The 72089-nt window shown below is 35.6% G+C and overlaps 3 protein-coding genes across 4 annotated transcripts; 1 reads left to right on the top strand and 2 right to left on the bottom strand.

Moving 5' to 3' along the window:
- Nucleotides 1–20946: 20946 nt before the first annotated feature.
- LOC113357803 lies at nucleotides 20947–26293 on the top strand. 2 transcript variants are annotated; one of them, XM_026601263.1, is made up of 4 exons: nucleotides 20947–21387; nucleotides 24070–24398; nucleotides 24718–24773; nucleotides 24995–26293. In XM_026601263.1, exons 2-4 carry the CDS (start codon nucleotides 24119–24121, stop codon nucleotides 25997–25999), a joined length of 1341 nt encoding a protein of 446 aa, XP_026457048.1. In that variant the 5' UTR covers nucleotides 20947–21387; nucleotides 24070–24118; the 3' UTR covers nucleotides 26000–26293. The 2 variants fall into 2 exon arrangements, with proteins under 2 accessions (XP_026457048.1, XP_026457046.1); XM_026601261.1 differs by lacking the exon at nucleotides 20947–21387 and adding an exon at nucleotides 23434–23634.
- Nucleotides 26294–26955: 662 nt separating this feature from the next.
- Nucleotides 26956–29356, bottom strand: LOC113357802. Its single transcript, XM_026601260.1, has 3 exons — nucleotides 28121–29356; nucleotides 27965–28017; nucleotides 26956–27620 (listed from the first exon to the last, which is right to left on the bottom strand). Exons 1-3 carry the CDS (start codon nucleotides 28173–28175, stop codon nucleotides 27120–27122), a joined length of 609 nt encoding a protein of 202 aa, XP_026457045.1. The 5' UTR covers nucleotides 28176–29356; the 3' UTR covers nucleotides 26956–27119.
- Nucleotides 29357–47702: 18346 nt separating this feature from the next.
- LOC113361769 lies at nucleotides 47703–48929 on the bottom strand. The gene is made up of 4 exons (XM_026604905.1): nucleotides 48900–48929; nucleotides 48658–48782; nucleotides 48428–48483; nucleotides 47703–48220 (listed from the first exon to the last, which is right to left on the bottom strand). The coding sequence occupies exons 2-4, from the start codon at nucleotides 48710–48712 to the stop codon at nucleotides 47738–47740; spliced, it is 594 nt and encodes a 197-aa protein (XP_026460690.1). The 5' UTR covers nucleotides 48713–48782; nucleotides 48900–48929; the 3' UTR covers nucleotides 47703–47737.
- Nucleotides 48930–72089: the final 23160 nt, after the last annotated feature.

Here is a 72089-nt window from a genome sequence, read left to right as displayed (position 1 = left end):
TATCTATGGGAGAGAAAAGTACGTTTAGGGTTGAAAATAAGTCCTATGAGGTCATTGTTTACAGAGATGATGGAGAGGTAACAGTTAGGATTACCGAGAGATCCAGGGGCTTTACAAACGAGTGTTGGCTACCTTTTCGTGTTGCTGAATGGTTGCTCAACATTATCACTGAAGCAAGTAAAGCGGATAGGGTTTCAGGTAAACCAATACACTGGAGAAATTCATGGGGTAGTGCTTCTTCAGTCGTAATCATCGAGAGCAGTAATGATCGAGGCAGATTCCTTACGATCGATTGGTTTACGGGTAATCCAGGTGAGAAACCTCATCACCTAATCATTCCTAAAGGTTACAGGGGTGGAAGTTGGAAGATTTTTATTGAGGGTTTTCATTCATCACTCTATACTATAAAGAAAAAATACCAAACCCCATTCAAGAATACTTTTCATTCAGATCTAAACAAGTGGCCAACCATTAGAAGAGAAGAATTCAATAGAACTCCAGTAGAGATCATCGGGCATGAATCGAAAAATAACTTCAAAGTGACGGGTACTACAACATGGGCAAGCATAACTTTTGGAGGGGGTGCCAGATCTTTTGATAGATGGAATGAGGCACTGATTTGCACTGTAGACCCTCCACATGCTGACTGGTCGATGGTGGAGGATCGAATACAAGCGGTTTTCCATTCTCAGGTGAAGCCCATTATTCAAGTGTTTTCTCTCAATCAAGGAGCTTTCATGGCTTCCTCGTTAGACGAAGACAAAATCATATTCAAACAGCAGAGTATTAATTTTCTCATGGGAGCAATTCATTTCTCTAGGTGGTGGCCTTCTATAAATTCGGTTAAAGAGGTTTACAATCAGAAGATTGTGAACATTATACTCACAGGCATTCCTTTTCATTTGTGGACAATGAAAACAGTGGCTAACCTTCTTCATGAAATGGGGACTACTACAGAAGTTGATTTCAAAGATCTTTCTGGGGTGAGAGTTCAACTCAAATGCTACAAGCTAGCAAAAGATCTACCTCGCGGATTAACGTTAACAGAAGACGGTTTATTTTATTTGGTCGGAATTATCATTACCGATCTGGATGTCGTCAATTCAGCCGGCAAAAAAAAGCTCAACGGCTATCATAGAGATAAGATATCTACTGTCAAGGATAACGTTAGTCATATTTTGGGAAACAACTTGTCATCTATCACCAAGCAACAGTCTGGAGAGGAGCATGGGGAATCGAAGAAAGGACATGGTGATGTGACCCTACAAGGGCATGATGCTAAGGGTGGGGATTTTAATCCACACAGTCAGAGGAAGAGAGATAATGTTCGTTCTCGGTCAGATGAGTACTGTGAGAGGAAAAAGGCAAGGAAAAGAAGAAATAAAGCCAGGAAGAGACGCAATACCAAGGAGAGCTTCAATTCTACAGCTGATGGAGACCTGGGTATCAAAGTTATTACACAAAGTTTGAAGGCTAGTGAAGCTAGCGTGGGGGATAATATTCATAAGGCAAAAGACAAAATTGGTGGTGGACCAAATAGTCAGTGGATCATAAGGGTTGACCGGAGAGCAACAAATAACCATGAGCTGGCGCAACCGTCGGTGGTGAAGGAAAAATTACAATACCAGTTATTTCAAAAGAAAGATAAAGGCTCGCTACTAGAAGATGCTCAAGTTTGTGGTGGCCTGGTGAATTATGTTACAGAGCCCAGTCCTAGTTTCTCAAAGGACAACACAGTCACAAATTCTTGGGTAGACCACAATCAAGCAGGAGGGATTCAGAGTATTTTGGGTCCAATTCCTAAATTGATGAACTTCCCGATGGCCAGTAACAACGAAATATCAACCCTGCGTTCTGGGTTTTCAGCTCCTACTTCTCTCTCTCTTCTAAATATGGCCAATCAAGCAGTGGGTGATGGAAATTTTTAAGGACTGTTCAGATGAGGAGTTACCACTAACTCTCATTGAGGAACTTAGTTCCCCCATAGATGCTCAACCAATTCAACAATTTCCTCTAGATTACTTCACTGATGCAGATGAGGCTTTGAGCATTGGAGAAGAAGAAGCTGAAGAATATTTGGATACAGTTAGTGAGGGGGTGGAGGATTATTCAGAGGTGAGTAAGTTAACAAGAGAAAGGAGATTGGTTCAACAACAAAACTTTTTTAATCATCAAAAGGAAGCTATGTTTAGAGCAGTAGCTACTGTTGCGTCTTTAATGGGTCGACCAAGTAAGGATCACCGATCTTTCTTTAAAGATAGAATTATGAAGGCTTTTAGTGAGGCGGCTAGACCTCTACAAGCAAGAAATCCGTCAAATGTCAATATAGGAGGAATTTCGATTGACTCCTTGGAAGGAGTAAAGCTGCTTCTTCAAGGAGGCGATGAAGACGAAGAGGATGATTGGGATACTACCTCACCAATTCCAAAGGGAAGCGACGGTAAGAATAGTAGAGAACTTTATAGGATTGCATCTTCCCTGTAGCAGATTGAACCATCAAGCACCAAAGAAGAGAGACGTAAGAAGGCCAGGGAAAACAAGTTTAAATGATAAACAAAATTATCAATTGGAACATACGGGGTTTGGGGGATGTAAACAAGAGAATAGTGGTTAATTCGGTTCTTCTCAAGTGGCGTCCAGATGTGGTGCTATTGCAAGAGACAAAACTTGAAGTCATCACAGATCAACTTAGAGGGGAAATTTGGAGTTCGCAAGATATAGGCTGTCATTATTTACCGTCTCAAGGAGCATCAGGGGGAATGTGTATATTATGGGATAACAACAAGCTAGAAGTTTTCGACACTCTAGAGGCAAGACACACTATTGCTTGTGCTTTTCGCTCTAGAATCAATCAATCTGAGTGTTTTGTTGCTTCGGTGTATGGACATCGAGAGCGAAAAGAAAGACGAAGGTTGTGGAGAAAACTTGGGGATGTCATGTCTCTTTGGGATGTACCAGGGGTTCTTGGAGGCGACTACAATGTTACTAGGTTTTTAGAGGATAAAAATAGAGGTAATCAAATTACTAGAGGAATGAATGACTTCAACAAATTCATCAACAATTGGGATATAATGGACTTGCCACTTACCGGTGCAAAGTATACATGGTCTAATTTTCAGGAATTTCCTACTTGTAGTCGTATAGATAGATTGATCATTAACAAAAGTGGGATGAGTATTACCCTGGCACATATAAATTGGCGAAACCTCGTCCAACTTCTGATCACACTCCAATACAGCTTTCAACCTCAGCAGTAAACAATGGGCCAAGACCTCAGAGATTTGAGCTAATGTGGCTGTAAGATGAGAGTATTAAAGAAAGAATGCAACAATGGAGGCAGGACCATCACTTCACGGGGAATCCGGGATATGTTTTTTGCAAAAAGTTACAAGCGGTGAAAGGTGATTTGCGAGATTGGAACTTACAAACCTTTGGCAGAGTAAACAAGATTAGGGATGAGCTATTAGTACAAATTAAAGCGTTAGATGAGAGGGAGGCACAAGGGGTTTCTACAGTGGAAGATAGTTTTGAAAGGGTGAACAAGAAGGCTGAGTACTTGAAATGGGCTAAGCTTGAGAGCATAAGAATGAAGCAAAAGACTAAAAACCAGTGGATCATTGAGGGAGACCATAATACTTCTTTCTTCCATAGGTATGTTAACAATAGAAGAAGAGCTAATACAATTAGTAGTATCAGAGTGGATGGGGATGTTACTGAAGAACAATCTGTAATAGAAGTCACATTCAAGATTTCTATATAAATCTTTATAAAGAAGATCATAGCAATAGACCTTTTGTAGAAGATTTGGAGTTCTCAGCTATCTCAGTGGACGAAAGTACAAATTTGGAAAAAAGGATTACGGAAGAGGAAGTTAAACAAGCAATGCACGAAATGGAGTCTAACAAGATGCCAGGACCGGATGGCTTTCCGATTGAGTTTTATGTGTTCTTTTGGGAGGTTATTAGAGTGGATTTTATGAGAATGGTTAATCACTTTGTCGATACAGGGTTCTTAGATTGGAGGGCGAACAACACATTTATATATCTTATTCCAAATAGAGAAAATGTTGAAGACGTGAAGGACTTCCGACCAATTAGTCTCATTAACACATCTTATAAGATTATCACCAAGGTATTATCATCTAGATTGAAGAAAGTTCTCCCCCAGATTATTTCTGATGCTCAAAGTGCATTTGTGGCGAATAGAAAAATTGTGGATAGTATTCTGCTGGAAAATGAGAGTATGGATTCGAAAATAAGAGAAAATACTGATGGTTGGGTTTTCAAGATGGATGTTGAAAAGGCCTACGATAAGGTCAGCTGGCACTATCTAGATCAAGTAATGTCAAAGATGGGGTTTGGTACAAAGTGTAGGAGATGGATTTTCTCTTGTATCTCAACAGCCCATTTCTTTATATTGATTAATGAGACTCCTGGGGAACTTTTCACAAGTACAAGGGGCTTGCGACAAGGTGATGCACTTTCTCCTTTCTTATTTACAATAGTTATGGAGGGGTTTTGTAAAATGATTATGAAGCTTGAGTCTCAAAGATTGATTGAAGGGTTTAAAAAGCTGCTCATATTCTCAATATTAAAGCTGTGTTCATGTGTTTCGAGCTAGTTTCTGGATTGAGTGTTAATCCATTAAAAAGCCAGGCGTTTGGTCTAGGAAATCCGACTTCCCAAGACATAATATCCACAACTATGGGGTGTATGCGGGAACCACTTCCTTTCTCTTATTTAGGCATGCTAGCTGGGTATCCCTACAGAAGTAAGATCCATTGGGATCCCATTATAGAGAGAACTGAGAAGATGTTACAAGGTTGGGTAAGGGTTTATCTCACGTACGGAGGAAGATTAGTGCTAATACAGAATGTTCTAAGTATATTGGCTATTTACATGATGTCGGTGTTCTCAATGCCAGCTTCGGTGGCAAAGAAATTGAATAGTCTTATGCGCAATTTTCTGTGGGGAAACGGTGCTGTCAACAAGAAGATTGCTTTGGTTTCTTGGGATTCAATTTGTACGGGTAAGGAGCATGGGGGATTGGGGATTAGGAATCTCAAATTGTTAAATGATGCATTGTTGTGCAAATGGTTATGGAGATTCTCAACAGAAACAAGAGCTTCTTGGAGGATAATATGGTGGCTCAAAAAAATGGTGTGGACAAGAATGGATGGGATGCCGTAGGGACTAAGATGACATATGGGAGGGGTGTCTGGAGAGGGATTGCAAATAGGATTGAGATTCTTAGAAGTGGGATTCAGTACAAAGTGGGGAAAGGGGATAAGGTTAGATTTTGGTTGGATAATTGGGTGGGGGAAGATACCTTAAAAACTCTTTTTCCTAATCTTTTCGAAGTGTCCCGGAAGAAAAATAACTTTGTGATTGAATATTATCATATAGACCCAGAAGGGAGGGTAGTGTGGAACCTCGATCTGAGAAGACGACTAATTGATTTCGAAATTGAAGAAGCTACTGCAATTTCTGTGTTGCTAGAAGCTGCCACAATTAGCAATGAAGACGACTCAAGAAGTTGGAAATGGGAGAAGGATGGACGGTTCACAGTAAAATCTTGCTATGAGCAGCTGTTGGCTAGGGAACAAGAAGCTATCATTTTCCCTAAAGAGGCAGTTTGAAATTCTAATGTACCAACAAAAATTTCCTTTTTTATATGGATGGTACACCATAATTCCATACTTACTCAAGATGTTCTTCAGCAAAGAGGAAGGAAATTAGCCAACAGGTGTTACTTGTGCAAATCCGATACAGAAACTATCAATCATTTATTCTTACATTGCAGAATTACTCGGCCAATTTGGAACCATTTCTTTTCATAATTTGGGGTGCTGGGAGTACAAAGGTATGATATCATACATGCCTTCGACGAGATAAAAACCCGGAATTTCTCGATGGCTGGAAATCACATGTGGGAGCTGCTTCCATATGCAATCTGTTGGATACTTTGGAAGGAGCGAAACAATGGATGTTTCAATGGTATAGCAAAATACAAAGAGAGGATTATTTTGGATATCAAAGCGGTTTTGTTGTATTGGTCAATTCCAATAAAACCTCTTAGAGGTTTTAGATTTCAGGATTTGGTATTCAAATGGGCTGATCTGATGCGAAAGTAGAGCTTCCCTCTTGTTTGCGGTTGTTAGGACCTTGTTTTGATTTTTTGTTGTCTCTAACATCTTGCTTTTCCCTTCTTTTCTTTTGGTTGCATGGCTGGTATGTCCAGCAACTTGTAATCACTCTTATTCTTTTATTCTAATATACTACTATAGTTTTGCCGATTAAAAAACAAAATAATCGAAGCATGTATTGTATTGTATTGTATTGTATTGTATTGTAGTGCTAATTGAACATGATCTATGTTTGATTTTATAGTTTTACAATAGGATGCGTCTTTTGGTGTGTGTCGGTTGCCACAATGTATTAGGGATGCGTCATTTAGTTTGTGTCCGTTGCTTTGTTATATGGTGGTTTTTCTTGCATTAGTGAATCTTTCTTTGCAACATGAATGTATTGTTTTTGAAATAAAGTTATCTTTTCAAAGTGGCCCTTTAATTTTCCAAATGGATTGCGACTGAATAAGTAGTTCATGTTAGAATGGTAGCAAATAAGATGCGATTTACAGGGAAAGCTAATGCTGATGTGGCTTTTACAAAATTCAAGATTAAATATGGGGAAGGCATTTGGTTTCTTGGGGTCCCTTGGAAATCATCAGAATTCTAGTTGATTTCATGGATGTCTACCTTAAAACTAGGGATTGAAAAGTTGATTACCTCAAGAAGGCTTTGAACAAAGGAGACTCCTTTAGGACCACCTTATGAAATACAATATTTTAATCCATGTTTAAAAGAAGTTTAGCTCGGTAAGGAAATTCGAATTTCGAATGTTGGAGTTTTCCCTTTGCTGAGATTCACGAGGCACGTTTACTATCACTATGGCGATTACCAAAAAAATAGGGTAAGTTGTTATTTGTTCTCCCTTGACTTATATCGTTTATTTGTTTGTTCATTGAATTTTGATATTAAAGCACCCAAAAGAATGATTTATAGACTACTTTTACACTACACCAAATTTAACGTTTAGCAACAGTAAATGGCAATTGCAAAATGGGGTCGCAACAGTTCTGTCCTATTACGAAAGTCGATGTTGTAGTTTTTCGCAACGGCTACGTTGCCGTTGTAAATTTTCGGTTGCAACAGTTTACATCTGTTGCGACGCCAAAATTTCGTAACAGATTGAAACTGTTGCGACCAGCTGATGTCGCAACAATTTGGGACTGTTGCAACTCTTAAACTGTATGATACGTAGCAACAGTTTGAAATAGTTACGAAATTTTTACCAAGTTTTTTTAAAGAACGGACAATGTTATCCGATCCGACTATAATAGTTCTGGTATAAAATTAGCAACAGAATGCACAGTTGTGAAATTTTTGTAACATCAAACAAATAGTTCCATGTCAATTTTGGCCTGGTCAAAATGAGGGTACCTGCAACAGTACCTACTTTGTTAAACAGAGTTTAGCTGCAAGCTTTTTAGAAAAACATTCACAACATACAAGAATTCTCTACAATACACTATTGTTACCCATTTCCACACCACAAAATTTGTGTATCAAAACATACAAGTATAAATTTCTACACTCGCAATTCTTCGACAAGCAAGCATATCATCGTCTGCAGTTTATAAAGAATGCGAAAGGATATGTAAGTAACTAAACATAGTCATTTCCTAAGTTGTTTTATTCCCATTTCCTAAGAAATACTTGAAGGTTTTGTCTAACACATACGAAACTGAAAAAATGCAACAGTGATTAAAGAGTACTTACTACAGAGAAGCATTAACAGTGCTCTTCTCATATTCTACATCCTCAACTCTATCTAGAAGACCTAACTCAGAATTTGTGATACCCAAGAGAACCTGCACAAAATTTATCCATTCATGAGATACAATCCATGACACATCCAGCATTACGAGTAAAAACAAATTCAAACTCCACTGAAGTAGAAAAAAATGACAATTCAACTAACTGCCAAAGAAAATAACCAAGAGCTGAGAACATTTTGAACATGTGCGAAACATTAACTGCAGGTTACATCTCTATTTACATAAAGACTATTCAAGGAAAATAGGAAACTCGGATAGAATATGGAAAGAAACTCAGTTTCTTCAGTTTAAACATAAAGTTGTATTTAATAACTATAAAAAAGGAATTCAGAAGCGTATAAAGGAATTATACCTGCACAGGTTTATGCCGATCCTACTGCAGTTCACTTCTCACTAAGCAAAAATAAACATTAAGCATAATACCTCGCAAGTAGACAAAAAACTGAAGATCAGACTCCATAAACAAGGTATACTTGAAGGTTTTTTTTTTAAGACATAAGAAACTTAAAAAAAATAAAACAATGATTAGATAAAACTTACAATCAGAGAAACATTAAGAGTGAGCTTCTCATATTCTACATCCTCAATTTTATTCAGAAATCTTGTCTCAGAATCTGTGAAACCCAAAATCTAGTGACCCTACTATGGAAAGTAACAAATAAACTTAAAATCAGATAACAAGAGGAGGTTCAATTTTTTTTGCCAATTCACCTATCCGCAGGTATGGGGCATAGATGACTTAAAAAGTTAAAATACATAGCTTTTTGATTAACCTGCAAAAAGTCATGACATATAAAGAGGAAAGTTAATATAAATACTATAGCACATAAAAAAAATCAATTTTTTTCAGTTGATGAATTTTATCAAAATGGTATGCGAGCACACATGAAAATTTTCAGGTTTTAACTTGTGCAAAATCTTCGCTGCCAAAGCTTATCCATCATATAGGTGTGAGTGAAGATTTCATCCTAGGAAACAATGATTTTACATTCGTTTAAAGAAAGTAAGTTCACAAACTCGTTTGTGGATTGATTTTGATTTTTGATGATGTTGTAGTAATGAAGGTTCAAACTCTCGGATTTGTGAAGGATAATTTTTTAGACTTAATAAAAAAGATAAATATATACAATAAAATATTAACAATGGTGAGAGGTAGTGGGACTAATGATTCGGCCAATCTTCATAAAATAGGGCTCAATGAATTATTCTCGACAATAATCGCTCAAAACATAAGTTATATTTAGCATGGAACATCAAATCACCTAAGCTAAGCATGACCCATCTAATCAAATAACAACCAATTTTATCAAATCATATTTCAATTAATTTTTAATGCAAAAGTCTTAAAAAGAATTAATAAAATTACCCATGTATGAAGCTCGGCCTCCTCCGTCGTCCCAGTGTTGGGTTTTAGCTCATCATCGCAAACATACTCTCAAAATATTTAATTATGGCTCAAAAATGGTTTACAAAATGGAGAAAATCGGGAAACTGCAACGTTTATAAGCGTTACAGACTCCACTATTACGGAACGATAAAAAGGAAGTGTTGCGAATAACTGCTGCAAATGAAGGCAAACTACGACAGTTATTAAACGACTGTCTTGGCAAGTCCGTTCTTCATGTTCTTCATCTTCATCACGAACAGCAGCAACAGTAGAGAGAATTCGTGATTCTTCCTCTGCAGCTTCCTCTCTTCTCCTCCCAACTCTCGACACCCATTCTCTGTGATACCAGAAATCTATTTATACTTCTCAGCCTCATTTAATCACGCCATAACTCAAGATAATTCTCTCTTTACTCGGCTTAAAGAGAAAATATTTTTTGGATATTTTCTCCCTTTAATTAGCTCTCCACGCGCTGAAATGATGTATAAACACTCCAAACATGATCTCACACGCTGTAGAATTGATTTAACACTCTCCAAACACATGAGTACACGTCTAAATTTGATGTGACCGTGTGATATTCATTTCTTGAACGTGCTTCCTGATTTCCTGATTGCGATGATTCCAGCCAATTATGATCGACCCTAACACCTAAAATGTCTTCCTCTATCTATATCACAAATACCCATTGAAAATCAGAGGTTTAATCGAACTCTAACCCCTCCAAAAATCGATCGACCCAACTGCCAGTGAGAAGAAATATTTTCCCGCCTTTTTCCAAAATTTGAAAAGTGTCCTACCCCTAATCCTGTACGGGTGTCCCTTTAGCAATTGGGGTGGAAATAGTAATTTTGGGGTGGAAATAGTAATTTTTCTGGGTTCCTCCGGTACATTTCTGGGACTCTTCCGGTGCATTTCTGAGGTGCCTCCGGTACATTATCCTGGGGTGTAAAACACTACTTTTCGATCTCATTTCGCCGCAAAGGCTTATTTCTCTAAAAACATCTACAAAAAACACAAAATAACACAATAAGTACTTAATCGAGTCTAACAATACAAAATATTGAGAACAAAATAAACTAAATGCGTCTATCATGGATCGAAAGGGAAATCGCTAGGCTTATTGGTATTGTTATTCATTGCAAATATATTTTGAACTACTAATATGTGTGATGTGTAGATACGATCATAAACTTGTTTATGTACTTGGTAAAACTATTCACGGATGCCTGACTTAAGTTATTGGTATAACTTTTATTAGTAAAACCGATCTTAAGTAATCACTCAAGATGGTATGATGGATGCCTTGTAAATAATAACTTTTATTAGTGAAAGGGGAACCGATCCTAGTGAGAGGTGCAGGTAAATTTTCAAGAGGGGAATTGATCCTTGTAAGAGGTGCAACACATTGGGAACGGATCCCATGCACATGTGCACCAAATTACGAGTAGTTACCATAAATAAGGGGGAACCGATCCTATGCACATGTGCAACAAGGGGGGACCGATGCTTTGAACATGTACAATCGTCCTCAAGAAATCTCAACTCAATTTCAGCATGTTTTGTGTTTTTAACACAAAAATTTATCCAAAAATAGAATTTCGAATTTTCTATTATTCTAGAAATATTGGAGATACCGAAAAATATATTTGGTTAATGTGGATACGTGAATAATGTCAACATTAAGATTTGAGCATCTTATTTACAGGAATTATGAAAACCGAATTTTGCTATTTATTGCATATCTTTAGAATATTTTTCGGTTTTAGAAATTCAGAATATTGTGCTAAACGTTCTTGATCAAATGAATGTAGCTCCATGTTATCATCGTTATATGAGATAATCAGGTCTCATATCGGTTACCTTTTTATGATTTTGTGATTTTTGATTTAGTGAATTTCATATCTAACCTTTTGAGTTGCTTAATCAAATAGTCATAAAAAGATGATGACATTTAATCCCATATGTGAGTCACGATTACTATTATTAATTTATTTCTAATAAGTTGTGTATATGGTATACATATGAGTCTTTGGTATTAGGTTATTACTATTGGCACCTAATAGTTAAAAACCATTTCAACCTTTCTCTGGTAAAGGTTGCTTTTGTTGTTCTTATGTCCTTGCAAAAGGATGAGAAAACAATGAGGAAAAGAGGATGCGAAATTTAAGGTAAAAAATTTGTTAGTTAATCGTTTTCCTGACTATGAAAAGCGTGATTTTATTGCATATTTTTTTGCTTTTGCTTAACAAATTTTCGGTACAATTGATGTTTATTCCATTATTTTTGCATGGATATTTGTGTGTGATTCAATTGTTTCCGATTAAGAAAAACTATTGTTATATTTCTTTATGGTTTGGTATCAATGGTTTAGGTTTACGAAACTTCGGTGCAATTGCGGTACTTTAATGTCTAGGTTGATTCAATTGCTTCCGGTTAAGATAAATAATTATGCAAATTGATTTATTTGGTTTGTATAGATTATTTATGGCTTAGCAAAAATGTTTTCGGGATCATTTGTTTAGTCCAACAAATTCCGGACAAGAGAAAATAGAGTTAATTCTGATCTTTATTTTGGTCTTGTCAAAACAAGCGATTGTACTTGTACAATAGGTTTAGCAAAGGAACTAAGGTCAATTTTGAATTTGCTAAACTATTAAGGAAAATTGCTTTGTCCAATTGTTTACTTGATAAACATATTAAAACCAAATTACTTGTAGTTTCGGTTTTGATAAAGGTTATCTAAAATGGTGTGTCAAACCCTCGTGCTTAACTCTTATAGCTTTGCAAGTTTTTTTTTTATTGTAAGATCCGTTCGGTTTGTCCTTATTTGCTCGTACCTTTGTCATTTTGTGACAAAAAGGGGGAGAAATATATGGAGTAAACAAGTGATATTGAAAGTGATATTGTATTTGATTTGGTATCATTAAGGGAAATGACATTTGTGCTAAAACATTTTATCTAACGAAAAGAGTGAAAGCACAGACTAAGGGGGAGTAACATATCATGTGATTGTGGTGATAAAGGACTACATGAAATAACAAAGACGTGCGGATTTAAAATCTACCTATCTTATGTTTAGGGGGAGTAGTATATCTTTGTTATCATAATGTCAACAACGACATTTTCTTTTTTAATACATGCAGATTAGTATGAGTTATTTTTGTAATTCGTTCATCTCCATATGTAATAGAGTTTTATCACAAAATTTACAAAGGGGGATATTGTTAGAGCACTGGTCGGTTGAACCCACCAAGCGTTGGTATGTCAAGATTGGTTGTCATATTTAGTTCCAGAACTCGAGTCTCTAATATGTAAACTACATTCAACTTCGATAGGTTAGACTAGAAATGATAGAAGTACTGTGCTCCAGTTACTCAAAAAGATCTGAAGATGGATTGATGACAACAAAGACATCTCCTTCAGCTTGAGGTTAGTGACTATGACTTGACTTGTTCCTTATCTATCTTGTGTCTTTCAAATCTTTTAGATTGAAAACATAACATGCAAAGTTATATTGTTATGATCAAAGTGCTAAGGAATTTATTGAATTACGAAGTAAAATGTTTATCTTCAGAACTTCGTAAATAGGACATCAACATAATATATTGGATGCTAATATATTGGTGTGAGTGAAGGTTTCATCCTAGGAAACAATGATTTTACATTCGTTTAAAGGAAGTAAGTTCACAAACTCGTTTGTGGATCGAAAGGGAAATCGCTAGGCTTATTGGTATTGTTATTCATTGCAAATATATTTTGAACTACTAATATGTGTGATGTGTAGAACCGATCATAAACTTGTGTTATGTACTTGGTAAAACTATTCACGGATGCCTGACTTAAGTTATTGGTATAACTTTTATTATCAAAACCGATATTAAGTAATCACTCAAGATGGTATGATCGATGCCTTGTAAATAGCAACTTTTATTAGTGAAAGGGGAACCGATCCTAGTGAGAGGTGCAGGTAAATTTGCAAGAGGGGAATTGATCCTTGTAAGAGGTGCAACACATTGGGAACGGATCCCATGCACATGTGCACCAAATTACGAGTAGTTACCATAAATAAGGGGGAACCGATCCTATGCACATGTGCAACAAGGGGGGACCGATGCTTTGAACATGTACAATCGTCCTCAAGAAATCTCAACCCAATCTCAGCACGTTTTGTGTTTTTAACACAAAAATTTATCCAAAAATAGAATTTCGAATTTTCTATTATTCTAGAAATATTGGAGATACCGAAAAATATATTTGGTTAATGTGGATACGTGAATAATGTCAACATTAAGATTTGAGCATCTTATTTACAGGAATTATGAAAACCGAATTTTGCTATTTATTGCATATCTTTAGAATATTTTTCGGTTTTAGAAATTCAGAATATTGTGCTAAACGTTCTTGATCAAATGAATGTAGCTCCATGTTATCATCGTTATATGAGATAATCAGGTCTCATATCGGTTACCTTTTTATGATTTTGTGATTTTTGATTTAGTGAATTTCATATCTAACCTTTTGGGTTGCTTAATCAAATAGTCATAAAAAGATGATGACATTTAATCCCATATGTGAGTCACGATTACTATTATTAATTTATTTCTAATAAGTTGTGTATATGGTATACATATGAGTCTTTGGTATTAGGTTATTACTATTGGCACCTAATAGTTAAAAACCATTTCAACCTTTCTCTGGTAAAGGTTGCTTTTGCTGTTCTTATGTCCTTGCAAAAGGATGAGAAAACAATGAGGAAAAGAGGATGCGAAATTTAAGGTAAAAAATTTGTTAGTTAATCGTTTTCCTGATTATGAAAAGCGTGATTTTATTGCATATTTTTTTGCTTTTGCTTAACAAATTTTCGGTACAATTGATGTTTATTCCATTATTTTTGCATGGATATTTGTGTGTGATTCAATTGTTTCCGATTAAGAAAAACTATTGTTATCTTTTTTTATGGTTTGGTATCAATGGTTTAGGTTTACGAAACTTCGGTGCAATTGCGGTACTTTAATGTCTAGGTTGATTCAATTGCTTCCGGTTAAGATAAATAATTATGCAAATTGATTTATTTGGTTTGTATAGATTATTTATGGCTTAACAAAAATGTTTTCGGGATCATTTGTTTAGTCCAATGAATTCCGGACAAGAGAAAATAGAGTTAATTCTGATATTTATTTTGGTCTTGTCAAAACAAGCGATTGTACTTGTACAATAGGTTTTGCAAAGGAACTAAGGTCAATTTTGAATTTGCTAAACTATTAAGGAAAATTGCTTTGGCCAATTGTTTACTTGATAAACATATTAAAACCAAATTACTTGTAGTTTCGGTTTTGATAAATGGTTATCTAAAATGGTGTGCCAAACCCTCGTGCTTAACTCTTATAGCTTTGCAAGTTTTTTTTTTATTGTAAGATCCGTTCGGTTTGTCCTTATTTGCTCGTACCTTTGTCATTTTGTGACAAAAAGGGGGAGAAATATATGGAGTAAACAAGTGATATTGTATTTGATTTGGTATCATTAAGGGAAATGACATTTGTGCTAAAATTTTTTATCTAACGAAAAGAGTGAAAGCACAGACTAAGGGGGAGTAACATATCATGTGATTGTGGTTATGAAGGACTACATGAAATAACAAAGACGTGCGGATTTAAAATCTACCTATCTTATGTTTAGGGGGAGTAGTATATCTTTTTTATCATAATGTCAACATCAACATTTATTTTTGAATACATGCAGATTAGTATGAGTTATTTTTGTAATTCGTTTATCTCCATATGTAATAGAGTTTTATCACAAAATTTACAAAGGGGGAGATTGTTAGAGCACTGGTCGGTTGAACCCACCAAGCGTTGGTATGTCAAGATTGGTTGCCATATTTAGTTCCAAAACTCGAGTCTCTAATATGTAAACTACATTCAACTTCGATAAGTTAGACTAGAAATGATAGAAGTACTGTGCTCCAGTTACTCACAAAGATCTGAAGATGGATTGAAGACAACAAAGACATCTCCTTCAGCTTGAGGTTAGTAACTATGACTTGACTGGTTCCTTATATATCTTGTGTCTTTAAAATCTTTTAGATTGAAAACATAACATGCAAAGTTATATTGTTATGATCAAAGTGCTAAGGAATTTATTGAATTACGAAGTAAAATGTTTATCTTCAGAACTTCGTAAATAGGACATCAACATAATATATTGGATGCTAATATATTGGTGTGAGTGAAGGTTTCATCCTAGGAAACAATGATTTTACATTCGTTTAAAGGAAGTAAGTTCACAAACTCGTTTGTGGATCGAAAGGGAAATCGCTAGGATTATTGGTATTGTTATTCATTGCAAATATATTTTGAACTACTAATATGTGTGATGTGTAGAACCGATCATAAACTTGTTTATGTACTTGGTAAAACTATTCACGGATGCCTGACTTAAGTTATTGGTATAACTTTTATTAGTAAAATCGATCTTAAGTAATCACTCAAGATGGTATGATCGATGCCTTGTAAATAGAAACTTTTATTAGTGAAAGGGGAACTGATCCTAGTGAGCGGTGCAGGTAAATTTGCAAGAGGGGAATCAATCCTTGTAATAGGTGCAACACATTGGGGAACGGATCCCATACACATGTGCACCAAATTACGAGTAGTTACCATAAATAAGGGGGAACCGATCCTATGCACATGTGCAACAAGGGGGACCGATCCTTTGAACATGTACAATCGTCCTCAAGAAATCTCAACCCAATCTCAGCACGTTTTGTGTTTTTAACACAAAAATTTATCCAAAAATAGAATTTCGAATTTTCTATTATTCTAGAAATATTAGAGATACCGAAAATATATTTGGTTAATGTGGATACGTGAATAATGTCAACATTAAGATTTGAGCATCTTATTTACAGGAATTATGAAAACCGAATTTTGCTATTTATTGCATATCTTTAGAATATTTTTCGATTTTGGAAATTCCTTGGTGTCACAACTTCCTTTATATATAAATTCCTAAGTTTGCATCTCTAGAAAACTATCCTAAGAGCCATCAAAACTACCTCAGTTGTGTTGTTACTGGTGAAGCCGTCTATTGGAGAGGAGAGTACCCTAATTAGAAGAAATCTCTTACGACAGCTCGGTTTAAAGACTTATGCGGGATCAAGAAGCTCTATTAGTACCGTTGGTGGGAAACTAGAAGATTGCATTGTAATTTTAGTTTTCGATTATTGATTTTTTTTACTAACGGTTGTTGAATCTTTTGATTGCACCTAGTTTGTTAATTCTTTAGAACCTTGTCTTCTGATATAAGGCTCACACAAATTAGATCAAAGATCAACGTTTCTACGGATCTAAGTCTTTCTAGATCCGTAAGATAGATTCATTGATTTTCCATTGTTAACAGACTCCGTTCTGTGCGACAAATCAATAAGGAATCAAGTTTGTTGTTGCAGGTTGTTACTTTGAAGATTAAATCGAAGATTGAAGACTTTGGAGAACTGAAGACTTTTGTTCTTTTGTTTTGATCTTGGTGTAATTTATTGTGACTTGATTTTCTGGGATTAAAGAGGTTGTTTATAACCCTTTTTAAGATCAACAAGTAGTTTGTGATTTTATCATAAACCTTATAATCAAGACTGATTATTTTGGTAATCGTTGTCTTGTTTGATCTTGTAACCAAGGAACTTCGGATCTGGTAACATGTCTTAAAAACAGAATATCCTTAATTGTGCTTATATCATATATTTCGGTATTGTGATTATAAAGTGAGTTTTGTTACCAAACAATTTATCCTTTACTGTTTCGAATACGATCCAAAGGAATCTTGTCTGATTGAAGGATTGAACCATTAAGAAGATATATTAGATTTAAGTACTAAAGAGAACGCCTGTTCTACTAGGATATCTAGTATCAAATATCTATTGAGAACTTCGGTTCTGCTAGATATTATCAAAACTAATATCTATTGAGAACTTCGGCTCTGGTAGATATAATCAAAACAAGAATACTGCTGAAGCTGAGTAACTAGGATTTTAGTCTACTTATTATTGTCTACACGAAGTTGCAGGTTTACTTTTTGTAGCGTCTTTATTCAATTGAGTATTCAAAACTAGACTAGGTCCCGGGGTGCGGTTTCCTCGTTAACAAAATTCTGTTGTGTGTGCGTTACATTATTTTCGCACTATAATTGTTTTTATATTATAATTAAAGTAAATACACTTGTACGTTACCTAGGCGCTTGATATTCGTCTTATAAGGTTTCGGTTATCAAGTGAACACTTTATTGTTGTATTGTCTCGATTTCATATCCATAGACGATCACACAAAGTGTATTGGATCTCTCCACTTGACTTATATATTCTCAGTTTGTTAGGCCAGTCCGGACTAACCCTATTTCATGTGGACACCGTGTTGAAATATTCCTTGAGTGATTGTATCTCCAAGAGGTTTATACACGGTAGAGATTGAATAGGTTGTGAACGAAGAAAAAGATTGTGATGTATTTGGGTACCCTCGTCTTTTCACAATATTTTTAAAACTCCAACATATCTTAGTAGCAGTTTCAAGTTTTGCATCACAGAAAAGTGATGATTGCCTTTTCATCCATTTTACCAACAATAAACTAAAAAATTGAAATATATTTTAAAAGAGAAAATACAAGAGAAGTGAATTTTGGTGTGAGTGAATTGTTTGGTGATGATGATAATTATAGAAGTAAAAAGTGAATTTTGAGTTTTAAAAAAACTACCAGTTGGTGTTTTTCCTACAAACGCCAGCGGTTTATATCCGGGCGCCGCGTTTATGTTTGGAACGCAAGCGTTTCTGGTTCCAACACCGATGGTTTTTCTCCAATCTCCATCGTGTGTTTCATGATCTTGCGCTTGATGGTCACTGCTCTATGCATTACCATAGTGAAGAATCCTGTTTGTCCATCCACCTGGCTCAACAAAATTTTGAGTTTGAACATTACCATAGGAATTGACCTGACATTGTTATCTACATATAAAAGTGATGAGCAATAAAAACTGAAGAATCTGGTAAAGATAATTTGATTGATTTGAGTGGAAAAAATCAAGTTATAGGAAGATGATTTGGAGTGATTTGAAAAGAAAAGTAAGTGTCTATCTTTGAAAAAATATATGTTGGATCCGACGGTGGAGATAATAGAGTCGTTGATAATGATGGATGGTTACAATCAGGTGTGTGAGGAATGTAACAAAAAATGGAAACAAACATTAAATTACCAAATGAAAGATCAGTTTCCGTATAATTACACACGGAAACTCAGTATCCACGACTACAAAACAGAAATTCAGTTTCGTAAAGTAACTTTTTAAACAGAAATTCAATATTCCTTGTCTCATTTCTTAGCTTCTGTGCATGATTCACTCCATAGAGTAGCGAACCAAAATCACCGCATTAAAGCAGACAGCAGGACCATAATAGTTAGTTTTTTTTACAATCAAGCTATAAAGGATGGAAATCGTGCACAATCACCCTTCAGCCTTGAGAGTATTTTTATAAAAATCTTACCACAGGGGCTCCAAATTTTTGATTTTTGGGCTCACAAGGTGACAAAATAAAGTTATCAAGTAATAATCAAAAAAATCAAAATAATTATTAGACTAACTAAATTAATTTTGTTTTTTTTGATCGAACCTATTAGTTTTGTTAATGGTTGTAATTCTCCATTAGTTAGTGCTAATTATTAGACCAACTAAATTAAATATATTCAGTGATTAAGTTAGATTAATTTATAGTTAGGGTTTGAAAATCAAAATAACTTTGTTTTTTTTAACATACAGTTGGGAGTCTCAAATTTTCCCAACCGTAACTACCACATACGGTTACAACTCCCAACCGTATAAATAACCAGTTTAAAATATGGTTGGGAGCCTAGTTAGCAATTCAGGGTACGGGAAAGCTTCGGAACATGATATATATGAGTATTATATGGATTCGTAAAAGTCAAATTCGGTCAATGGTTTGTGCTTCGGCAATAATACACAACGGCATATGCACGTGTATAATTCGTTTCAGAGATATGAATTCGGCATATATATAACCTGTAAAAAAATTATTTTTGATATAATCTCTCCTTAGTTACTATAATTAAATAATTGGCATGAACTATATACTAAAAATAACAAAAAATGTTGGTGGTTTTGGAATCAGATTGGTGTATGTAAAATCTTAAAAGATAAAAATATAACAAATAATATAGTGATGATATGACAAAGTATTATGCGGGCCGTATGATTCGGTAATTCGTAAATACGTGTATATTCCGTTTTAAGATGGAAATTCGCGAATCTAAGTTAGGGTCCAGTTATACGGCCGATACATACGGATTCGCGAATTATAAGGGTATAATTCGCGAACTTACTGATTAGGGTTGGGAGTTCATATTTTTCCAACTGCAACTACCATATATGGTTGGGAGTCCCAACCATTAGAGACGGCAATCGGGCGGGGACCTTGAATCCTATCCCCTACCCGTTCCCCGTAAGAATGGGGCGAGGACGGGTATGAGGAACCCCCGTAGGGGATGGATTCCCCATGTGTTACCATAACATTACAATAAATATTTAAAATTTTGTAAATAATAATAATTTAAAAACAATTATAATAGTTCAAACAATGATAATTACCTTAACAGTGCATTTTAAAATTTTAAGTTTAAAATAACAAACTAAAACCGAAGAACAAAGTAAACAATTGACCCAATAGTTCTTTTTACATCTTAGTTCCTCATTATTAATTTTAAGTTTATAAAATTCTAAACCATAGATATAATAAGTTATGATATGGGGCGGGGACCTTGAATCCCCATCCCCGTATAAATACTTTCGACGATTCCCCGTATCCCGTCCTGTTTCCCGTTTATATGGGTAAAATCCTAACCTATAGGGGCGGGTCCCCACGGGGATGGGTTTGGGTGGGGAAAATTGTCATCCTTACCAATCACAAAAAAACGGGAAAACCTAGGTTAAAATACGGTTGGGAGTTCATATTTTTCCCAACCTATAATGATGTACGGTAGGAAAGCCAATATTTTCCAACCATATGTAATTCTGAAATTATTTCAAAAACTCTTATTTTATAAATCTAACCTATTTATGCCATCGAGAGCAACAAAAAAGGATGGGTTTTCGATTCTTATCTAATTGAAGTAATTACTTATGGAGAATCAATGATCGCCGTTGAAGAAAAAGAAATAATGAGGCGATGGAGAAAAATAAGGAAAGAAGAGGCGATATTAATTGGGTTTAGATTTAGCTTTTGGATTTTAATTAGATTTAGGATAATTATTTAAGGGTAATAAGGTAGGAGGTAACAAAAATATAATCAAGAGTTATATTTTGGTATGGTTGTCATGGGTGAAATATCTCATATCCATATTTAGAGCATTTGAATGTATAGGAGCTCTCAAAACGAGAAGCTTGAAACCCCTGAATAGGCTTCTTTTATAAATGAAGAAGAAATGAGGGGTATATAATTTGGAAGTGTGACCATAGTTGGGTGGCATAATAATTAAGTAAAAACAAAAATCAACAAGTGGTGGACAAGGCTTGAGAAAATGAATGGGTATGCACCGTACACGGTTTGCTTGTGATTTCATATCTTTTCCTCCACTTGAAATTTTTGAGAAGATATTGAATCCCAACCGCAATAAAAATTAATCAGAACAGTCACTGAACTGTAATATCGTTCCTTGTTTACTGCAGCAAAAAAAAAATCGGTGTCTACATTGAGAGAGGGTAAGCATGCAGGGTTTTGGTTAAGAAAACCAGGAAATCAAAATAGCTTTTGCTCACTGTGAAACAGAAAGCATGACGAATCATGTGGATTCCTCTATTCATCCATTCAGAAAATGGAGACAAGCTGTAAGTTATGTTACAAAGGTATGTGCTAGTCAAAGAAAAATTATATCGAGTACAATTGCTAGTAATATGAGCACCACACCGTTTCAAAGTGGCTCAGCAGCCTGAATTTCAACTTCCGTATGGCAATTCATTTTGGAATTGCAACTTACATGAATAACGGCAATCCTCCTTACCTATGAATAACATGGCGGTGCTAGCTGATGGGACATCATATTCGGTAAGCACAACTCTTTTATTTTCTTTCTTTTTTTTGTTGTTCAGTACTTCATTATGCTGCGTCCACATATCTGTTGATGGGTAGACATGGATCCGGCCCAAGTAGCTACAATAACTTCTACCGGGACAAATTCCTTTTCCTTATAAAGAATGGCTTTTTGGGCACTACCCTATTTTGGTGGGGGACTATTATTTTCTTTATGGATGGATATTTGGAAGTAAAGTGAAACACCCTTATCCATATATTTATTTTAATATCAAAATTACACTTTTTAATTAAGTTAGTGTAATGATTAGTGAGTTAATTAATGATTAGTGAGATTAAATTAATAAGTTGATTTTTTTCAAAAGAAGACGAAGATGATAATGAAGATGAGGGTTTTGGAAGAAAAAAGTTAGATCTTTCTCTTTAAGAGCCACAACAAGAATATGATGTTTTGGGTATTCACGGATACTTCAAAATAGTTAATGGTGTTTGAATTGGCCAAAACATTTCTAAAAATGAACAATTTACAAATTGATTTCGGTTTGGTTAAAAAACTTAGGCTACGACATTTGAAGAACAGGTAAATGTTGGTATTTTTGAATAGAAATATGAATAGGTGTGTCAACTCACTTGAGTCTTTTCAACATTAGTGTCTTATCCCGAGGGATGTGACTCTCCACTAAGGGTTGTGACTTTTCATGAAAGGACTTCTCCAAGAGTCACCTCTAACCTATATAAACCCCACTCATTCTCCATTGCAAGTATGTTTTTAGAGTCATAAAAACTAGTACTAGAAATTTAAGAGTTTGCATGCGTCTTCAAGAGTTAAAGAAGAGTTTCTGCTACATCCATTCACGTTCGATGTTGGTGTTATCGAAGTGCTGTGAAACATCGAGGTATTGTTGAATGTTGGAGACATATGCCGGTAAATCTGTAACAACATTATATACAGGGCATCAAATGTCTTAAGCAAAGAGATTACTCGCCTCAATACACCCAAGTAAATTAGTTTAAGTTTGTGATTGATCATCTTTTTTATCATTCTTTTCTTGTTTCGTTGTTGGTATTACGAAACGTGATACATAGATAAAAATCGTGTTACAAAGAGTTGTAACGGATCGGTGGATAATATACTAGTTGTATTATTGGAAAATCGGTAACGAAGATACTTACCAATAATAACCGAACTCATCTGCAAATGTAGGGATAGAAGTAAACGGTGTTTGATCTTTCTATTATAAATTGCATGATTTTTAGTTTGTTAGCACATATATGTTTTTCAAGGCTCAAAATCCATCAAAACTTGTTAACAATTAAATAGAAGAAAAACAACACGAAGGAGAGGTAGGGGCTAAGAGGCGAAGTACCAAAGCCTCCCATAAAATATAAGATGCATTTATGTGAATGTGAGGCCCAATCTTGAAAAGACTGTAAAAGCTTAGTTCCAAATACACACCACCAACCCCGGTGCTGCCTGACATTATACTCTTCACATGAAGTTACGGCATATAAAGCTTAGTTTTAAAATCTTTTCAAAACAACATCAAATCATGCAATGTGTAAGATGCAGAAATACGAATGGATGTCGTTCAGAAAGAGCTCGAAAGGCATTATGGAGAGAAACCATTTATGATTTCATCATCCTTGGATGCTTCTCCGGGGTTTACAATTTTGTGTTTAAAATTTTACAACAAATAAGAATGCATGATCATTTCAAGTTCCTTAGAATGAAAAAGCACGACACCAGCATCAATCTATGTCATCCAGAAAATAATGAGAATGGGTGGCCACAAAGTAAGTTCACCAACAACATGCTTCTATATATATGGGTTTCGATCAGAAATGGACTCTGGTGCTACGCGTAAGATATTTATCAATCAGTTCACAGAACAGGTACGCTTAAATCAATTCACAAATCAAATCTATTCAATGGTCTTATCATCAACGGATTTGTTTTTTTTTTTTTTTAAAATAAAAAAATAAAAAATTACAGTAATCGGCACAACGGGCTTAATATCTGCTGAAATATAACCAAACTGGGGCCGTACCGCGTTTATTCTTGCTTCGTCTTTCTTTATCGCATTCGTGGGTCCCGAACGTTATCGGACAAAATGAGTCTACCATGGCGGCTAGTGGTCGAGAAGAGTTTGGAAATTGGAATAATTTTAGCTAAACAAAAGCCTAGTTTTTTCATTTGTTACTCAGCTGAGTTGATTAGTCGGTCTGAGAAAGTTTCGGTTTTTCATTTTGTTGATCAAACAGGTGAATTTGCCTCGATTAAGCTCTGCTTTGAGCTTATGTTTCGATTGTTATTAATCTGCTTAACTAGTCTTGATTGATAATTTGTTATATTAGAGTTTTAATTCATCCCCAACCAAGTTCATAATCAAACTAATTTGGCTTTTTATTTTTATTTTTTGAGGAGGTATTGATTAAAGTCGGATGTCAGTTCAGATCTTATTCTACGTTGAACTCTTGCCGATTGGAACTGTTAGATTATTTTGAGAATACATTATTCTATTCTTTTTTTTCTACCTAAGGCTGCTTGTTTGGTTGCTCAGTAGTTCGTTCTTGGCTGCCTTTAATTTGTTTTGTGTTGTTGGTTATGCTTCATCTGTGCTTTCATTTCCTCTCCTCTGTTGTTGTTTTTGTGACTTTAGCATGCTCTGACAACAGTATTAACCTTGTTCCATCCAGAAAACAACGGAATTAAAATAGTACATAAGTGCTGATAGCTACGGAGGCAATGGCAATATATGTGAATTCTTCTTCTGATCCACTCAGAAAACTGAGGCAAGTTGAATGTTACGAAAGGAACCTGGATGCTAGCCAAAGCTACATACACTCATCCGACTTGATAACTGAAGCACAAATGGAAATTATCTCGATCAAGCTAAGAGCACATTTGCAAGTAATAAAGGCAGCAAATCGTTTCAAAGAGGCTCCAAAGCCTGAAACTTTACCTCCTTATGGCGATTTTGGAATTGGACATGATCCACGGCTTACTTTCATGACTAGCGGCTGCAGTAACTTCCTAGCCTTTGAAGCACATGCTGCTTATTTCTTATTTCTTAAAACCATATATAATTTACTTATTTCTTAAAACCAGGCTGCTGTAGTTGTCGCGCACAACTACGTACAGTTAATTAGAAATAAACCGTTTTATCCCAATGTTAACCCCACAATTTCAAGCCACAGAATTCTCATTTTAAACTTGTGATGAGTTTACAGTTAGTTTTATCTATTCAAATTAATGCGCCATTTATGTATTAACTTTTGTCAGATCAGTTTCTTCTAAATTTCATGAGGTTCTGAAAAAGTTCTGTATATGTTTTGTATGATCAGATGGAGCTACTAATAATAATGATAATGAAGGATCAACAGATTATTCTCATTGGGCTGTAAGTGATTAGTCGTTCGTCATAAATATATTAGGGTTGGATATTCTTGGTACCTTAATACAGCTATAAATTAACATACATGTTGTAGGGATACTTTTGTATTAGGGTTGGTATACGCATATATATTAGCATCAGCAAAGTCCCTCAAATTAATTGTCAAAATCTAATTCCTCTGAGACATTCAATTAACCCACAGTTATATATGTATCAATTAACTGCAGAGTTGGTTCTCAAGAGGGGTTCGTCCCAAGCTTGTTGCACCTGATATCATGGTTAGGCTGCGAACGGTTCTTTTGATACTCTTTGTGTTGAGGTACTTGATAATCGATGGTTGTGATGCATGTTTTTCTGTTTGTGATGGTGCTGCTGGTATTTCTACTGGTCTTGCTAGTAAGACTAATACCAGTGATGGAACGACTGCTGATGGTGAGGGTGATGTGACTACTTCTAGTGACACTGATGATGCATCCGGTAGTGCTGGTAGTGGTCCAAACGGTGGTGCCAATGCTAGTAACGAGGATACCGATGGAGGTTCAGGTGGTGTTATACATGCCAGTAATAATGTTACTACTGTCGGTTGGCGTGTTTCCCGTGGCTCTATTGCGACTGGTAGTACTTGTTGTTCTAGTTGTTGCCATACTGCTGGTGGTTGTTCTAGTAGCGGTATCAGTGGTGGTAATGGTGGAACTGATGGAGAAGCGAATGCTTGGGGTCCTGCTGGCTTTGCATCTAGTAGTGGAAGTGGTACTTCTGCGGGTGGTCATGGGGTTTTCAGTGTTGCTGGTACTAGTAGTGGAGGCGCCGCTGATCATACTTTCGCTGTTGCGAGTGGGAGTGCTGGTGGACCTTATACTATTATTTCTATTGCTAATTCCCATCCCACACCCATTAGAAATGCTCAGGAGTCGTTACATCAATTCGTTTTGTCTCTATTATGTACCGGAAGTGCTGGAGGACTTGGTGCAATGCAGATTGTCGACAAACAAACCACTATTTACCTCAGGATGCTTCTTTACGGCATCAACTTTTCATTTGGTGTATGCTTCCTGAGTGCCTGTCTTGCTGCCTTTGCAATGCTCACCCAACACTTCCGTCCTCCTCGGGGACTTCAGGTAGACCACTCACAATTGAAGGGTATCCTCAAGATCAGTACCATTCTCTCGCTAATGTCTATGGCTGTTGCAACTAGTTTGGTAGTTTGTTTCAACATTGGGCGCCAGATCTAATCATCAGACCGAAGCCTTGTTTTTATCACTGCAGTTGCTGCACGAGAAAATCATTCGATGAATATTGGTTACAGCAAGAAACTTTAATACGTCGTTGGTATGTAATAATTCCCCAAACCTATGCTGGTAGAAACTTGAGTAAGTCGTTGGTATGTAATAATACCCCAAACCTGTGATTTTTCCTTGTACATGTTGATTGTTTTAATTTTGGCAGTTTTCCTGCCCATTCAGAACTGATATGCTATAAATTATTTGAAGGGTCTATGATTGGTGAAATATAGTAAGAACTTCAATCTGATGTCCTGAGGAATGAAGCCAGGCAATAATATATTGTCTGTTCTTAATCGGTGTCGACTATAATTAAGTATACTAGTACTGGTGAGGCTTACCTAGCTTGCACCCTCTACTAGTACTACTACTCTTAATAAGAATATACACTTTATCTAAAGCTACCTTAAGAACCTCCACCATTGTGCATGGTGAAATTACCAACAAAAAATTACCAAGTAATATTTGGTTATAGCTATGGCATTTTGGCAAAATTCACAATGATAAAACAAAGATATCGTTTATGCCAATTGCTGGCATTTATTTTTTGAATTAAAAAATAAAACTATTAGTTTTTCTAGATGTTGTTTTAAACCCCGACCAGGGCCAGACTCACTGGCACTTATGAACTGCCAGGATTACTCAGAGATTTTGGGTTGCACTGGAGTCTAACTTTGCAGGAATGGCTGCAGGTTCATCACTATCTGACCGGATAGCTTGTTGGTTCAAAGCTAGCAATTAATACCATGCCGCGTCAGTCAGAAAGATCTCATTACTTTAGCTGGTTTCATCCTCTGGATTATTTGGAAGATGAGATGTGCTGTGGTGTTTGATAATGCACAAATGAAACCGGATGGTCTTAGATAACACTGTTAAATAATGAGAAGAGTGATAGTTAAAACAAACAATGTTCAGAACAATATAAGCTTCTATTTAGGCTGCGAGTAGAAAAATACACAAGTATTTTGTGTTTATTTCAACTAATACTTCACCTGCATGCATATAATACAGTACATACATATATATGATATCTGGGTGCCAAGGCCAACCCATGGTAACAAAGTACAATGGCTCAACGATATTGGATATTGAAAGCTATAACAAAGCCATAACCAAGTATTAGAAAAGCAAACGAAAATGTGTTGCTTATGATAAGGCTAAACTTCGTATACGGGAAACATTCACGACGAGATTGGAGAATGAAATGTACAAATGCGGCCAGGAAGTTGCAAAAGAAGGATGCAGCAAATAACACATTGAAGGCTACCAAACTGTGCTCGAGAAATTGGTCATGGTTTGGATATTGGTCATGGCTTCTGACGGTAGTGAGCAATTGTGTGAAAGCGAAACCGCCAACTGCGCTGAGTGTCAACAGGAGAGAAATTACTGAGAGTACCATCTCAAGAATCTGGTCTTGATTTCTCTTCATCCTGAAACCAGGATGATGACACTGATCATCAGCATAACACCCGTTCCCACTAGAACGGTACTCACAAGCTGCTGGAGGAGCTTCCCGGCAGTCCTGAACTTTCCCCCCATCAATATTGAGGCTAACCTCTTTTGCTGCCACTTCCTAAATTAAGAGCATTGATACACCATGGCGGTTAGTCAATCAAGTTTTCTTGAATTGATCCATTACAATTTGGGACTACAAAATTTCTCCATACATAGGATCAAGAAAAGAAAAAAAATTCTTTATGATGCGCACTTTTTTCTTTTTTTTACCCCTTCCTCTCTCTCTATGTATAGTATAACTAAAATACAGTCCATTACGGTGGTCAGTTACTGACAAATCGTTAATTTTTTTTTTCGTTTTCCTCTTTTTCAAGTACTTACTGGATTGAAGTTTTCTCCTCTACAAAAAATAAAATAATAGAATTGGGAAAATGAAAATATTTGTATTTTTGGGGTTATTACCTCTGTTCGTAGCAAGTGGGAGCTCTCGCAAGGGCAGTCCACCATATGCAGTGCTTGAAAATACAGGTAAATTAGCCAGATAATATATATGTATATATATTAAAGATAATTCTTTTGAACGGGATAAGGAAATTATTAAGGGCAAGAAATTGTTACCTGGAACTGAGGAACCCGCTAATGATACTTCATCTACAACTCCAGAGCTTCTCATATTCTGGAATCTTTAAATCCGGAGAACTAATTTCTCCAGTATCTTTGCGGTTTAGGAGCCACAATTTGTTAGATTATAACAGTCAACCTTTCGATTGACGGTGTAAACGAAGATCAGCGGGTTTTAAACGGGAAAAAAAGGAAATCTAAAGAACAGCTGTAATGAATTAACCAATAGCCAGCCAGTTACCCATGCAATAAGTTACAGGTACTAGTTTCTTACGTAGAAACTACATCCTTTAAAAACGATGGAAAGCGTGGAACCGTAAACTGTAGGCGGGTCCCAGGTAACTAAAGGTCAAAGAAGGCAACAAGTGGTCGACAAGGATGGAAAAATGAATGGATATGAATTCAAACACATGTTATCTATTTTCACAAGAGCCGTCACCAATTGTTTTTCTTCCTGATCAATCGTATCTCTTACACCATGAACCGGCCAATTCAAAAACTTAAAAATGTGAATAATCAATTTCATCAAAACGTTCTCTACTGCAAAACATCATTGGATAATGAAATTCATTAAGGGACATGATTTCGTAAACTGGAACACTTAAGAAGAGCATAATAACTGTGATAAAACAAGATAAGATCTTCCATAACATATTTCCCAGAACAAAAGAATTCAATCATCTGCTCTATCCGTCTCTCCGATGTCCCCGGACTGACACCCAACCACAACCGGAGCGGAAGAGTTAGACATCAGAATCCCCAGTAATGGTGAACCTAATTTAAGTCTCTTGATATACAACGTATATAAATCAAACCGACAAAACATAAAACTCAAAAATCACAGATATTCATTCAAACACCATGGATCTTCAGCAAAAAGAACAAGTCAAAGATTTTCTAAGAAATAACTATGATCATATTCAACCAACAACAGAACTCCAGAGAATAAAAAAGTAGTGATTTAGATTACCTGACAGAGTAAGGATTAGCAGAACCTTGAACAGGGAAATCAACACCACCGATTGATAATTGTTGTTGTTGTCGTTGCAAGATTCTACCATGTCGACGTCTTGCTGAAAGTCTATTCTTCAACTCATTCAATACATTAGTATGATTATGATAATGGTGATCTTAAAGTAGAGATCCAGCATGAAGAAGTGGCCGGCATTTCTCTGATGAAATCCATCTCCCCTTCCATCTTCTACAGTTCTACTTCCATTGTTTGTTTTTTTTCCTAATAATCCCTTTTTTTATTACGTAAAATTTATTTTTACACTTCTTTGTCTTTTTCATAGCGGGCTTCCTTGCGTCATGTAGACGCTATTTTTATTTTATAATAATCAGTCAGGAGAGGCAAGTAAATAAACTTTTTTTTCTAAGATAGCTGGGAAAGTTTATTGAACTAATAAGCGTCATGGATAACGAATCAACAATCCATGGAGAGAAATCATCCATCTCCTCGGTAATAAGTTTATCTATATTTTGATTTTTTTAGAAATGACATCAGCTATTTGGTTACCATTTCTACTAACATAAGAAATTTTGCTGAAATTAAAAAGGGTTTTATACAAAAATAGGTCTCTTTATTTTATGGTTTACAACATTAAGCCACTTTTTTTATTTCTTATAAAAATAGGTCTTATTTGACCAAAAATGATGGATGGAATGTTAGCACCGTTAAGCATCTCTAAAAAGACTTATTAGCCCTTTGAATCAGTAGTTGTAACCCATCTAGACGGGTTGACACTGCATACGTCAACTGGCTCTGCATACGTGGCAAACTTATCTTCTTCTAATTGATTCAACACCACAGAAATCATCTTTTTTCATTTTTCAGATCTGAAAAACTGGGTGGTGGTATGAATGATAGAGCAAGTTCAAGTTCAAGTTCACAAAAGATAGTATGTTTAATGTGTGAAAAGGAAGAAGATCATGAAACAAAGGCATGTCCTTGGGTTTATTCAAGGTGCAAACATGTACCTTGTAATGGAGTGAGAGCTCTGTTGAGGTCTAAAAAAGATGAAACTAATGGAAAGTTGTTCTTCAAATGCTTGAATCCCACCTGCAACTACTTTGAATGGTTTGTTCAAGCTTCTTCCCATACTTCTGCACTTCCAATTAAACTTCCATCATCTCAGGGTTATATTGCATGTGTAGAAGACAATTACAATGTTACAAAGTGTCCACTAAATAATCAAAATTGCTTCAAAGACAATTGTAATTCTCAATTAGAACTGAAGGTATGTAAGAATCAACATAATTTAAACATAAGATACCTGGTGTGCGAGAAGAAAGCTTGTGATGCATTTAGATGGGCTTCACATGCTCTTGTAATTGAAACCAAGGAACTATTGAAGGTAAAAGTGTACGAAATATGTAAGGAATTTAAGAAAAATCTCAAAATGTAGCCTGCAACAAATTTTCAGATCTAGATAAAGTCTAACAGATAAAGTGACTAACAGAAACAGAATCAAACTTTCATGTACTTGTTAGGTTTCTTCTATCCCATTGGATCTGCAACTGTGAAAGTGATTTTGTTGTTAACAGAACCAACATGGCTGTTATTCTGATTGAAAGAAGGTTGAGAAGAAGCCTTTCTCTTTGCAGCACCTTTTTTAGAAGATTCACCAACACATGATTTTGAACAGTTATTGGTCTTCATTCCATCCTTAGCAGTACTAGATGCACCTGCAGAAGAACTAACATCCACTTTCTTTTTGTTTTACTTCCTTTTTGATGGTTCAGAGACAAAATTGGTTAAATTTGAGCCATCAACACAAGTTCTAGGCTTGTTACCCTTTGGATTCTGTCCAACCTCTCCACCAGCACAGGTCTTTTCATAGTGACATGAAACTCCACATTTCTTGCATCTCCTCATTTTCTTCACATGGTGAGCTTCATCATAAGAAGGAATTCTTTTCTTCCTTGGTCTTCCAGTTTTCCTTATGATGACAGGAGGATTAATAAATTCTGGCAAAATTTGCTGCACAAAAAGAAACAAGGAAAAGGTAAGAGTTAGTGTTCTGAAAACATGTATGGGTTGTGTATTATATAAAGGATGTATGAAACCCTAAAAGAATCTTTGATATTATTATATATTTATTGTTAGAGCATTGCTCGGTCGAACTCGCATGCGTTGCTATCTCAAACATGTTTGTCAATGTTAGTGATCAAAACTATAAGTCTTGATTTCTGGTCTATAATAGCTAAGTCTCGGACTAGGATAGAAAGTGTAATTGAGCTCAATGACTTCATGGAGATTCATCATACAAGTATAAGAACTATTCAAGGCACCGGTGGAACTTCTCGACAAAAAGGTATGTGAAGACTTGAACTTATATATCACTCAAAAGTCTATCTACTCTATCTCCTACTCTTTGAGACAAAAAGTCGTATGCTATATATATAGACTTTGATTATATACATTTGGTATTTCGAGCCGAGTATACCTCGCCTATCTATATCTCGAAATATGAGTTCGTAAGCTTTTCACTTTAACCAAGTTTATCTTTACCATGTGACGAAAGTCATGGTATGGTTCAATCATCTTGAAAATTTTTTTGACGAAAAATGGGGTAACAACTGTATAACGTCCTCTAAGAATGTTTCAATGATTGAAATAAGAGTTTAGATTACATAAACAATGGTGGACATAAGCATTGTTGTGGAAAAACATTTATATATAAGTTTTATACCTTGAACCAAAGTTTGCGAACTTAGTTGATCAAGAGAACCGGAAGAATAGCGTGAGCCAAGTCCGCGAACTGCCGAAGTTCTCAAACCCGAGAATTTATGCTGGAGTTGACAAAATATTTGCGTGAAACTAAGTCCGCGAACTCAGTCCACGAACTGGCGAAGTTCTCATACCCGAGAATTTCTGCTGGAGTTTTTAAACTCTGCCCGGTAACTTAAGTCCGCGAACCAAGACTGCAAAATTGAGAACGTTATATATCTAAAGATGATTTCTGAACTTAAACTTAAAAATACTAAGGAATGCAGTTTGCAAACCGTGGCTATAAAAGTTCATGAACCGATTCAAGTGAATCAAATCATATTTGCTTCAATTGTGTCTTGTGTAGTACATGAGATTTCCTTGCAATTGAACAACTCTCTAACTAGTTCATTTGAAATCAATTGAAATAGTTATGGTGAAGAAGAACATGGTTGATATGGAATGCTCATATGACTAACCATTTGGTTAACTATTGTTGAACCAACAAGTGCATACGTTTGGGTACGTTAACAAACCTAGAATCTTGCATTGTCAAGTGTGTATAACAAGCTAAGTTTTAGATCTAACGGTTGAGAAATATTAGCTTGAATCTAAATCAGGTTTTCATCTAATGGTGGATATTCATTTCTTTGTTACCAAGGTAACTTAATTGCAAACCCTGATTTGAAAGACTATATAAGGGGAACTCTAGTATCTGTGCAAAACTAATCCCCACACCTCACGTGTGATACTAGTTTGCATACTAGAGTCGGTTCTCCTTTAACCTTTGGTTTTCTTCTTCTAAAACCAGCTTAACGACTTCATTGGGATTTTGAAGCTAGACCGATACTACTTTTATCGTAATTGTGTGATCTGATCTTACATCTTCTATCGTGCGAGTACAATCAAATTGATTGGCTTGAGATTGACATCTCCGATAGGAAAGATATAAAAAGTAATCACAAACATCTTCGTCTCATTGTTTGTGATTCCGAAACATCTTGTTTCTCTACCATAGGATTAAGATTGTTGTGAGGTGATTGATAACTCTAGGATGTTCTTCGGGAATATAAGACCGGATTATCAATTGGTTCCCGTTCACCTTGATTATTATCAAAAGACGGAACAAAACCTTTTAGGGTTTATCTGTGGGAGAAAGATTGATCCTTTGATAGACTTATCTATGTGAGACATATTTTTTTATTGTCAAGTCTTCGACTTTGGGTCGTAGCATCTTAGTTGTGGGTGAGATCAGCTAAGGGAATCAAGTGCGCGGTATCCTGCTGGGATCAGAGGCGTGGGGAGTACAACTGTACCTTGGATCAGTGGGAGACTGATTGGGGTTCAACTACAGTCCAGTCCGAAGTTAGCTTGGAGTAGGCTAGTGTCTGTAGCGGCTTAATACAATGTGTGTTCAATCTGGACTAGGTCCCGGGGTTTTTCTGCATTTGCGGTTTCCTCGTTAACAAAATTTCTGGTGTTTGTGTTATTTCTATGTCCGCATTATATTTATTTATATAATTGAAATAATACAGGTTGTGCGTTTGAATCAATCAATTGGAAATCTGACCTTTGGTTGTTGATTGATATTGATTGATCCTTGGATATTGGTCTTTGGTACCATCCAAGTTATTCCTTGTATTTGATTTGAACTCGCAGTTCTTGCTTGAGTAAATCAAATCAAGAAGAGAGGTATAAACTCGTTGATATACTTTTCATTAATTGATTCTTTTTGATTCTCTTAAAAGATATTTGAGTTTGTCCATACAGATTGCTAAGTGAAATATTGGATGGTGTTGTTAGACCCCCGATTTTTCAATTTGTATCAGAGCAGGCAAACACGTTTAAGACCTTACAAGTCTTTTATTTGTAGCGATCTGACTCTATGGACAAGAGTACTATCTCTGATAAACGCGTCTCCAAAAGTTCTATCTCGTCAAATTCTATTAAAGAGAAAGTTTCTTCAATCTCGATTACCTTGTGTTCTTACGAGACAGACTAACATCGACATGTGTGATCCCGATTACCCTTCAAAAGAGAGCTTCTCTGGAAATGAACGGGATTCATCTAAAGAGAGTGAATTGATTCTAAATCTTGTTAGAATTCAATCTGATAGATTTAATCGGTTAAAGCACCATGTCAATACTCTTTTTGGTGTAGTAAGTGATTGCAAATCCAAAGGTAATGCTGAAGATCAGTCTTCGTGCACGACTCTTGAGGCTAGCCTCAAAAAGGATGCCTTGGAAATTGAACATCGCCTGATGGCTTTATGCTAAGAAGTAAAAACGGAAGCCCCTTCTGGTAAAACAGATGTGCCTGAAGTTTCTATCACTCAAGGATGTTGCACATAAAATGGAGGGAAGAAATCTTATAACAAGGATATTAAGACTGTACTATCTAATCATTCGAATGATCAGAAAGTATGTCTTGTCTGTGAGACAAAGAGTTCTTTTAAGCGAAAGGGAATCTCTAGGTTGAAGAAAAACTCCTTTGTCCAACTTCAACACACCTTAAACTTAATTCTTAAGGGTGTAACTGACATTCGTATGACTAAACCAATTGGTTTTCGTACCTACCCTGTGTATATTACTGGGAAAGTCAGTTCAACGAGTTCATTGAACACTCAAGAACAAAACAGACGTCTTAATAAACATCGTCTAATGGAAGATCGAGTTATGGTCTCTGGAAATAACTTTGCCCCTGGTAAGAAAGGAAGTTCATAAGAAAGAAGAAAAATTGATGAAATGAGAGATGATCTGAAAGAGAGAATTAAAAGTTATAAAGGATTTGTCAACAGGTTATCTTCCTCCTCAAACCAAAACTTTTCTGGTAAGAATTCAAACTATGTCTCGTATTTTTACGACAGTACGTTTTATGATAATTTCTCATATAAAAAGGAATCCCTCTCTAGATTCAGGAGGAAAAAGAGATTTGATCATAAACACAAATCTTTTGATGAGCTTAAAGCTCATACTTGTGCTAATTAATCACAAGGGTTAAAGAACTTACTCATAAAAAACCTGTTGAGTAAGAAGTGTTATTTTCAGGTATACCTTAAGCATACTACTTCTGTTTAGTGAAGCTATCTTCTTATCGTCTATAGCCAAACTACTGGTCTGCAGAAATGATTGCTTAAGTATTTTTTATTTTTTTTTTTATTTTGTGTTTATTAAAATAAAAATTTTGTTTGAGTTTTTTCGGTGGGTCAAGTTTGTTTTCGTACGGATCCCAGTTTCGGCACGAGACAACTGTTTGTAAACCCTAAAAGTCTTCCTTTCCTAAGAAACCCTTAAATATCCGACCTATTGAGTTTCAAAAGTCACGTTCGCATGCTATAGGTTGGTTTCTGGGTTTGTTTAGAATGTCATCTTCTTCCTTGTCTTGATATGGTTGTTTTGCAAGGGGATTCCTTGACAAAGGTTTTGTTATTGAGTCCAAGAAGAAAAGAACCCTTGTAGATGAAGATCATCCTAACTCTTCATTTTATTTTGCCTACGTTCATGAGGATGCTAAAAAGGATGATATTATTTCTGCTGAATTTGTTCATGACTTTCTTAAGTACTTTGGGGAAGAAAAACAAGAGCTCATTGTTACTCTGAAAAATCTTGATGCATTGAAAACTGAGTTGGAAAAGGTTACTGCTGACCTTGGTCTCATAAAGTCTTACATCAATTATCTTCGCAAAGAGAATCATCTCTCTAATGCTGCAATGAATGTTGTTGTTCACAAGCTCAAAGACCCGTTGTCTCATGAGGATTCTGAAACGTCCATATGATCTTAGTTCGTGTTCGGAATAGCACTGGAGTCTGTTTTCCTTTAGCTTGTTTAATTATGTTGCCTATTATGTCTTTTTTTTGATTTAGTTGGAACAATAACTAGTGCTTTGAATAACAATGATTGTGACTACACATAGCTATTATTTTTCATCTTATTGTTCTTTTTTAGGTTTATTGGTTTAAATTCTAAAAAATTTGGAGGATGATGTTTTGCAGTATTAATATTTATGATTTGTTATATTGCAATTTGTTATGGAATATGTGTGTTTACGTCCGTGAATTATGTTTGGCCCATACTTTGTCAAAAGTAAAGTCGTTCATGATCGGTATTCACGTATTTATAAAAGAATGAATGGACTTTTGACAAATACAAAAGTTAAGCCTATATTGTCAAATATTTGATGGAAGATAGGTTAAAATCTTTTGTTTTCAAGGATTATGTCTGTTAATATCGTTATGCAAATAGTGATGGAAAATAGAATGAATCCTTGTGTATTCCGCAGTATTGATCATCCCTGATCCATATTTTATGTATTATTGTGAGGATCCGTAATGTATCTTATGTTGAGCACTATACAACCAAGTTGATTTTTTAGCTTAGTTGGTGTTCCACGAGATATGTTATGTCGAGCATATTGAACGAAATTAATCATCTTGTTTGGTTATTTAGTTATTGCTCCGTAAGTTTTCTTATGTCGAGCAAAACAAATGACAATTAAGTTGATTACTTTTGTGATTATTTTGGTTGTGTATTCCAAATAAATTAATTATGGGTTCTCTTGTAATTAATCTAGTTGAGTATTTTCGTGTCTCCATAAGTTCTGTTATGTTGAGCATAATCAATTTAATTGATCACTTTTTGTGTTTAATTTGATTGCGTATTCCGATTAAATTAATCATGTGTTTACTTGTGATTAATTTGATTGAGTTTTTGGATATAGGAAATCATTCTCATGTTTTTTTTGTCCAATAAAAATCCTTCTTTTCTTTCGAAATTAAGGTCGCTCTTGTTGTTCCTTCGGGAATGACATCAAATTGGGGGAGTTTTTTTAAACTTGTGATTAATGGTCATATCTTGAGGGGTGTGCGGCTGTGGAATTTTAGAGGGGTTATCTTGTAAATTTAAACTCCTTGATGAATGCATTTAGCTTCGTCTTTATGATTGCATCTAAATTAGTTGGTATGTATTTTTTTCTTCTTTTTGTCATGAAATGTCTCTCTCGGAAATTTCATTATGATCCCGTTCTTGTAACTTTGCCAATTTTATTGACAAACTGTGGAAGTATTAATATGTGGTTCACACTACAAATACATATGGTTTTAGGATCATTGTGTAAGGGGGAGTGGTTTCCATGTGAGGTGGAGTATTGACTAAGGGGGAGTGATACATATCATCATAGTATTATTGTTGAAGTTATGATACAATTGAACTTTAACGCTTTGTAATAATACTATGACACTGTATAACAATGAACGAGAACAATGTTTTCTTATTGTTATAGCTCCGGATCTTCAACAACGGTGATGGTGATGCTAAACTTACAACCTTTGGGATCATTGGAGTACTTGGAAGTGACGAAGATTTCAAGGAATATTGAAGATTGGACATGTGGAATAGGAGCTACTAAAGTTTCTTTATATTTTTTATATTCCATATGTATTGATAGTTTTGTCACTAAAATTGACAAAGGGGGAGATTGTTAGAGCATTGCTCGGTCGAACTCACATGCTTTGCTATCTCAAGCATGTTTGTCATTGTTAGTGATCAAAACTATAAGTCTTGATTTCTGGTCTATTATAGCTAAGTCTCGGACTAGGATAGAAAGTATAGTTGAGCTCAAGGACTTCATGGAGATTCATCATACAAGCATAAGAACTACTCAAGGAACCGGTGGAACTTCTAGACAAAAAGGTATGTGAAGAATTGAAATTATCTATCACTCAAAAGTCTATCTACTTTATCTCTTACTCTTTGAGACAAGAAGTCGTATGCTATATATATATAGACTTTAATTATACACATTTGGTATTTCGAGTCGAGTATACCTCGCCTATATATATCTCGAAATATGAGTTGGTAAGCTTTTCGCTTTAACCAAGTTTATCTTTACCATGTGATGAAAGTCATGATATGGTTCAATCATATTGAAAATTGCTTTGACGAGAAATGGTGTGACAACTATATAACATCCTCTAAGAATGTTTCAATGATTGAAATGATAATTTAGATTACATAACCAATGGTGGACATAAGAATTATTGTGGAAACACATTTATGTATAAGTCATATTCCTTGAACTGAAGTTTGCGAACTTTGTTTATCAAGAGAACCAGAAGAATGACGTGAGCCAAGTCCGCGAACTCAGTCCGCGAACTGCCGAAGTTCTCAAACCCGAGAAATTCTGCTGGAGTTGACAAAATATTTGCGTGAAACTAAGTCCGCGAACCGTCGAAGTTCTCATACCCGAGAATTTCTGCTGGAGTTTGTAAAACTCTGTTCGGTAACTTAAGTCCGCGAACCTAGTCTGCGAAATTGAGAAGGTTATATATCTAAAGATGATTTCTGAACTTAAACTTAAAAAGACTAAGGAATGCAGTTTGCAAACCGTGGCTATACCAGTTCATGAACCGATTCAAGTGAATCAAATCATCTTTGCTTCAATTGTGTCTTGTGTAGTACATGAGATTTCCTTGCAATTGAACAACTCTCTAACTAGTTAATTTGAAATCAGTTGAACTAGTTATGATGAAGAAGAACATGGTTGATATGGAATGCTCATATGACTAACCATTTGGTTAACTATTGTTGAACCAACAAGTGCATACGTTTGGGTACGGTAACAAACCTAGAAGCGTGCATTGTCAAGTGTGTATAACAAGCTAAGTTTTCGATCTAACGGTTGAGAAATATGAGCTTGAATCTAAATAAGGTTTTCATCTAACGGTGGATATTGATTGCTTTGTTACCAAGGTAACTTAACTGCAAACCCTGATTTGAAAGATTATATAAGGGGAACTCTAGTATCTGTGCAAAACTAATCCCCACACCTCATGTGTGATACTAGTTTGCATACTAGAGTCGGTTCTCCTTTAACCTTTGGTTTTCTTCTTCTAAAACCAGGTTAACGACTTCAATACTTCATTGGGATTGTGAAGCCTGACCGATTTTTATCGTAGTTGTGTGATCTGATCTTGCATCTTCTATCGTACGAGTACAATCAGATTGATTGACTTGAGATTGACATCTCCGATAGGCAAGATATAAAAAGTAATCACAAACATCTTCGTATCATTGTTTGTGATTCCGCAACATCTTTTTTCGCTACCATATGATTAAGATTGTTGTGAGGTGATTGATAACTCTAGGATGTTCTTCGGGAATATAAGACCGAATTATCAATTGGTTCCTGTTCACCTTGATTATTATCAAAAGACGGAACAAAACCTTTTAGGGTTTATCTGTGGGAGACAGATTGATTCTTTGATAGACTTGTCTGTGTGAGACAGATCTGTTTATTTTCAAGTCTTCGACTTTGGGTCGTAGAAACTCTTACTTGTGGGTGAGATCAGCTAAGGGAATCAATTGTGCGGTATCCTGTTGGGATCATAGGCGTAGGGAGTACAACTATACCTTGGATCAGTGGGGTACTGATTTGGGTTCAACTACGGTCCAGTCCGAAGTTAGCTTGGAGTAGGCTAGTGTCTGTTGAGGCTTAATACATTGTGTGTTCAATCTGGACTAGGTCCCGGGTTTTCTTTTGCATTTGCGGTTTCCTCGTTAACAAAATTTCTGGTGTCTGTGTTATTTCTATTTCCGCATTATATTTGTTTATATAATTGAAATAATACATGTTGTGTGTTTGAATCGATCAATTGGAAATCCGACCTTTGGTTATTGATTGATCCTTGGATATTGGTCTTTGGTACCATCCAAGTTATTCCTTGTATTTGATTTGAACTCGCAGTTCTTTCTTGAGTAAATCAAATCAAGAAGAGAGGTATAAACTCGTTGATATACTTTTAATTGATTGAGTCTTATTGATTCTCTTAAAAGTATATTCGAGTTTGTCCATATAGATTGCTAAGCGAAATATTGGGTGGTGTTCTTAGACCCCCTCTTTTTCATTTATTGCACAATAATCAATAATTAATATACAATAGTATAATAAAATGTTGGGCTTGTTATTACCCAGTCAAATTCTCTTGATGGTGGATAAAACTCTGGTGCATATGTCTTTTTGTAATAATCAACACTATATACATGGTCACAGTAACTGCAATATTTGTGCTGATCCATGCAGAAGTAGTAGTCACAAGCTTCACCAATCCCCTTCTGCTTGTCTGATATAATAGTGAAATGCTAGTCTTCACCCAAAATAACTTTCAAGTCTTTGAGAAATATCTTCCAGTTCTCAATGGTTTCATTCTTACACACCATTATACCATGGGGAACTAACCTATTCTGCCCATCCCGTCCTGTTGCAGCCATTTAAACACCACCAAACTTCCCATACAGATGACAAGCATCCAAGCCAATGACTTTCCTACAACCATCCAAGAAACCCTCTATAACAGGCTTAAAACACAGAGTCATTGACAAGAATGTGTTTTCTGTACTTCCATATGAGAAGGAGCCACACTTCCAGACATTTTTTCCTGCAATTACAACAATGAATACATTACAAAGACAATCTTAAATAAAGACAAACAGAACAAACAAGAAATTCAGTTAACATTGTTAGCTTCACCATTTCACAGAATGCAGGTATTTTCTTGTATTGCTCCTCAAAGCTACCATAAAGTTTCTGCATAACTATATTTCTTGCCCTCCATGATGTATGGTATTTATTATAACCTGCATTGTCTTGTTGAATTCAGCATCCAAGGAATCAGGATCAGGGATTTTGGCTTTATTTCCAAGAGTCTTCAACCTTTCCATATACCAATCAGCTACAAATGTTGGATTTGCACATCTGTTCTTCTCTTTAACATCACCATTGCAAGTATGCTTCAGATTCCAACTTCTTAAAGTAACTGTATTTCCTTCACCTTTCATAACTCTTCCATAAATATAAAAAGAACATTTAGTCTTCTTATTGTGAATGCACTTCATCCTAATCTTTGTGTTATTTTAATCACTTAACTTAACCTAGTGCTTATGCTTCACACAGTATCCCCTCACATGTTTCTTGGATGCATGTTTACTAACAAACTTACTTCTCATCACCAAGCTGAAAGGATCTAGTTGCTGAAATGTAATACCCTCAGGGAACATTTCTTCAGCTTCCTCTTCCTGGAAATGGTTTGCATACTCTTCTTCAAAGTTTGTGTTATGATGCTCTGTACATTTAGGCCCATTGGATCCCTTGAAATGTGAGGGTACTATAAGTTCAAGCCCAATATCTTCAACATTCTCTGATACAATTAAACAAATAAACAAGGTTATAATAATGTCAAATACAAGTCAAACATAACATAAAAGAAGAAATAAAACATGGATATAATGAAAGAAAACATTACCTTTTTCTTCTTCTTTGTATGAATCCATCAAATCCCCATAATGGTCATCTAAAATGCCAAAAAGACAATGTAATTAGTACTAAACAAAAAAGGAAACAAACCCAACAAATACTACTATTTTAAAACAATGGCAAAATCTAATGTAAAAAATTTACTGTCCTTGTCATTCTCAACCTACACTTCACCAAAGTTAGGATCACCACCATCACTTTCAGCAGCATCTTGATCATCACTTGCAGCAGCATCACTTCTCTCACTTGCACCACCATCTGAAAGATAGCCATTCTCAACTCTTTGCAGAAATATCTTATAATTCTTGTCATCTTGATCTTCACTTTCATATCCTCTTAAATTGTTCAGATCATCATCAGGATTACATTCATCTTCTTCAACATTTTTCAAGTGTATGACATACTCATCACTTTTCTTATACTCTTCTGCAATTGTAAACGAATCTTCAACTACACTAGCTTGTGTTGTAGCTTGAACAGAAAATTCATGATTGAAATGTTCCTCAAATTTAGGTATCTCATTAACTTGTTCAACTACACTATCCTTTGTGTGTTGAGTCAATTCTTCAGTTTCAGCTGCACTATCTTCTGCGTGTTCTTCAGGTTCCAAAACAGGATTATTCTCAGCTACACTATCTTGTGTTTGTTGAGTAAACTGTGGAAAATAAACATCTTCATCATCAACATCATCTAAATCAATATAACTTGTTTTAGGATTCTTATTCTTGATCCTAGCTATTCTTGGACTTCTTCTTACTGTGTTTCCATCCTTGAATCTCTTTGTTACAGTCTTTGGTGTTCAACTACTACAACCAACTGGTTTATTTGGAGTCTTAGAGACTGGCTTCTTTGGAGTCACATTCTTTTTGGGTGTCATCTGAGGTGGAAGAGGCTGTGACTCTGCAGTAATATGTGATACATCTATCTCACCATTCTCATCTAGTGGCAGCACATGAAAATGCAAAGTAATCCAACCTTGTTCATCTTGAATTGCATTTTCCCAAAAAAACCAAAACTCTTGATCATTGGTGATGGATAATGGTAAGCATGGATCAACATACCATAGAAGGTCCAATGTCTCCCTACTGATTAATCTCAACATAGGACTAATCCTATACTTTAACTGATTCACATCCATATCTACTCTGGACAAACCCTTATACTCAAAACACATTGCAGAGTTCATTAGATCCTTAACCTTAATAACTCTAGTTGGAAACATGTCATGTTTAACCTCATTTACAACCTCTGGTACCTCTTGCTTTCTACAATTAAGAAAAACAAACATAAATCAGAAAAACCCTATGTAATTCATTACCAGAGAAACCATACAAACCCTATAAAAATCAATTTCATAACCTAGAAAAATTACTGTCAAACAGAGCAAAACCATAACATTGAGAAAACCCTAGAAAATTCAGAAACCCCCTTTCCAATGATTGTCAATCATTATTATCAGACAAACCATAAATCAAAACAACTTATTATCGAAACCCTAGGTAACAATTTTGATATTAAGAACAACATATTATCAGCAGAACGAATTCGTATCCTAATCAGAAGAAACCCAAGATAAAACCCTAGAAAATCTAATCAGAACAAACCTTAGAAAATCTAACCAGAAGAAACCTTAGAAGCAAAACCCAATCCGTTAAAATCAACACTGAATTGTTAAAAGGAATATTAGGGTTTTTTCTTACCTCTCTGTAGAACACTTCTTTCTTCTCGTCATCTTCACCACAAGTAAATCCACACTTTCAAGGTTCGATTCTCTCTTATTCTGGACACTATCTCTTCACTAATTTCTTCTATATATAAAACCCTAATATAATTTTAGCATAGAATAAAACCCTCTCCGAAGAACAAGATAGGAAAGAAGAAAATGAAACCATTCGACATCTCTCTCACCTGTTATACGATGCTTTTTCCCGTGCAGTGCCACGTGTGTTGATAATAAGAACGAGAGTATATCACAACCATTCAATATTCATCGAGATGTCAGCGATCTTATATTAGGCAGTAGGATCAACACACGTGAGCGGAAGATTCTATGTAACTGACACACGTGCAGAAAGGTTATTTCAGTAATCTACACACAGAAACAAGATGTTCTTATATGAGATATGTAAGATAAATTGACCAGTCAACGCGATAATTGACCGAGTTAACGAAACCCGATGGAAACCGTTTATTTGGTTCAGTTTTGTAAAAAATATAAAAAAGTGGCTTAGAAATGAAAACGAGGGTCCAAAACAGACCTAGAAGTGCATATAATCCAATTAAAAAAAGAGAGCAATAACTTAATCTCTCTTATGATTTTATGGTTTTCCCATCTGACTTGAACATTATCAGAGTTTCTTGAGTTAACAACGACTTCTACGTCAGCTATTAGCATTACACCATTTTAGGCATTAACAACTAGGGGTGTCAACGGACAAAAATGCGTTGTATTTTGACCATATCTATAAGGTTAAGGTTAAGAATTATCGGAAATCCGATACTCGATAATATCCAGCGGAATCCAAAACTTCCAATTCGATTCCTTTAGGTTAAGTTATCTTTTCGATAAAATCCAATAAATGAAAAAAATACTTAAAACTGAAAAGAAAATATTGTTTGTCTTTATGAGTTAAAAATGTTCGATAAAAAGTATAAACCCCCAAAAGCACAATATAACTTTAGAGTTTACTCCCAATCTAGTGAATGGAAAAGAAAATACACAACAACAAAGTTAAAAAAGAAAAAACAATATCTAACAGAGGCTAACAATGTCCACACTCAACAGGCTAGTGACTAGTGATCTTGCTTGGCTGCCTGGTTGGATGTTGCATCATTGATCAACTTTAGTCCATGATTTTCATACCTGTATTTACAAACAATCACTTAAAAAGAAAACTCAAGAAAAAAAAAAAAAAAAACAATTCATAAGAAGCTGTGTCATCTCAAGCAGTAAACAATAACACCCGGCTAGGGTTCCATGCTTTCCGTAAACAAAAGTAGAGGAACCTCGCTTTCCTTGGAGTGTTTCAATGGGAGGCACCAATCTTGCGAAGTACAACGGATCCTTACGAAGGATAATTTTCACCGTACATATCTGGTAAATAGTACTGACAGTTCTGCTTTTGCAATGACAACTCTTGGCAACCTTGCTGAGAAGCTGAACAACTAATCTGCAATTGAATAGTATAGTCGGACTAGAACAACCATATTTTAAAGCAAGGTTGAGACCAGCCTCTAATCCCATCAACACTTTATGGAGATAAGTTAGTGCATACCGTGTGAACTTGACTGAAGAAGCTACAGGCGTTAGAGACATGTTGTGTACAATAACTGCATATCCTCCAAAACCATCAACTTGGTTAAAGAAACAGTACACACTGACCACAGCTTGCTTGCTTGTCGTTAGCCAAGACCTCATCCAATAACCCCTAGAGGGAGGCTACTTAATTTGAAACCATCAGCCACATTGTGTCCAATTTCTCTTTCACTAGGGAACAATATTAAATTAATCACAATTCCTCTTTGCGAAATCGAAATCGTACCAAAATAACCACAAACTCTCCACCAGACCCATGAAGCAGTAACCCCAACTCTGTCACAGCAACACTAATTCATTAAAACTCCAACAAATTCTGTTGTGCACCTCCTAACTTTTGTATCCAGACCATGGCTTGCAGTAGCTTCAACTGAACCATAGCAACAACACCACCATTTCGAATATGAGAGTAACCCAAGTCTTCTCCATTTGTACAAGCTTTGTAACTCCATTTCTTGACTCAAAACCTCCAGCACAACTACCAATAGCAGTTTCCACCATTTTCCAAGTCTCCAATCAGTTCTTCAATTTCCTTGACCTAATTACCAGCAGCAGTTGATCATTCTCAACTCAAATTGATCAAACCTAACTTCTTAAGATCTCTGTAGAACCCTAACTTAAAACACATCTGTGCAACTCTCTTGGCTTCAATTCTCGAATTCCTCTCACTGTAACTTAAACCCAACACATACCCATGAACATCAGCACCTTAATCAACTCAAGCCCCATCGAATCAGCACAAATTATGCATCTAGTTATACCGTATCCTCCACAATGCGTATAAGATGCTATTTATGGGAGATAAATCTAAATCGAGCGAAGTAACAAATTAAATTGGAGAAAGAATTGGATTCAGATTGATTTCTCTTTTTGTTGTTTCGAAATTAACAGAGCTCGAATTTAGTTTTGATAGATAAAGCAAGAAAATGAAATTCAGTTTTAAACAGAATGCACATCTACCTTGTTACTGTGGTGTTGCTGGTGGTGGTGGTGGACGACTCACTGATTATGATGGTGGTGGTGGAGTTGCTCGTGGTAGAGATGCTGAATTTGGTGGTGGTAGATATGTTGAATTGGTATGATGATGGTGGTGGTAGTGTTAGAAATTTCGAGATGATTTGGTAGCGGATGATTGGAGTGCTGGTGGTGGTGAATCCGGTGATGGTGATAGGGAAAGAACCAAAGTCTCTATTAAAAAACGGAGGCGGTGGTGGAAAAGAATTGATCTTGGCCTTCAACTGAAAAACTGGAGGAGGAAAAAAACAATCACCGGGGAGTGAAGGGGTAGTTTGAAGTTTGAAAGGGCAATCAAATCATTCCAAATGGGACACCAAATCCAATCTTTTTGTACAAATTGGGAAAAAAGAAGAAATCATGTCCCACATTGACACAAAATCATGTCCCACATTGAGACAAAATCACCATATATAGAGTACTCCCTCGCTGCGCTCGGTCGGGCTAATTACACACACATACTCCTTCCGTTCCATTTTAGATGAGTGTTTAGGGTTATTTTTTTGTTCCACATAACTTTATAGTTTCATATTTTTCCCATAAAACTACCATCAATACCCTCACATTTTGTCTTGGAAGCATAAGTTTACTTTTAAACACACTAATAACAATTAATGTTTAAAGACTTTTTTCAAGGGTATAAATAGATTTTTTTTATATCTCTCTCCATTTCTTAATTTGCGTGAAAAGTCCAAAAACATCACCTAAAGTGGAACGGAGGGAGTATATACTAGTACAACCGTTGCCACGGTGGGAGGGCCAATCGAAGAATAATATGAAGATGGGGTTTGTTTGCGATTACTTTCGCTCTGTTTCAGAAAAAGTGATACTTTCGCCCAGTCTTCAAAAAAGTGATACTTTTGCTCCGTTCCAGAAATAGAACGAAAGTATCACTTTTCCAGAAACAGAGCGAAAGTATCACTTTTCCAAAATGGGGCGAAAATATCACTTTTCCCGAAATAGAGTGAAAATGTCATTTTTCCTGAAACGGAATGTGAAAGTATCACTTTTTCTGAAATGAGAAATTAGTCGATCCATAAACCAAAATATGGTTGCATGATGTGTTGTGTATCCTTTGTGGTGGTTTGCATAATGGTTATGTTTTCAATTTTCGAAATTTTTTCCTAAAATGAAAGTACACCACTTTTCTTCAAACAGAGAGAGTACATCGTTTTATTAGTTGTAACGGAAAATTAGTTGATGTATAAACCAAAATATGGCTACATAAAGTTTTATGTATCATATGTAGTGGTTTGCATAATGGATATACATTTAATTTTCTAAAATTGTGCCTAAAATGATTAATACATCCGAACTTTTCGTAAAAACTCTGAATTTGATTTTGTTGTTTGTACTCATTGCATAGCTTTTTTTATTACCTTTCCAACAAGATAAAATTTGTAAAATTCCAAAGCACGAATTTTTAAATATGTTATATTAAAGTTTGCTTTACAATTATAGCCCTAAAAAAATAAGATAATAAGGGGTTATAGTAATTGGACTAAATGTGAGGGATAATTGTGTCAAGTGAAAAAGACCTACCATGGACACAAAATCCAATCTTTTTGTGTCAATTGATCACTTACTTTTTACAAAAAAATGGTCATATAAAGGTCCTCCCTCGCTTCGCTCGGCCGGCCCAATAATATATATACATAGTAGAACCTCCATATATTCATATTGCATATATTAATAACATCTACGTATTAATAAAAAATTATGGTCTCTACTTGGACTAGTTATAAATAGTAATAACTTCTGCAGTTTAATATTAATAGTTTTTTTGCAGTCACACCTTAAGAAATTTTCCATATTAAAAAAAAATTAAATCTTGATATACAAATTTGATGATTCGTGTAAGTTTTTTTCCTAACATTATATGACATTTTGATTTGTTGGAAAGAAAATAAACTGATGATTTGTCTTCTATTATACATTATAGTACTATTCATAGTTATCGAAAACATCAAAAATTCTCTAATAGACTTACTAGTTCCAATAAAATCGTCTAGTATAACTAAGAAATATAATAAACGCATACTGAATTTAAAATATTATATTCTCTATGTGTACCTCCCTATATTAATAACCACTGTATATTAATAACTTTGTGAATGTGTAAGAGTATTAATATAAAGAGGTTATGTATAATATCTAGGTAATCTTGTGCTCCTTTTATCGTGAGGGGCTTCAATATATCCCTGGTCGTGGGATAAGTTAACTCAATATGTGCAAGGAAAATCCATGGTTACAAAGTAGGACGGCTCAACGATGTTGGATATTGAAAGCTATAACGAAGCCGTAACCAAGTATTAGAAAAGCGAACGAAGCTGTATTGCTTATGATAAGGCTAAAGTTCTTATACGGGATGTATTCACGGCGAGATTGGAGCATGAAAAGTATGAAAGCGGCCAGAAAGTTACAGCCAAAAGATGCAGCGAATAACATATTGAAAGCTACCAAACTGTGCTTGAGAATTTGATCATGTCTTCCAACAGTAGTGAGCACCTGCGTGAATATGAAGCCACCAACTGCGCTGAATGTTAGCAGAAAAGAAATTACTGAGAGTACCATCCCAAAAATATGGTCTTGATTTCTATTCGTCCAGCAACCAGGAAGATGACACTGATCATCAACATAACACCCGTCCCTACTAGAAAGGCACTCACAAGCTGCTGCTGCAGCTTCCTGGCGGTCCTGAACTTCTCCGCCTTCAATAGTGAGGCTAACCTCTTTGACTCCCACGGCCTAAATTAATAACGTTGATACACGTTGTGGTTGGTTAATCAACAACAATTTGAACAACTACCTACGATACCTTATAATGTTTTTTATTTTTTGGGAGTTCATTGTTTTTGTTAAATTTTTCTTCCTCAACAAAAATAGAAAAGAAAAATTAAAATAAAAAATATTGACCGACTGAAATCAAATCGCAGAGGAAGTAATTCAGGTTACCTCTGTTCCTAGCAACAAGTTGGAGTGCTTGCAGGAGCATTCCTCTCTATGCAGTACTTTAAAATAGAAATTAATTAGTCAGAATATCGTTTCAAAATGAGAAAAATACATATATATATATATATATATATATATATATATATATATATATATATATATATATATATATATATACATCTGAAATAACGATAAGGGAATCATGAAGGACAAGGAATTGTACGGTACAGTACCTGGACTTGATAATCTCATTAATGAAAAGTCAGCCACAACTCTGGAGCTTCTCATATTTATGATATAATTTCCAAAAAACTAATTTCTGTAGTCTCTCTGCAGATTACAGTTTCCCAAGTATTTTCTGATATAAAAAAAAGAAAAGAATTAAAACTAAAACCAATCTATCGCTTCACTTAGCAACATCTATTCAATCGTCATTTCATCGAAGGATTGAATATCAGGAAAAGAAATATTAAACCTCAACAGTGACCGCATAAGTATCCTGATTCTGAAACGAGTAATATTCTTTTGAACCAAAAAGTTTATTTTATAAGTAGATCTGGTTCAAGGATAAGTCAAAAGACGGAACAAGAGGTCGAAACTCGAAAATAGTAAAGCGAAAGAAATGAATACGCGTTTTTTTCTGTCACATCTCTCGCCATGGTTGATTTATCTTCTGAAGACCGAATCATCCTCTTCCAAGGGCTGTGTAATGGGCTCCACCATTTTTGAAGTAGTCAACAAAAGCTTGCTTCTCTTACCATGCTCTTACCACGGAAAAAGGTAGGACTGCAGCTGTTCACAGGGCCCCTTAGAGTATACACACCGCCAAAATTGTTTTGACTACTGTCTACGTTTATTGACCAAAAGGCAGTGTTTAGAAAAAGCATTTGACCTTTCGTTTTTCTTCGTTAATACTTACAGGGCCAACTTGAACCGCCGCTCCTCGCCCTCCACCACCGCAAATCTGTTGATCAAATCAATATTCTTTAGTATAGTTAGGGTTCTCACTTAAGATGATTCAAATCAATATTTTTTCTTATTGTTAAAGTTTGCAGGCATCCGACTCAAAACCAATTGGCGATGAGTGGAGCGCCCTTCCATATTATATTCAAATTAATTAAACGGATTATAGCGATGTGGGACTAGTTGTCCTGTCACACGTCCCCTCACGTGTAAGGCCAGACACTGGGCCTCACACGTGGACCCACGTACGAGTTACCAGTCTATCGGTAACAGGTGTACACAAGTGAGTGATTAAATTAGGGGGTAACACCTTGACCCGTATCGGCACTGGCCTACACCCCGAGTGTACAAGTGAACAATATCGGTTAAACACTTAGGCCAGTAACTCGGCCTACATCCGGCGTACGCAGGTCTGGGTCTGGGACTTAGCTATGATACCATGTTAAAGATTGCGGGCATCGAACTCAAAACCAATTGACAATGAATGGAGCGGCCCCTCCATATTATATTCAAGTTAATTAAGCGAATTATAGCGATATGATACTATTTTTCCTTTCACACTTATAGTCAGGGTTTTCATTTAAGATTTGTGAACTTGTTATTTTGTAGAGTTTTATTTAGGATTGGAAATATTTTAGAAATTGAGGAGGCGTTACACCACTGAACAAAGAGGTTGTGTTGGATCATGTTAAGCTAATCAAAACGATAATTATTTTTTGTATATCTCTCTTTGTGTTTATCCATATTTCTGACATACAGATGGTTTCTGGTTTTTAAGTTTTTTCTGAATCTTTTTATGATTATGAAATGGGTTTTGGTTAGTGGTGTAAAACGTGCCATTCCGGCACACGAAATCGCGTGCTTCACGTGCCATGTGTTGTGCTATGTTAATGATTTAAATATACTGTATAGTGATGTGCTTTACTAGTTAAAAGCTAGGCACAACACAGCCCACGGGCACAACACACGAATAAACGTGTTGTATTGTGTTGTGCTGGTACTATACACAATTTGAAATCACTTAATGGTATATATTAAGTCAGACATTATCACGAGAATCTAAATAGACAACATATCATTTGAAATTATTTCAAGTAAAACTAAGAAGTTTATTCAATAAAAAGAAATAGCTCATCAAATATAAAATTGGATCATTGTCATGTAAAGTAAATATTCTAGTCAAATATAGGTAGCGACATTATAACAACGGTATCGAAATATATTTTCCAAATATTTAGGTATTATATGCGTTGTAATAAAAGAAGCAAACATAACAATGATAAAATGTCAAAAACTAGCAGTTAGAATAAAGACTCTTTCGTGAAATATACACAAAACATAAATGTGTTGTGCCTTGTTATATAGTGTAATTGTGCATGCTATAACGTTCTTTCTTAATGTGTTGTGATGGGATGGGACACGTGCTTATCCGTGTCGCGTAATGTGCCGTGCTACTGTGCCGCTTAGGCTAACCCAGCATAGCCCACGAAACTAGTGTTGGGCCGTCCCGTGTTGAATCACGTGCTGGGTTGTGTTGTGCTCAGATTTTAGCGTGCTGGGGTTGGGCTGTGCTCGTTCTGGCAAAGACCAATTTACACCTCTAGTTTTGGTTATACATGATTAGTTTTATAGATGGTGATCAGACAATTAAGTTACTATTTTCACTCAATATCACGCGGATTTCAGGTATTATGGATTTGTAATGAATGTACTACTGGTTTTCTAGAAAATCTGATATCAAAGACTTAATGAAAACAAGACAAGATACCCAAAATACTTCTCTTGATTGACGTAATTCAAACTCATGGCTCAACGACCTATTTATAACTTTAACAAACTTGAAGACTACACAAACAACTTTCCTAATAAAGATTAAACTCTAAGAATGACTCTTCTAAAATATTCTTATGTAAGAAAACTCCAAAAACCAGTATAAATTGCAACCCAAGTTTACTTCATAACCAAGCTAGACCTATGTACCACTGTGTCAACCATATTTGTTGATCCATGCACATTGTGTCAACTACACTTGTTGATCCACTTAAACCGTGTCAACTCACATAGTTGATCCATACTGTTTAGTTCTTATCATCTCGGTTTAACCTTCAACATCTTCCCTTAAACCAAGATAGTCTTTTACTGATCATTCCAAGTTTTCCGCGTAAGTAGATGAAAGTATTAGACTTCAATGACTTGGTGAAAATATCTGCTACTTGTTCTTCACTCTCACAAAATTCCACAGCAATTTCCTTGTTGCTGGAAAGCTCTCTAATGTAATGATACTTAATATCAATATGCTTACTTCTTCCATGAAGCACAAGATTCTTAGTTAGTAAAATAGTTGATACAAACTATTGTTGAAGGTGTTTTATGTTCATGAAATAATGAGTTCAACATCATTCTTAACCATGCATCTTGTGCAGCAACATTGCTAGAATTTATATATTCATCTTCTGTTGTAAGTAAAGCAACAACTTGTTGCTTCTTTGATGACCGAGAGAAAAAACATGTTCCTAACTGAAATCCATAACCTGAAGTACTCTTTCTTCCTTTTGTATCTCCAACCCAATCACTATCAGTATAAAAAAAAAACTTTGGATCTTCTGAACAGTATAAAGAATTCCCAAGCTAGTTGTTCCTTTAACATATCTCAAAAGACGTTTGCAGCTTGTAAGTGTGACTGTTGAGGTGATTCTGTAAATCTACTAACCAATACAATTGCATGCATAATATCAGGTCTTGTACAGTAAGATATCCAAGACATCTAACAAGACACTTAAAGTCTGTTGAATTCACAAGCTCTCCTGATCCTTCTTTTGTCAATTTCAATCTCTCTTGTACTGGTACTAGGATTTGATTACAAATTTCCATATTAGAAATCTTTAGTATTTCCTTTGCATATCTCTACTGATTAATAAGAATTCCTTTTTTCAGTTTGTTGTACTTCTATACCAAGAAATTATGACATTAACCCAAGATCTTTCATCTCAACCTCCTTCATCATATTTTCCCTGAATTCCTTGATCATCTCAGAACTATTTTCAGTAAATATAAGATCATCCACATACAAACATACTATAATATGACTTCCAAGAGTATCAACTTTCAATTATAGAGTATGCTCATGTGGACATCTTGTAAACCATTTATTAATGAAATAAGAATCTATTATTGTATACCAAGCATGTGGTTCTTGTTTCAAACCATAAAAATATTTATTTAGATTGTATACTTGATTATCCTTCCTCTCCATAACGTATCCTTATGCTTGTTCAACATAAGCTTCTTCTTCCAATACTCCATTCAGAAATGCTAACTTCACATCCATCTACGCAGCTAAAGCAATAATCATACGTACTGTATAAAGTGTTACAACTGGTGCAAAAACTTCTGAGTAATCTGTTCCTTGCTTCTATTTATAACCCTTAGAAACTAATCTTGCTTTCAGTCGATCTACTTCACCATTTGACATGTATTTTGTTTGGTAAAGCCATTTAACACACATAGGTTTCTTTCCTTGTGGAAGTTCAGTAAGATCCCATAAATTATTCTTCGCAATAGACTTTAATTCTGCATCCATGGCTTGTATCCATCCTTATTCTTTAGAAGCTTCTTCATAAGCTAATGGATCACAATCTCCAAACAAAGCAATGTTATCCACTTCATCATCTGTATTGTCATCATCTCTTGTAATACATAATCATTCATACATGTTGGTACAGAATAATTTCTTCTTGGTCTTGTAATTTCTTATTGTGGTATTGATTCAGTTCTTGCTTCTTCATGATGTTCTCCAACATTGTTTTTATTAGAGCATAGCTCGGTTGAACCCAACAAACGTTGGTAAGTCAAATTTGGCTGTTACATTTTAGTGCCAAAATCTCATTTTAGAATCACTTTATTATATGCTAGATTCAACGTCGTTTAGGTTAGACTATAAGGTTTAGGAATATTGAGAGGTACAAATATTACTCGGAAGACCTGAAGAAAGTGAAGAAGCAATGACTGCAACGACGACATCATCCTTCTTCTTGAGGTTAGTAATATTGAATTGAACTATTTCAATTCCTAACGTATCTTTCAATTCGTTATACATTCAAAATATAAAATTCAAAGTTGTACATAATGTATATCTTGTATAGACTACTCTAGTATAGAGACATGATCAAATTAGTTGATCATTGTATTAAGGAATTAATTAAGATACGAAGTATAACGTCTATTTATTGAACTTCGTATTATATGACATCAACATAATCTTGTATATATTTTTATGATTATTATGTATGGGTTTTGGTGAAGATTTCATCCTAGGAAACATTATTTTACAATTATTTAAAGGAAGTACATTCATGAACTTGTTTTGTGAATCTAAAGAGAGATCAAGATGTATTGGTTCGTGTATTCATTGCATATTCATTAGATGACTAATAAGTAATTTATGTCTTATTGATAAAACCTAAGTAATCACCATAAGATGGTAAGATCGATCCTTGTAAGAGGTGTGACCGATTCTTGTAATTTGTGTGACCGATCCTAGGTAGGTAGTGTGATCGATCCTTTGGAGAGGTGTAACCGATACCAAATAATACCATAATTAAAATGGAAATGATCCTTGTGAGGGGTGTAACCAATCCTTTGTATAGGTGTAACTGACGTAGCGGAGGTGTATGTTTTGGATCAAAGATCCGATAAAAGATAAAAACTAGTGTGAGATCAATAGATTCACAAAAGTAATAACAAAATAAAGATAATAAAAATAAAAGATAGGTTTGATATTAATGAAATAATAATATTGGTTGTAGAATTGTGCTACTTCTCTACAATATGCCTTCTTATATAGGCTTCAAGGTTCTAAATATAATTAAGACTAGAAAAGGAAATCAAACCAAACTAGGAAACATACTAGAACTAGGAAAGGAAATCTTAAATAAAGAAATATGATAGGAAGTTCTAAGAAGAACTATTATAGGAAATAGAGCAGGATGTCCTACATCAAACCCCCCTTCTTGAAAAGAACTCGACCACGAGTTCAACGTAGAGAGACAAACGTCCTTGCCAGGGTCATATGGTCGAAAACGACGACGAAGACCATCATCTACCAGATACCATGAGTTCGGTATAACAAGATAAACATCGTCGCCGCCAGGGGCATAAGGTTGAAAACAATGTCGAAGATCTTCATGCCTACTTTCATCACTTTTCGAACACCATGTGCTTTATATATCTGGTCCGTAGTGCAATCTTTGGGAATGTGATTAAGGGTACCACATTTGAAACAACCTTTCCCCTTACTAGTTAGATGATCTTTATGCTTGTATTCAGACCATAGCTTAAACAAACTCTGAATAAGGCTCACTTGTATACTTTGGTCATCAATCGGATACCTTAAGTTCCCCATAATAGCACAAGCATCTTTTCCAGGATCATATGGTAAGAAACGATGATGAAGATCATCATTTATTAGATTCTCCGCATCATTAGCTTGCAGAAACTTCTGTAAGCAGGCACTAGTATACTCCGATAAGTTAGATTTAGTAATGCATATGTTGAGAAACATAATCTTATCAAACCCTTTCGAAGGAGAACTTTTCTTCCCATTTGAGAGGGATATTTTTGCGGTAAAGTCTCTTGTTAGAAATGAAGACACAATAGTTGATGTCGATCTCCCCATGAGGTAGTTATCCGACTTCTCTTCTCTTCACGTCCCATTCCCCACCATTAGCACATTTGTAAGTTTCCCAGTGGCAAAAGACGAAAGAAGTTGACACGTTGTAAATTAGGCTAAATACCATTTTATATATGTGACCCAGTGAACCCGGTTGAATTACTGGTTAAACCAATGATCCTTGACTCGGTATTTTTCCGGTTCGATGTTCGGGACGGTTTTCTGAACATTGATTACCCAGAGAAATTAAGGAACAGACCATATGAGAGGAGATAAGTTAATCTTACAACAGAATGAACAAAATTTTCTTTTCCTTTTTCTTTGTTAGAACAAACCTTCAATTTATTCTAAAGCTGGGGTTATGCTTGAGATTTGGAGTTTGTGGCAGGAATGATAGAGGCGCAAAGGAGATTTATCATCGAAAGCTTACAGAAAGAGAAGCAGTGAGTGCGATGAAGGAAATCACTGTGATTCTTTTTGCACAAAATTGGTTAAAAAGACCAAAATCAACAATTTCTGGGTGAAAAAGACATCTAGATTTTGATACTGTTTAAATGGACCAAAATGTAAAAATAGCCAGGATGTAAACAGTTTCATCCTGCCTATTTTCAAATACTTTTTCTTATTTTTAATTTATACAGGATGTATCCAGTTTCATCCTTGCTATTTTTTAATTTTAAGCCAGAATGAATCCAGTTTCATACTTGCTATTTTTTTGTGTCCATCTCACCCATACTAATTTTTACTTGTCCATTAGAATCGTGTTTTAAAAATATTTGGACAAATGTCCCATTTTCCGTTCTTTATGTGAATGGTGGACAAATATTCGTAATTAAAAATGTAAAAAAGATAGCTGTCGCTCTTCTCTTCACGTCCCATTCCCCACCACTAGCACGTTTGTAAGTTTCCCAGTGGCAAAAGACGAAAGAAGTTGACACCTAGTAAATTAGGCTAAATAACATTTTACATATGTGACCCAATGAATCCGGGTTGCATCACTGGTTAAACCAATAACACTTGACTCAGTATTTTTTCCGGTTTGACGTCTGGCCGGTTTTCAGAATATTGATTACCCAGAAAAATTAAGGAACAAGAACAACTGCATGAATTTCATGTTTTAATCACTCAGAAAGGTATATAGCATGCATAGATAATTTATGAAACAATAGTTTCAAAACGTATATACGGAAATCTTAATTCCAAGCCCTTAATCACTCCTGTGCACTATTAATATGCATAATCTTAATTTCCTAGAAATAATCAAGCAAGTGACTCAAAGTTATGCATGAGAACGAGATATTTATGGAGTAAATATATGAAAAGAAATATTCACGTAATAAATACCAACAGAATCTCAATAATACATTCCTAAAATTGTCTTATACGTTAATTACGGGAATTAAATATCTGGCATGCATATTCACGTTTACAGGAAAATACAGGACAAAGGTATTTATGGAAACTAATGACTAGATATGCATGTCCTATTAATTTCCCTGGTATATCTCTAGTCTAACCGTATCTCTTTTCTAACGAGATGTTTAAGAAAATACTGGATTTAAGTTCAAAGATCTATTAAGGAAATACCGGATTTAGGATCTTAACAACAATCAATTCCTTAATTAATTCAGCAACAGTTGAGACGGATCAAGTTTATGTGAAATTTCAGAATGAAATTATACTCAAAATTAATTTCCATTTCATGATGTTGATCAATACTGTCATCATGCAATAATCCCCAATCACACAACCTTAAATATCTCCTGCAATAATATGCAAACTACTACGATTACGGAGATAATAGGTATTTCGTCATGATATATAATTTCAACAATATTAAAAGACGTATGTGAAATCCTTAGATATAGAAGATAATTATAGGGTTCACAATATACAATTTTCAAATATGTTAATTAAATATCAACGTTCAAATTCGTATTACCCAATCAAATCTAACTGGCATGTAACAACATCTAAGTTTAGACGTAAAGTATGCAAGAGGAAAACAAGTTCCCAACTTATTTGAAACATGTCATGGGATACAGAGAGATAATTTAGGAAACATAATTATTCAGTTATGAACGAGGAAACCACAACATGTATTGGATTCATGGGATAATTGACGGTTATTAATGGAGAAATTAACCCCATATCAGAATATTAAGATTTGGCGAAATATATGCTAATCATGATATGGGCTATCCAAAACATCGCAGCACAATCAATTCAAAACGGGTTCTTAGAATTCTTAGCCGTGTCAACGGATTTTATCAGATTTACCCAAATTTCTACGGACACGCATATAAAGAATATATGATGATCCCAAATCATGACAAATACCATCAAATCAAGGACCAGAGCAACATGTGCTCTGATACCAAATGTTAGAAATTCTTTATGAGAAAATAAGATGGATCATGTTGGAGTATATAGCACGTGTACTGTACGTGCAACACAAGATAAGCTCGATGAGTCAACACAGTTAGTTTGTTATAGCTATAGGTTTACTGATTCGTTATTCCTATATATATGAATCACTTATGTACATGTATCTCATCTCAGTATCAACTGAAGATCAATAATATTGTCTCACCCTTTAGGGTTTTATCAGTGGATGGAGGCCTTTGTGCCGAACCACTTTAATATCTCGTCTTTCCTCTTAATCTTTTGTTTCAATATGATTTTGATATGTAGTTGTTTATTTATCTTAATCGTTGTTAATCAAAGATACTCATCTTACACTACAAGAAAAGGGGTGTATTGCAACATGTCACAAATGTGGCAACAACCCATATTTAGTGTGGATACAACTTTTTGCCACATAAAAATATTTTGCCACACCCGTGGCAACAGCCTGGGTGGTAAGAAATAATTGCCACCCCTTTAAGGTACGGTAGCAAAAGCTGGATTTCTTGGCACACCAAATGATGAGGCAATAACATGAGGCAAAAGGTATTTCTATTTTTCTTTTTTCTTTATTTTAAATTTTAATTATTTATTTTAATTGTTTTGCTACATCAACTGGTGAAGCAATAACGCGAGGCAAAAACATTTGTTATTATTTAATATAAAATTATTTTGAATTACATTTTATTCAAAAATTATTTTGCCACATCATTGAATTTATTTTGCCACACCATTATCGTGGCTATGAGTGCGGCAAGACAAACTCTGATGCCACAACTTGTATATAGCTAAAACTCATTTACTGATTTACTGGCCATTGTAATATTATGTTTTAAATTATGCACGGTAACAAAAAAACAGTAAAACAATAACAAAAAGTGAATCCGAATTTAGAATTTAAGTTCCATTAAATAAAAGTAGTTGTGACAAGATATAGAGAATCCCACTTAACTATAAGGAAACGAAAAAAATTACACAATCAAAACTAAAGAAACCTAATAAATCAAACTTGGCCTAGTCCATGTTAAATCAACTCTCAGGAGGCCTAGGTATCCAATCCTATACGTCTGTTCATGTTCCCCGCGTACCTGCTAAACAAGACCACCAAGCAAAAAGAATATCAACAAACGTAGAGAATCATCATGTCTAATGGAGCATAAACAAATACCTTTATTATCAAAGAAGAGAGACCTACAATCATTTCGAGGTTTGTTGAGTTTGTCCCTGGATATGTAAAGCGGCTCCGCAGGTACAAAGAGTAGCTCCTGAGGTCTTCTAGGCTGCTCCCAGGTCTTTGGCGCTGCTCCAATGGTATGAAAGGCGTCTCCCCGTGTCTGTTGGGATGCTCCCCGGGCCTGTAAAGCGGCCCCGCAGGTCCAAAAAATCGCTCCTCTGGTCTTCCAGGATGCTCCCCAGGTCTTTGGCGCTGCTCTAAAGGTATGAAAGGCATTGGAACGTGTATAGATAGTTGATCCCAAGGTCTGTGATGATGCTCCCCAGTTCTGAAGAGGTGATCTGAAGGTCCTGAGAGTTGCGCCGATCTCGTAAATAGGTCTGGCCTGCACAATCTGACATACTCCATCATTTTGTTCTGACGCATGTTATACTGCTCATTTTGCGCTTCCATTCGTCTCTCCCATTCTGCATCTCGTTCTTTCATTTTCCTCTTAAATTCTTCCTCTCTCTCTTCCTTTTCTCTCTCAAAATCCTAATTTCTGTTTGTAGGTACTACATTTGCATAGACTTCGTTAGTGATTGACTGTTGGTTACCATCTTCATCCAACCCATTCTCATCCAATCCGGATTGTTCCCTCAGTTGGGCCTATGTAAATCAGGAAAAAAATAAAATAAGCAATCTTCAATAAGAAGCAAATTCATGAACTTTGCTAGTGATACTTTGAAACCATTACAATAGACTTACAATGTATCCTTGTGAAAATGGGTCCAAAGCTTTTCCACTGACTTTATTTATATGGGTTTTAATAAACACGTCACCATCATTTGTTGGGTTCCCTCTTTTCTCTTGAGCCTAAACAAATTCAGCCACATAATGAATAATGGTATCCAATAGAATTAAATGATTAGAATTCTGACAAAACTTAATAGAAGAAAAAACTGGTTTGGCACTATCCAATGTTCACTAGCAGTTAAGTCAGACAGATGACCAACAAGTGCTAAACATGCTAAAGGAAAGAAAGGCCATTTAAGCACTGTTGAAAATACATGCATCTACATACCATTTCAGCTTCGCATTGAGAGTAGTTTTTCCTGCCCATTGTGTGCTTCGTTTTCTGTTGGCTTCTACTAATGGCATTTTTCTTGGATAGTATCTTACGAATACACAAGTCAAAATTAATTAGACATGAATGTTTTAACATAACTTAAATGCAAACATTTTAGATGTGTGAACTTACTTGATGATGTTCACTATCCCAAAGTTTTACAAGAGACTTCCACTGCCCTTCGGTTAACGAATTGGGTTTATCTTTCAGATTCATTGCATGTGTATTTGTGAGCTTATAGTGTTTCCTTTTCCATTTACCCTTCTTGTCTTTAAATATTCCACCAACAATAGATAGGGTACCTTGTTTATGACATTCATCAACAACAAACAAATCCTGAAATGAATAAAACAAAAAAAATTCCATTTAGTTCATAAGTCACACAAAAAATCCTTAAGTTCACTGCAGAGCATGTTCACCTTATGTTCGACCCACAACCAATCCTTAGCGTTGTCATCTTGCAAATTCCAAGGGTTTTCCCAGTTCCAACGGCAAGATTGTTTGAGAAACACACCAATGACACCGGAATATTTCTCTTGGTTTTTTCCACAAGGTTTATCTTTTTTCATATCCCAATCAACCATTTCCCTTTCTTTCTCCTCTTTTTTCTTTCCAATGAAAGATGCAAAAGTGGTATCACCTCGCACCTTTTTCTCTCGATGGACAACAACTGCTTAGAGAGTAACGTAAGCATTTTGTACACGGTTAACTAAAAATACATCTAAACATAACAATACCCAAAAAAATTAAAATCACCAGTAGTTTCAGAATTGGAATGCTCTCCTTGCTCCCCATTTTGTTGATATTCCATCCTGCATAAAACAACAAGGTTTCCTTTATAACCATACATCAGAAGAACACTCAGATTGGAATCTATGAGAGAACTATTGGAATATGCTAATTTGTAATGTCCAAATCTAATCAAGGAGCTCATACGTAATACTTAAGCAAGAATATAATAACAGAGTGAGTTTTGAGCAGCAACACTAAAACTAAGCAAGTACATCTCCTAAACAACATCATTGAGTGACCAATCTCACATGATATCATTAAAAATAAGGGTAAATGACAACAGAATCAGGAGGGTGGGAATAAATCAAAGTATTCATACATGACTAGGATGTTAAGAAAGGTTTTTCTCTTATTTCTAACATTACTATTACAACTAATTTTTGGGGAACCAAGAACAACTTAGGAATAGGACTAGGATAATTAATTTGTATGAAAGCATAGTTATTACGAAAAACAAATAATTCATCTGTAAAAAATAATTTATGGGTACTAAGTGACAATGCCATCTTATCACTATTTCGACTTAGTTCACATATTAATTTGCGGATCTTTAGCTATGACAAGAGCCGCCAACTCACTTCATGGGACACAATCTTTACAAGATTTTCTGATGCGTGGAAATACGCGAGCGAATGTATGCTTCCGGAGAAATGTGGCTCATTAGGGATCTGTGAGAACAATAATTGTGTATCTTATCCAACACCTAATGTATTGAAGAGCTGGACTAAATATTGTAAGCCATCAACACTTCCTTATTGCACAACTAATAAGAAAGTTAACGTTACTACTTCTAATACTAATGTGACTTCTAGAAGAATCTATAACCTTGTTCAGGGCATTAAGCCGAGCAGTAAGCAAGCACCTCAAATAATAAGTCATTAGATAAGAGACAACTGACTAAAAGTAAAGACAGACAAGTCAGAAATAATAAACCACACACAGCACATGATCAGCAATACTAAAACCTTTCCTGCTCACAAACTTTAGTCTAATAGACTTTCAAATTAGAACCGAGTACAAGCTTTAAGTACACCATAACCAATATAAGATAATGCTTTAAACATCACATCTACACACCATTGGATATTCTCAAACAAAATCAAATCCAAACAAGAACTGAAACAAAACAAATGAAAAATCCTTACATAATACTCAAAATGGCCCTAACAATCAAATATGAGAACCAAACCAAAAAAAAAAATCTTGCCAAAAACAACAGAAACCTTATAAGAAAGGGAAAGATAATAGGGATTGAAAACTTACTCTTCCTCAAATTCCATCTTCAGAAATTGAATAACTTTACAAACAAAATTTAAAAAAAAAATCATAAAATCGAAAACCCAAATTAAAGAAAATCCCTTTTCGAATTAAAATTTCAGAGCGGAAGGAGGTGAGAAAATGACCTGAATAGTCTCTGGAGAGTGAAAACCCCAAATTAATTTGAAGAACTGTGTAGATCTGTAAATAAAAAAGAATAACTTATTATGATCGATTGGAAGTTATTTAACCATTGATATAAGCATAAAAATGATATACCTTGATGTTTTTGATCTCGGAACTGATAATCCCCGAGAAAAGGTGTATTTTTTAACATCCCTCGAATGATTTTAGGGTTCAATTTATAGATACTACAAAACACCAAGCGCGAATAATCCCGCCCAAAAGGATTTTCTTTTGATTTCATCCCGCCCAGAATGAAAATATTAGGGTTCAAATCGAAAAAGAATTGACCGAGATTATTCCCGCTAGATGTTCTTCTTTCATTCCTTCTCAATATACTTTTGTTTTCATTAGATTTCCATCCTATGGCGATGCAAAAATATTTCCAAAATTCCAGACTAAATCTTCTATGAATAACCCCTAATTCCCCTTTTTCTCTAACAAACTTTCCCTAATTTGAAGCGAAAATATCTCACAAATTTATCCTCGTTATCTCCGGTTCTCTCTGCTGCTCTGCAACCTTGTTTTGGGAAGGCAAAAGAAATAAAGAAAGAAAATTGAGGATTATATCCTCTCGTGTATTAATTAGGTCAGGCCAGGTGTAAACAAGGAACCAAAAAACAAAAATGAACATTTTTAATCCGAATTTTTAATGACGGACCCTTCTATACCTTTGTTACGTGTGGCTTCCACTTCTATAACTTTGTTAGTGACTTCTTTGTTAGTACGTGGCTGTTAATACATGGCTTCAACTTCCATAACTTTGTTACTGGTTTCTTTGTTAGTACATGGCTCATCTGTGCATATACAAATAAAAAATCTATATTATGTTGTTAGGTTAAGTTCTAGTGTTAAGTTGCATAGGAGAAAGAAGATTGCACAGGGGAAGAAAAGTGAGATTTTGGCTATTCGACGTTATCAAGAATACGTATCCAGGGTTTTTCCAAAAGAAAAAAAAAGGCACGTGAATCACGTGATTTCTTTTCTAATTAATCGGATATTATTGTTATTATTGTAATAATTTAATCGATAAAATTATTGGAAAAAGAAAATGAAAATTTAATAAATGGTTTTAGTCTCAAAAAGGGAATTTAAAATTTATTAATTATTCTATTCTACACTATTTAAACCTGTTGCCACGTCTATGTGGCTAGAAATTAAGCTATTGCGTCTTCAAAGAATAACATGAGGCAAAAACGTATCTTTTGCCTCGTCTGTTCACATGTGTAGCAAAAACTCTTACTTAATGTCACACCTGTTATGGCCTGAGGCTAAACCCCCCCTTATTGCCACGTTATTTATAGATGTGTGGCAACATAATGAGGCAATAGACCCACTTTCTTGTAGTGTTAGTTTGGATCTACATATCAAAACCTAAGATGGTATCAGAGCAGAAATGCTCTTGATCCAATCGCTTCCGCAATCCAATTTTTTATAACTCCATTCTTGTTCTATTTTAAATGACCAATCAGTTATTCATGGCTGTATCGGTATCAATAGAACAAATATCGTGAATTGAAATATTTCACAGTGTTTTCATATCCCTTTTTTGAGATCCAATTAAGGTGAGTCATTTTCTTTAATCAATCAGAAAGTTCATTTCTTTTATCCTTTTCAAATGAACTTATTAATATTACAATTTTTTGAAAATACAAATCGACTATTCTCTAATCGTGGTCCATTTTCATGATCACTTTGAACCATTTGGTTCTTCAAATGGATTAAGTCTTTTTTTTTTGTTCCAGCAAAGACCTGTATCTTTGTGGACAGTTACGGATACCTATTATGTTCTAGTTGTTTCATAGAAGAAAGCAGTATTTTCGCTCTTTTTCTTACCATTTTTCACGGCAAGATCCACGAAGAATCTCCATTCAACTATTTATCTCCTTTGGTTGATGGTTTTAGAAACTGAGATTTATATCGTTGCTTCTCATATTCAAGTTCTTGCAAAACAAAATTAAAATCTTACCATGTAACATATGATGGTATGATTTTATTTCGGTGTCTCAATTGTTAAGCCCCTTAGACATTCAGTGTATCAAATCTGTCAATCTGACTCTCTGAAATTTCAGTCTATGGAGTTGCAGTCGCATAAGATTGGTTTCTTAGGCTTAAGTTTGCCTAACGATCCATTCTTTTTTCACTCACATCACCGAAATGATGATGTTAATTTTCTACAACACCCATCTTCTTTTTGGGTTTCGTTTGGTGTTGTTGTTAATTTGTTATACAATAAATGGTCAGTAATTATCTACAAGAACCATATATAATTTATTGTCTTCTGTACCGTCTATCGGTTCAGCATGAACCAATTCAAAATTTCAAGCAAGTTTCTTGCTACTCCAGGAAACATCAAGTACGGTCGATTCCTTTCATAGCATATGATCGTGTTTTCAGTGTTCAGTCTATTGATTTTCATGGACTATAGTCTATAATTTCAGTTTTAATTCCTCTTTTAAGTCTAAAATCATAACTAAAATTAGCTCATCACAGAACTAGTTTTATGACAGTCTATTGACTGTATTCGATCATCGTGAACTCATCTTCAACAGAGTTTATATGTCTCTTCATGCATAAATAAATTTAAAGCATGGAAAATACAGCAAACTACTTTTGTTATCTTTGTGCCATGTTCATTCGACACTTTCACTTAATCCTGGTAAACATGAAACAAACTTCCTTGTTTCTCTCCAATTTTTTCTCGGAGTTGTTGACTCTAAGTTATCATTTTTCTCTCCCCAAGTCTTTACTCCATAAATATCTCTGGAATATTAGTTTGAATCTCCCTCAGTGTTAGTAAAAAAAAAAATCATTCACCAAGTTGAAGAGTGATCGAAGTTCAAGTGCAGCAGGGATAATCAAAGTTGAAGCTACAAAGTTTAGGCCATGAATCAAGAGATTGTTCAAGTTGTACACTACAATTTTCTCTGTGTACAACTTAAAGGGGTGTTAGAGTATATAATACGTGTATTGTACGTGCAACACAAGATAAGCTCGATGAGTCAACACAATTAGTTTGTTATAGCTATAGGTTTACTGATTCATTATTCCTATATATATGAATCACTTATGTACATGTATCTCATCTCAGTATCAACTGAGGATCAATAGTATTGTCTCACCCTTTAGGGTTTTATCAGTGGACGTAGGCCTTTGTGCCGAACCACTTTAATCTCTCGTCTTTCCTCTTAATCTTTTGTTTCAATATGATTTTGATATGTAGTTGTTTATTTATCTTAATCGTTGTTAATCAAAGATACTCATCTTAGTTTTGATCTACATATCAAAATCTAAGAGATCACATACATCTGGTCATCGCTGATTTGATCTTGATGAATAAGAGAACCAATAAAGAAATCCCAATGAAGAAGCAAGAATCACAATCGTTTCCATGATCAGTAAAACACAATGAAGTAAGAATAATCATTGCAGGTCTGTCTACACTCTTACTAATCCTTATATCTCTCTGTTTGATGGTTACAGAAATTATGAGATTGTTTTCAGTGAGTGTAGGGACCTGTTCTTGATCTCCTTAAATAACTCTTCCATCAAGAGTCACTAGATTTGAGAACCCATTCCAAAAGACATACTTTCATAGGAAGAGACACAAACCTTGGTGTTGAGACATGTCTGTTAGATATAACTGATTCATGTGATTATGTGGCACATGGGTCACATCACTGTTTTTCTAACATTGAAATGATGTAGTAGTAGTGATCAACCTAGGCTATTCCGGACTTTCGAACCTCTGTTACCCTGTATAGTTTCCACATCCCAACCGGAGTTTCCAACATTTTGTCTAGTTTTTTCCTTTTCCCGTGCTAGTTTTGTTTCTAACCTTGATAATGAAAAGACAATCAATGTTTACATGGTGCCTTTCTGCAGTTCTTGGCCCAAGCCCACTATGCCGCCCGATAGATTACGTGTGTTGTTGCGGTTCATAAACTCAGGGGAGCTCTGCTCGTCCACTTAACCCTTTGCTGCTACTGTTCTCTTTTCAGTTGTCTGATTGTTCATTACTTACTACGAGTCTACTACCGTTGGTATAATTGTGGGTTCTTAAATTTTGGGTGTAGATTTTGCTTGAGCTCAGTGTTTGCTAGCTCTTTTTGTTTTTCTTTTTCATGATTGTCTTTCGCAAATTAAAAATAAAAATATCATTTTTCGTGCCAGTTTGGGCACATTTTTCGCAAATTAAACCCGTATTTCCTACAGTTAGTTATGTTATGTATCTACTTATTGTACAGTTTGAGCGGAAACCAGTGAAATATTACTCTTTTTTCAGATACTGCCAATGGCCTTGACTGACTTTTTTATGTTACACTTAGCTTGATACTTTTATTTTGTTTTCTGAAACTTATTTCCCCAGAGTTACAGGCTTCTTACAACCAGAGCAGTGTTCCCTGGCAGCTTTGTGATTTACTGATGTTCTGCCATTCTCTTTCAGAATAGACGACCATATAGCCGGGGTAAAACTCTATTTAACCCTCTCATTAGTCACTTCTGATAGTAGTGCAAGAGGCCGGGTACTATCATCGCCATGGAACACTCCTCTGGTTGGGTTCCAGGATAGACAAGAGTAGTCTTTGACAAGAATGCAGTTCTTATAGTTGATCAGTTTTAACCAAACTACAGGCTATGCAGAAAATCCAGCAATTAAGCGAACCAAGAAAATTTGATCAGTTTTAACACATAGTACTAGCTGTCTTATAAAGCAAACCGGGAAATGCGAAAAGACTGATACAAATTTTTGTAATGATTTTACAAATTCCCATGAGATGGGAATATAGGCCACCTAATTGACAGATAAATCATAAAAGTAGGCAGAAGATAAAAACCCTTCTAAATGCTCATTATCCCAACATCTTTGCGAGCACTGAAATCTTCAAGGAGCAGAAAAGGATACAACCTCTGCTCTATGTTGCAGATTATCAAGAACTTCCAAGTGTACATGGAGAACATCAAATTCAAACTAGTTACATTACATACTCAGACTCGTGTAATAAGTCGAATAATACTCTAAAGAACTTCTCAAAAATTCAAGTGAACAGCGAAAGTTTAGACAAAAATCAATGAAACTGAGAAAATATGGCTTTACTAATGAGAGAAGAAGTCACTATGCGGCAATCAGAACATCTAAAAAAAATTGTTGGAGCTGCAAAAAGTTAGCCAGCGCGGAGATTGAGCTATTGGTGTAGTCATGATAATATTCAGCTTCATGAGGACAGTCTTTAAGCCTTTTCAACTAAACACTGATCTCATTACCCTATCGTCTTTTCCACTTCCACAGAACTACACTACATTTCCGATATCCGATACACATGAACCACAAACAGGTCATCTGTTTGAATATTCTGAACGCTTATTGGATGATTTGAATGTTTCGAGATAAATCCATCTTTTGACTGGGTCCTATAAATTCACGGTTGCTTACGACCATGAATTACATCTTGTCCAAGTTTACCAAGTATAGTAATGGATTCATGAACTGGTGGATTCATCAACTTTACAGGGTTTTCATCATTTTGGGGAAAGAAACATGCTATTACAGTAATTATATCCTTCGTGTACAATTCTCATCCTTCCTCACGAAGATTATAATATCTCAGGCAAAAAAAAAAAAAAAAAAAACTGAAGAAATAGAATCAGAGCTGAGATGTATAGATAAAACAAAATTATTATTATTGAATGAGATGATTTACATTCAGAACCCACAAGGTATATATAGCGACACCATAACTTGGTATGCAAGATTAATACTTGTAATTAATTCATACTAAATATATCAAATACTAAACATAACCTAAATACTAAAAAAACTTTCCATATAATATTTGTATACTCTAACACTGATGAACTGACTTATCAGTGTTGGAAACATTGTGACGATTTGGTGGGCAGTTGGCTACTTAATTCATGCCAACCAGATATCAGGGCAAGCTGTTTATATGCTCCTTCCTCTCACGCAATCTGGAAGGATCTACATGTGAGATTCTGCATATCTAATGCTCCTATCTTATTTCGTTTAAAATCTGCTATTGCTGCGATTCGACAAGAGTCGATGTCTGTGTCTCTGTACTATACCAAAATCAAAACCTTGTGGGATCAATATGATTCCCTTGTTGCTGTCACGGAGGTGTGCATCTGTGGAGCTGGAAAGTCGCTGCTTGAAAGATTGGAACGTGACAGAGCCATGGAATTCCTTCAAGGTTTGCACGACAAGTTTTCAAACCTCAGAAGTCAGATCCTTTTAATGGATCCATTTCCAACAGCACTCCGTATTTTCAATATGGTGCAGCAGGAAGGAACAACAAATATCACCTCGAGTCCTCTTCCTAACATCGAGTCGGCTGCTCTCAACACGAATCGCTTTGCTGCACCGTCTTCTGCTAATCGATCTGCTGCAAGTCACAACAAAAGGCCAAGACCTCATTGTGATTTTTGTAACCGCCATGGACATGTCAGGGATCGCTGCTATCGTCTTCACGGTTTCCCATCTTCCTCTACATCACAGCCGGTTGCTGCCAATACTATCGCTGCTCCTTCCGAATCACAGCTTACCAATCAGCCTGCTTCCCTTTTTTTTCAGCTGAGCAGTATTTCGCTTGTTAGCGCTCATCAATACTCCTCTGCAGATACTCCAATTGAGCCACGGGTCAATTTTGCTGGTAAGTTACTTAATTCTTTTTGCTTTGAACCTTGGTTTGTTGATAGTGGTGCTACTCATCAATTTGTAATTCTTTGTCTTATTTCACTTCATATTCTCCTGTTACATCTTTGATTCAAATGCAACTTCCTGATGGTACTCTATCCACTGTCAAACACATTGTGAAGTGGTTTTTTCACCTACTTTGAAACTGTCTAATGTTCACCATATCCCAAATTTTAAATTTAATCTCTTATCTGTCAGTCAACTCACTCGTTCTCTGAATTGTGTAGTTGTTCTTACTCACGATTCCTTCATGTTTCAGGACCTGCTCACGACCAAAGTGATTGGTCAGGGTAAGCTTACAGCAGGTTTATATCAATTACGAGCTGTACATGTCCATCGGCACCCCCTACAGTTCTTTTTAACAATAAAACAGCCTTCGACATATGGCATTGTCGACTTGGGCATCCTAGCTTAGATCGGTTTCGTTATTATGTAATTCGTATGACTATATTCAGTCAAATTTTTCCCATTCATGTGATGTATGCCCATTGGCTAAGCAGACTCGGTTGTCTTTTAATAAAAATCGTATTTCTTCTTCTCGTTGTTTTGAACTTATTCACTGTGACATATGGGGACCATTTTCCACCCCTTCTTTGACTGGTGCACAATATTTTCTCACCATTGTAGATGATTTTTCTAGGTGTACTTGGGTATATCTTATGCATACCAAGAGTGAAACTTGCAAATTTCTCAAGTTTTTTGCTCGTCATGTTGTGACTCAGTATTCTAAGCAACTTAACATCATCTCTACAGGTACTTCACTACCTTTTTTACCTATCTTACAACGTATTCAATCCGATAATGGCACTGAATTTTTATCTCGAGAATTTCAGGCATGGATTCATGAAAATGGTATTCATCATCAGCGCAGTTGTATCTACACTCCACAACAAAATGGAGTAGTTGAAAGGAAACATCGTCATCTCTTAACTGTTGCTAGGGCTCTTCGTTTCCAGGCAAATCTACCTATCACATACTGGGGTGAGTGCATTTTAACAGCAGCCTATCTCATTAATAAAATGCCAACTCCAGTACTTTCTAAAAAGTCTCCTCACGAAGTCTTGTTAGGTACGAAACCTGACTATCGTTCTCTTCGTATTTTTGGTTGTCTTTGTTATGCGCGCAATACTAAGATTACTAATAAATTTGATCCACGAGCTACACCGGGAATATTTCTTGGTTACCCATATAATCACAAGGGTTATATTATACTAGACCTTTCCACTAAATCCACGTTTGTGTCTCGTGATGTTATCTTTCATGAGCATCTCTTTCCTTTTAAGGATGCCCAGGTTACCACTACTGATGTTTTTACTCCTGTTGTTCAGGAAGAATTTTTTTATGATGCTTCAGATTCTGGTTCAGAATTACAACAGCCATATCCTAATCCATCTACCTCATTGGACTGTTCTCCTCAACCTTCTTCTCAGCATACCCACACTACGTCACTGCCATCTGCAGTTGCCTCGTCATCCAGCGCTGCTTCTCCGACATCTTCTCTACCAAGTGTGACCACTGCTGAAGTTCTACCAGTAGCTTCGGTTCCTGTTACTAGACCTGATGTGCCTTTACGTCGCTCAGCCAGAGAGCATAATCGGCCTTCCCATTTGAAGGACTATATATGTTCAGTTAAAGAGTGTAAGTCTACAACTCCTTATCCTCTTGCTAATTATATTGCTTTTGATCAATTTACTCCACAACATCGTGCTTTCATTTCATCTGTTCTTACCAATGATGAACCACAAATTTTACTGAAGCCATTAAAATTCCAGTTTGGCGTGATGCCATATTCAACGAACATACGGCTCTAGAAAACAATGATACTTTTACTCCTACTACTCTTCCACCTGGAAAGACTGCTATTGGTTGCAAATGGGTTTTTAAGAATAAATATCGCCCAGATGGCACGATTGAACGTCGTAAAGCACGTCTTGTTGCTAAAGGTTATACGCAACAAGAAGGTATTGATTATCATGACACTTTTGCTCCGGTAGCTAAATTGGTCACTGTTCGTGTTCTTTTATCTATTGCGGCTATTTATAATTGGCCTCTTCATCAACTGGATGTTAATAATGCTTTTTTACAGGGTCTTCTTGAAGATATTTATATGAAAATTCCTCCTGGTTTTCAGAAAAAGGGTGATCATCGTGTCTACAAATTAAATAAATCTTTATATGGCCTTAAGCAGGCCTCTCGCCAATGGTTCTCCAAGTTTTCTACAGCTTTACTCAATGAAGGTTTCACACAATCTCGTGCTGACTACTCTCTTTTTACCTTTCATTCTGGATCAGTATCTATTTACGTTTTAGTTTATGTTGATGATATTATTATCACAGGTAATAGTGACTCTGCAATTCAGAACCTAAAACATAAACTTGAGTCTCAATTCTCTCTCAAGAACCTTGGTCGTTTGCAATATTTCTTGGGGATTGAAGTATCGCGCTCTCCCAAAGGTATTTTTCTTTGTCAACGAAAGTATATTCTTGATATTGTTAATGATTCTGGACTTTTAGGAGCTAAGATTGCTCCATCTCCCATGGAAAACATTTAAAATTGCTTCCAACTTCTGGGGATCTCCTGCTGACCCTAGTATCTATCGTCGTCTAATTGGTCGTCTCCTTTATCTTCAGGTGACACGTCCTGACATTACTTATTCTGTTAATTATCTAAGTCAATTCATGCAGCAACCATGCTCTGGTCATTTAGATGCGGCTCATCGTGTCGTTCGTTACCTTAAAGGTACGGTTAGTCATGGCATCTTCTTATCTGCCTCAAGCTCTTTGTCACTTTCGGGATATACCGACTCTGATTGGGCAGGCTGTCCAACCACTCGTCGATCCACGACGGGTTATTTCACCATGCTTGGAGATAGTCCTATTTCTTGGAAGTCTAAGAAACAACCCACAATATCTCTATCTTCTGCTGAAGCAGAATATCGTGCTCTTGCGCGCCTTACTTCCGAACTGCAATGGTTGCATTATCTTTTCAGTGATCTTCACATTACTATTCAACAACCCATTCCAATTTATTGCGATAATCAGGCTGCTATTCATATTTCTGAAAATCCAGTTTTTCACGAAAGAACTAAACACATTGAAATAGATTGTTATTTCGTTCGTGAAAAACTCATTTCTGGTCTTATCAAACCTACTCATCTGTCATCAGCATTGCAACTAGCTGATCTTTTCACGAAACCACTAGGAGTGGATCATTTTAACCGACTTGCTAGCAAGTTGGGTCTTTGTTCAGATAATCCTCAGCCTCCAACTTGAGGGGGGGTATTAGACGTGTATAGCTTCCACACTTGGAGTGTGCAGCAACAGCACACACCACCGGCACATAAAACCTAGTCTTAGTCAGTTGCTACATATATGACGTATTTGGTTGTAAAGTTCTAGTCTT

This window comes from Papaver somniferum, chromosome 3 (assembly GCF_003573695.1).
Source record: "Papaver somniferum cultivar HN1 chromosome 3, ASM357369v1, whole genome shotgun sequence".
In the NCBI taxonomy this organism is placed as follows: Eukaryota; Viridiplantae; Streptophyta; class Magnoliopsida; order Ranunculales; family Papaveraceae; genus Papaver; species Papaver somniferum.
The sequence above is the reverse complement of the archived record's forward strand: the minus strand, read 5'-3'. Positions and strand labels throughout refer to the sequence as shown.

What these genes read in the sequence shown, in the direction of transcription:
- LOC113357803 (XM_026601263.1), top strand. Translation starts at nt 24,119, where the DNA reads ATGGCAATATATGTGAATTCTTCTTCTGATCCACTCAGAAAACTGAGG. An exon ending in TTTCATGACTAGCGGCTGCA is followed by an intron (nt 24,399 to 24,717) that starts GTAACTTCCTAG and finishes TTGTATGATCAG; the next exon opens with ATGGAGCTACTAATAATAAT. An exon ending in CAGATTATTCTCATTGGGCT is followed by an intron (nt 24,774 to 24,994) that starts GTAAGTGATTAG and finishes AATTAACTGCAG; the next exon opens with AGTTGGTTCTCAAGAGGGGT.
- LOC113357802 (XM_026601260.1), bottom strand. Translation starts at nt 28,175, where the DNA reads ATGAGAAGCTCTGGAGTTGTAGATGAAGTATCATTAGCGGGTTCCTCA. An exon ending in AGCGGGTTCCTCAGTTCCAG is followed by an intron (nt 28,018 to 28,120) that starts GTAACAATTTCT and finishes TGTATTTTCAAG; the next exon opens with CACTGCATATGGTGGACTGC. An exon ending in CCCACTTGCTACGAACAGAG is followed by an intron (nt 27,621 to 27,964) that starts GTAATAACCCCA and finishes CTCTTAATTTAG; the next exon opens with GAAGTGGCAGCAAAAGAGGT.
- LOC113361769 (XM_026604905.1), bottom strand. Translation starts at nt 48,712, where the DNA reads ATGAGAAGCTCCAGAGTTGTGGCTGACTTTTCATTAATGAGATTATCA. An exon ending in AATGAGATTATCAAGTCCAG is followed by an intron (nt 48,484 to 48,657) that starts GTACTGTACCGT and finishes TCTATTTTAAAG; the next exon opens with TACTGCATAGAGAGGAATGC. An exon ending in ACTTGTTGCTAGGAACAGAG is followed by an intron (nt 48,221 to 48,427) that starts GTAACCTGAATT and finishes TTATTAATTTAG; the next exon opens with GCCGTGGGAGTCAAAGAGGT.